The sequence below is a fragment of the Ictidomys tridecemlineatus genome, chromosome 6 (assembly GCF_052094955.1).
Source record: "Ictidomys tridecemlineatus isolate mIctTri1 chromosome 6, mIctTri1.hap1, whole genome shotgun sequence".
NCBI classification, from domain to species: Eukaryota; Metazoa; Chordata; class Mammalia; order Rodentia; family Sciuridae; genus Ictidomys; species Ictidomys tridecemlineatus.
Window position 1 is genome coordinate 15,182,592 of NC_135482.1, and position 72,089 is coordinate 15,254,680.

Here is a 72,089-nt window from a genome sequence, read left to right on the forward strand (position 1 = left end):
CAGGCAGACTCTAATTTAGGGTCTGAGGGACTCCCCTGGATGCAATTGAAGAATTTGTTTTTTAACACAAGGTATTTCTTACCATTCTCTATAATGTTCAAAGGCCCTGTTGCTTTCAATTTCTCTGAAAGATCATACTCCGTTAAATTCACCAGGCTTAGAAGCCATCTCTGAATTTCTACCGTAATTCATCGCATCTCTGATTTGGGCCATCGTGAAGTTCAGTGCCCTTTGGTCCTAACCAGAGTTTGTTGATTGCAGACCAAACCTACCCTTTGATGTTAATGCCTTGATTTAATTAAGTTTAATGCCCGTCATCCTCTCTGCAGAGGAAGCAAAGGATAAACCAAAAGCTACAAGACAGGTTGGATATCTCCTGCGCAAGAGAAGGAGACTGTTGGAAGATGGCTGAAGACAGAAGGAATTCCACAAGGTGGGAGAGAGCAGGCGAGAAGCAGGGAAGGGACAGAAGCCGTGGCAGTGTGGCCTGGCTGGCACGCGGCACGTGAGAAGAGTGCACTCAGCGTGCTCCGCGGGGAGCATGCAGGCCTCACGCACTGGTCAGACTCCGAGTTTGAATCTAAGGAAATCAGCACGACACTGAAGGGTTTTAAGCCAGGGGCTGGCAAACTAGGGCCCTTTTGCCAAATCTGACCCTTGGCCTATTTTGGTAAGTATTTATCGGAACATAAATACATCCTTTCATTTGCATATAATCTGTGGCTCCTTTTCTGCACAGACAGCAGAGCTGAATAGTTGTAACAAAGAGGCCATGTGGCCTGCAGAGCCTGAATCAGTTTCTATCTGCTCCTTCCCAGAAAAAAAGTCGTCGAGCCTGCTTTAAGCTAATCCATTCCATGACCAGACCCACCTGCTGCTGGGAAAGGTGTTGGTATCCCTGCCCCTCTGTCCCTTCCTGGATGTACCTGCTGAGGCTGGAGCACAGTGAATATCCCTGCCAAGAAAAGGGGAGAGTGGGCATGGGGGGATGGAGATGAGGCCAATGGTTTGCATCATCCACAGACAGATGAAAGGGATCCTATGGGACCTGGTTACGTTGTTTAACAACAAAGGCATCTTGGAGAATAAGAGAGATGATACACAGACATATTCTTTGTCCTTCTATTGACATATCCGATAATGTAGTAGCAGATGAAATACCATTTAAAAAAAAAAAAAAAAAAACCTCACCTGGGTTAGTAACCAAAAACGAAAAAAGAACAAAGCCATTTCAGCAGCCTGTCATTGGTGTGTGTGGTATCACTCCCTACGAAAACATCTCTCCCCAAGATGCACTGGGTAGGGTTCCAAACCTGAAGACGCTAGTCTTAGATGATCAAAGGAAGGCCATCACCAAGATGAAGCGATCACAGTGCACAGCTGTATAGGTCCCTCTTGGGTTGACTAAGAATCAGTATTTGCTTTAAAAAAAAAAAATTAATCCTTCTCCAACTTTGGTTGGAGGCTGGGGGTTGAGATAGAAACCATGAAGCCAAGGGGATTCTTTCTTCAGGACAGCTGGCTGCAACCCAAGTACAGAGTGGTCTACAAACCCTCGAATCAGTGTGAGACTTGAAAAAGAACTGTGCTCTCGACGTGGGCTGGCCGACTTGCCAGAGCAGAATTGAAACCATACCTCTACCTCATGTGGACCCCGTCCACGGTGCGGGGAGAGGGATACTCTTATAAACCCCAACCTTGCAGCTCATCTCCTCTGCAACCCCCTCGTGGTTCCCCTTCACTCCCTAAACCAGAGGAACTTAATAAAAACTAGAGGCAAGCATCCTTCTAGAGCTCCTCTGGAGTGAAGTGGGGAAACAGAAATGCAAAGCGGGTGAAGAGGAGCCCTCCAGTCTGTCATGGTCAGGTTCCAGGGCACTCCGCCATCATCATGGTCCCTTTCATCTGGGCCACACTGTGTGATACAAAAATCCATGGATGCAGAGGGGGACCCCACAGTGCCTGCAACCGCAGGAGACCCCCAGATCCGGCTGCTCTTTACCTGAGTTACTCTTCTGTAACTAGCAAAGGAATTTCAGGGTGATTTATGAAAATCTGACTTCAATCCAGAAAAATTCCCAAATCAGCCCAGAGGGAACACAAATAACTACAGCCTGAGTTGTTGTACTTGCATTGAAAACCAAGGATGAATCACAACCTCGGAAGCAAAGAGAGGAGGTTTTGTTCTGGGACAGATCCCACTGTTTGCACTGGGAGGTCTTGAACTTGGAATTCAAGGTCCTCCAGGATTGGACTCATCACTCCCTACACAAACACTGTCAGACAGACTCTGTTCCCAACCGGGCCATGGGTACCCCAGCTCCCAGCCTGGCTCCAGCCAGAATGCCCTTCACCTTCATCCAGTCCTTCCATATCCCAAAAGACTCCTGAGGAAAGAGCAAGAAGCACCACTGTTTGAGGAGGAGCCCCTCAAAGTCAGGACCAGCTTTCAACCCAGCAGCCAACCACACATTTCACTTGGAAAATAAAATGGGTGAGCTCTTTGCCAAAGCATTATTGCCCCGTGTGTTCGTTCAAAAGAAACATCCTGCTAAATCTTTTTCCAAGTCCATTTTCTTCTTCCTGGTAATATCATTCTGCTACAAAGGCACCAGAAGAAGAGCATTGCTATTAAAGTGCTGCGAAGTCAAGATTCAGGACTAAATTTTACTTCACTGCAGGGCTGAAGGATAAATTCACTCTCTACCTAAAAATCAAATCAAAGTTATGAAGACTTGAGTGATAAACTATTCCGATTATCTTCACCAAAACGCAAAATGAGGACTCCAGAAAATTACTCTGTATAGATATAGATGTATACATATATGTGTGTGCGTATATTTATATGAATAAACTTCTATAAAGTTAGCATTCTGCTTGAAGTTCTAGTTAAAGTTCAATTGGGAAAATCTAAAGTGACTTTATAACATTAGCCCTAGATTAACAACATGAATGGCTAATGATCAATATTTCTTCAAGCAAAAACAGGGCATTTCTTTGAGGGTTATTTCTAAGGATTGCTCCCTCCCTCCATCTTGAAACACACCCTTTTCTTGACTTCTACTTCCTGGTGTTCCTTCTACCTCTCTGGCCTATTCTGCAGATTTCTCCACCATCATCCAACTGTTACATAATGGAGAGCTTCAAGAATGCGCTCTGGACCTCTCTCTTCCCCCTCCATAGGCTCTCTTGAGGCAATCGCATGCATGCCCCAGAATTCAGTTGACATCTTCGCATGGAGAGCGCCTGTCATGAATCTAATGGTGGACCCAACGAGATATGTCCAAGTCCAAACCCGTGTCTCTAAAAGTGATCTCATTTGGAAAAGTCTGCCTTCTCCCACCACAAGCAACTCCCTACCCCCACCTTAGAACCATGGTCTTCACCTAGTTTGTTTGGATGGATTTCCAAACAGTCTCATAATGCACTACAATGATCTCAAGATGAGACCATCCTGGATTTAGACTGGGCCCAAAATCCAATGGTAAGTGTCCTTATAAGGGACAGAAAAGGAGAAGATATAGAGTCACAGGGAGAGGAGGGCCATGAGGAGATACCATGGAGGTAACAAACGAGAGTTTTGCAGACCCTAAGGAAAGGCAAGGTTGTCAGCTGGTGATAAAAGCTGGAGGAGAGACACAATGTGGGTTGCCTGGTGACTCAAACCCACGAGAGGGAATCAACTCTGCTCACACCTTAAGTTTGGACTTCCGGCCTCCAAATTCATGAGAGAATAAGTTTCTGTTGCTATAAGCTGCCAAGTTTGTGGTAATTCATTGCCACAGCCCTAAGAATCTAATAGAGTACCCAAGTGTTATGTCTAAGCTCTCTGGCCTCTCTCTGAATTCCAGATAATTCTCTTCAATTGACAACTTTACACCTCAGAGAAACCTCAACTCAACATGGCCTCCATGAAACCCAACCAACCAACTTCTGTGACCCAGCTCAGGGGATAGTACCAATATCTCTCTTGTGCCACACCAGGTGTTATCATTGACTCTACCCCGTCCATCCTTCCCATAATCCATGACCAAATCCAGGCAACTTTCTGTCTTAAACATCTCCAAGTCCATCCACTTCTGTGTGTTTTTCCTGCCGCCATCTTTGTCCAATGGGCCATCTACTCTCACCTGGGCTAGTGCAATAACTAACTCCTAACCAGTCCTCTCTCTGAGTCAAGCCCTGCACTCACCAACCTCCTCTCAGCCCAGCAGCTAGAGTGATTTTAAACACAGATGGAGTCCCATCGTGGTTCTGCTAGACCCCTTCAATGCCCTCACAAAGCCCATTTCTCACCCTGGACCAGGCCTCCATTGCCTGCCCCCAACTCCTCTCCCTGCTGCCTATCTGACACCATTTTCCTCAATCTGTTTTTGAGCTCTGCAGTGCTGGCATTTTTTTTTTCAGAAACCTATGGAAAGAAGCAGAGGAGGAAAGGATCTGGAACCGCACACACTGCATTCAGACCAAGCTTGGCTTCTTCCGCTTGTGTGACTTTGAGCAACTTACTTGATCTTTGTGTGTAAATGGGAGGGGGGAAGCTGGGGAGGTCCATTTCCTCATCTGGAAACTGGTGATAACAATAATTCAGACATTACAGAACCATTGTAGGCATTAAATGATGTAATTTATATAAGTCCTACCATTAGGTACATTCTTAAACAGCAACCTCATCATCTTCTAACAATTCTGCCCTCTCCCACCTCAAGTAATTCCCTACCCCACCCCCAACCACTGCCTTTGCCTACCTTCTTTACTTTTCAAACAATATGTCCAATGCCCTAAGGGGAGTCCTCAATTATAAGCCTGACTCACTCGGATCCCCTGTTACAGAATTGTAGGGTCCCACGCATCCTGCATTACTACTTGTTATGGTTTGGATGTGGTGTCCCCCCAAAACTCATGTGTGAGACAATTCAAGAAAGTCTAAAGGAGAAATGATTGGGTAATGACAGCCTCAACCCAATCAGTGAATTAATCCCCTAATGGGACTAACTGAGTGGTAACTGAAGGCCGGTAGGGTGTGGCTGGAGGAGGTGGGTCATTGGGAGCATGCCTTTGGGGTATATATGTTGTATCTGGTGATTGGAGTCTCTCTCTGCTTTCTGATCATCCTGTGAGCTGCTTCCCTCTGCCACACTCTTCCACCATGATGTTCTGCCTCACTTGGAGCCCCCAGGAATGGAACCAGCCTTCTAGGGACTGAGACCTCTGACACTGTGAACCCTCAAACTTTTTTTCCTCTACAACTTTCTTTGTGGTCAGGTCCTTTAATCACGGCAGTGAAAAAGCTGACTAAAACACTACTCTCACATAGGAAGACCAAAGTCTTGCCTCTTAGAACACTGACGGTACATTAACAAAGCAATTGCTTATCCAGCACCAAAAAGCACTCAAACCCTGGGATTGCTTCTAATGGAATTTTTTATGACCATCTATTGTTTAATGGTATTTTAGACACATTGAAAATGGTTTTGCAAAGGTGAGTGACAATGAGTGATGGCCAAGGGCTGAAGACCTATCAGCTCGCCCTCGCAGGCACATAGGTGGTGTAGTCATGATGGATGGATCCAAAATGACTCTGTCAGAAATACTTCATTATGACAGTCTCACAATGCTCTACAGATCACTAACAAATGGATGAGAGACGCTACAGAGGTACCAGGGCAGAAGAACGGAAAATAAAGGACAAATATGCAATGAATGCAAATAGGTGATGAGAGTGGTTTGTATCCAATAGACTTAAACAGCTTCTTCTTCAAGTTCTGCAGATTCCCTCAGAACTCTATTCCCACTCAATTATCTAGTGATCAAGAACCCTGACAATAAAATAGCAATAATGCCTTCTCTCCCTGGAAGCAGTTGTGTGGTTTTTATTTCTATAAACTCGGCACTTAGCTTAGACCCCCATCTCACAGGAACCGCTCAAAAAGCATTCATTGGTAGTGTAAAGGAAAAATTTCTAAGCTGATTCTAAACTGCAAAGCCTGAGTTAAAGTGTAAAAGACCGGGCATTGTAAAGTTTCTAAACTGCAAGGCCTGGGTTAAAAAGTAAAAGACTAGGTATTGTTAAAATTCCCCTGCTACCCCTAGAAACTGTAATCCCTGTAGCTGTTAGGACAATACTGGAACTGCCCAGTATATATTCTCATTGACTCCCTGGTTGTCTAATAACCTGGGATTCTGTGTAGTTTGTCACGTAGTTATTTAGGCCCTAAAACCAATCAGTTTGAATGTGCACCCCGCTTAGGAGTGACCAATCACTCCTGCCCAGCCTGTTCCCGCCAATGAATATGCTAATCATGTCTCAGAGTTGATGTTCAGTTTTCCCGGGCCTCATGATGATTTGTTCTGATGTATGCAAAGCCCCCCGCCCTCCCCAAAAAGTGTACTTAAGCTCTGCTTGACCTCTGCTCTGGGCTCTGGGCCGCTCTCCCTTCCTGAGTGAGCCTTGGGCCTCAGCGCGCTGAATTAGGATCCAATAAACTCCCTCCTGCCTGTTGCATGAAGTCAGTATCTTGTGGTCTCTTCCTCCGACGTTTCACCGGACCCTTACAGTAGAATGAATGGATGTTTTCTAAGACCAGTTAATCACACAACCGTTCTACAAAGAAAGCCCTCAAGAAATGCTTTCACTTGAGAAGAGTTTAACCTGAGGGCCTCTGTCATGTTACATTGCTGGTGGGACTGCAAATTAGTAAACCACTCTGAAAAGCAGTATGGAGATGTCCTACTCCTCTGTATATATCCCAAAGTCCAAAATCAGCATACTATAGGGACACAGCCACATCAATGTTTAGAGCAGCTCAATTCACAATAGCCAAGTTATGGAACCAACTTAGAAATCAACAGATGAATGGATAAAGAAAGTGTGGTGTATTATACGCAATGAAATTCTACTCAGCCATGAATAGAAATTATGGCATTGACTGGTAAATGGATGGAACTGGAGAACATCATGCTAAATGCAATAAGCCAAATCTAGAAAGTCAAGGGTCAAATGTTTTCTCTCATATACTGAAGGGGGAAAAAAGAAAAGAAAAAAACAAGGGATAGAGTATCCCATTAAAATAGAAGAGAGATCAGTGGATTAGAGGAGGAGATTCATGGAGAGGGAAGACAGAGGAAGGGAAGAACTGTGGAATGAATCTTGATTTAATCTTCCCATGTATTAATTTTCCTAATACACCACTGTGAATTTCTTCTGTATGTATCTCCATAATGCACTAAAAAACTATAAATAAATAGAAGAAAGATCAGAAAAATAAAGGGAACAGGGGAAGGGAGGGTATAGGGAAGTACTGGGGACTGAATTGGAGTAAATTATATCTCGTGCTTGTAGAAATATGTCAAAATGAACCCAATATTATTTATATCTTTAATAAACTAATAAAAAATAAATTATCAGGAGGCTGAGGCAGGAAGATCTCAAATTTGAAGCCAGTCTCAGCAAAGTAATGCGCGACCCTAAGCAATTTAATAAGACCCTGTTTCAAAAATGTTTTTCAAAAAGGGATGGGGGTGTGGCTCAGTAGTAGAGCACCCCTAAGTTCAATCCCCAGTATTAATTAATTTTTAAAATGTCATATGTTTTAGTCGGCTTTTTCAATGCTATGACTAAAGGATCCAACCAGCACAATTATAGTGGAGGAAGAGTTTATTTAAGGGATCACAGTTTCAGAAGTCTTAGTCCATAGAAGGCTGGCTCCATTGCTCAGGGCTCCAGGTGAGGCTGGACATCGTGGCCAGAGAGGGTGGCTGAGAGAAGCAGGTCTCATCATGGTGATCAGAAAACAGAAAGACTCCACTCTTCAGATACAAATATATACCCAAAGCCACACCCCAATTCCCACCTCCAGCCACACCCTACCCCTTCATTTACCACTCAGTTAATCCCCATCAGAGGATTGAATCACTGATTGGGTTAAGAGTCCCAACCCAATCATTTCTCCTCTGAACCTTCTTGCATTGTTCACACGTGAGATTTTGGGAGACACCCCACAACCAAACCATATTATTATCATATTATTGCTATGTGATATTTTGAACTCCCAGCAGCTAGCTAAATTCTGGGATTGACCTCTGCGGAGTCCTTTCCCCCTCTCTTTGGGTTTTACGGGAAGTGTGTGGGTTCAACCACAAGCTATAGTACTGGACGCAGGACCCCCAAATCTGCCCAATCAAAACACCACATCTTCCTGGACCTGGGGATTGGTTCGGAGATGGGCATGAGATCCGAGCCGTGGTAATCAGTCCAACTGGAGTCAGTCCTGAGATTCTTTTTTTTTTTTTTTTTTTTTTGAGCAACCAGAAAAGATTGGTTAGAATTGGACTCTTTTCCACTGGTTTGTGGGACAGAAGACGGTGACACATGAATGGTCTAAGGCAATACAAAGGGAAGGTCTCTGAGAATTAAGCAACCCAGAGGAAGCAGAACAAAGAGAGTAAATATCAGGTCTCCAGGACATTTTTGGAGCTCCTGGATCTAGGTGTACTTGAACTCACCTTGCCCCCAGACTTTTGTCGTGTGATAATGAAGCCAGATTTAAAGTTAGGTAGTCAGTATAGTTAGATAAATCGGGTCTAATACCCAGTGAAATCTAAAATGGAGGCCATGCTGAGAATGATTCCGGGAAACGCAGGACAACTCATGGAAGGTTAATGAAGTCCGAAAAGGCCCTAGGCCAAAGTCCACCTCAAAGAGGTGTTAATGAACAGCCCCCAGCAAACTTGAAGGTGCTGACTCAGAAGTCCTTCCTGCCCAGATTACTTCTTTGGCCCAACTGTGTCCCACCCCTCGGGCCTTCCAGCCTACATTCCATCCCCAAAACTATAAAAAGGGGAGACAACCCCACTTCCACGGATTCCACCTCTTGGGTCCCCTTCTTCCTCCGGGAGAAGTCTTTTTTGCTGTCCTTTAATAAACGTCTAATTTCTACTCTGACCTTGCCTCGGCGTGTGCTTCTTTGGTGTTATTCTTCAACATCGGGGAAGCAAGGACTCATCACCCGTCAACAGCGGTAACAATACAACACAGTTCTTATTTCCTTTTCTATTTTTTTTCCCCTTAAACTAGTTTGAGTTGGTATTTCAGGCCCTATTGAATAAATACGGTATGTTCTGAATACATCTGGATTTTTTTAATGCTCTGAGCCTGAGAATTCCATCCACAACACACACTATGCTGAGTAACTAATGACCCAAGTCTTGGGACCCTGAAGTGAGAGTTTCAAGGCCACAAAGTCCCCAAGGGTACCATGTAGAGATCTCGACCCCTCTACCCTAGGAGAGCAAGAGTGACAGCTATGAGACTTCTCAGGGCCCCAAGGGTGAACTGAATTGGATCTGAAATCCAAACACCTTGGGTGAGAGGTTACACTTAACAGAAATTCAAAGGCACCACGTCGCCCATGATTCCATGGTAACACCAAATCGGTTCCCCATAAATAGCCCCTATTTATTTTCAGTCGGTTGTTGCTGTTAAATATTTGTGCTGGCATTTTAGTCAGGAAGAAGTTAGCCGGGCTTAATTGCTCAGACTACACTTAACCGACAGCCTGTGCTATCAGATAGCCCTGCAAAGAAAACAATAGAGGGCTGAACGTGCCACTCAGGAATGTCAGGTATGTGGTCATAAAACCTAATCGCAAGACTTAGAGGAGCTGCTGATCTTCTCTGGGGCCTGAAAACATGAAGCGCTCCATACAGTCTGCCAGATTTTATTTATTAAACAGGCTAATACTCTCATACAAAAACAAAACAAACACGTGTTAGAGATTTTATCTTATTTATCAGTTAAGGAGGGAATACTAAGGTGTTAAGTTGGTTTAAGGGAGAATTCAAAGAGGGGACACATGGAGGCAATCCTAACCAAGGCCAGAAGGCATCTACTCAGAGATGGTGAGACTGGCAGCCCCCTCCTCCTGACGGGAGGCTTGGCACCGACTGAGGGCAAGCATTGTTTACGTTCCTTTACTTTTATTCAGTTTTCAGAGTTACAAAATAGCTCAAAGACAATGCCAGGGACAGGTCACTAGGAAATTAAGGAGCTGAAGAGTACACCCCTTTCTCTCCTGCCAAAGTGAAATTATGGCATTTGCCAGTAGATGAATGGAACTGGAGCATATCGTGCTAAGTGAAATAAGCCAGTGGCAAAAATCAAAAGCCAAATATTCTCTCTGATGTGTGGGTACTAACACACAATGGGGGGGGGTGGGAAGTAGAAGCTCATTGAGACAGACAAAGGGTAGCGAAGGGAAGGCGGGATGGGAATAGGAAAGTCAGTAGAATGAATGGACATCACTTCCTAGGTTCATATCTGAATACACACCAGGGTAACTTCACAGCATGTACAACCACAAGAATAGGAAGTTATACTCCATGGAAATATGTCAAAATGCAATCTACTGTCATGAAAAACTAAGAAGAACTTTTTAAAAAAGTTTTCTTACAATCTTCCTCTCACTATGTGATGTTTGCACTGACCAACACCACGGTACGCATGTGACTGGAGCATTTCCTGGTGTTTGAAAAGCCTCCCTGAGTCTCACAGTGTCCTTGTTACAGAAGCAGAAAATTGTAATTTTTAGGGTAATGCTAAGGGACAGGCAGATGTGAACGGTGGAAACCCGAGGTTAAGAGAATATTTCTATAAAATGGTCCACGGTGCTGACCCCCAAAGGCTTTCTTTTCCAATAAGTAATTTACCTGCAGCCCTGCCTGGCCTCCGTGGACAGGATATGTCGTATTCCTCAGCAAACTACCTGTTCACTGCAGGAGAAAGGCAGGTGATAAGAGGGACCAAAGTTACCCTGAAGGAGAAGACTTTTGTGACCAGATCCTGAAACTCTGGGAGATGAGGATAGTTCTTTTTAACTCTAAAGTCTTTAAGAATATATGGTTAAGAATCCAATTAGAACCGGCCATATGAGCCAAGGTGATCTAGAGTAGCCATGACAGTGGGTCTGAAGTCACCCTGCTGTCAGTCAAAAGTCAAGAGGCGGACCTGGGCAGGACTGTCTGGAAACTTCTCTGGGATCTCCAACAAAACTGGAGTTCAGGAGAGGCACATTGTCCCTCTGCTCTCTGCAAGGACCTACTCTCTCCCTTGACAGTGTCCCTTTCCCTTTAATCAACTCACTTCTATTACTCTGAGTGACACGTCTAAAACCTTTCTGACTTGATAGCAAGAATCAGGATTTGAAGAGGGGGGTCTTGGTTCTGCCTCAGTTTCTCCAAAGGCCCCAGCTCCATAACAGTTGAAGACTAAATGTAATGATGCCCAGGAAGTGCCCTCAAACCATACTAGGGATCCAGCACCTGGACGTTTAAGGAAAAATTTTATGCTTCAGTGGGAAACAGCGTCTTGTCTAGAGCACACCTTTCCAGGTCATCGGCTTCTGAATCTGCAGGAGCTCCTAGCTCTCATTGTCTTTGAGCTATTTGGAGCTCTGTAAATTGTAGATAAGCCATACCTATGTGCTACAGTTTGGACCTTAAATGTCTCCCAAAGGCCCATGCGTAAAGCTTTGGACCAGCATTTGGTATTATCGGAAGGTCCTGGAACCTTTAAGAAGTTTTAGGTCACTGGGGAGTGCCTCCAAAGTGGATTGCTGGACACCAGTCTTTATCTCCTTCTCTCCCTCCCCACTCTCTCTGACTCTACTTATGGTCCCAAACAACAGGTAAAACTCTGCTCCACCACATGCTCCCTGCCATGATATGCTCCAAAGCAACAGAGCTGATCAATCATGGACTGAAACCTCCAAAACTAGAGTCAAAATAAACCTTTTCTCTTTATAAGTTAATTTGCTCAGGTATTTATTACAGTAGCTGAAAGCTGACTAACACACAATGCAAGTAATTTTTGTCTATAGACATGCAAATAAATTCTGACTGCCCTGTCCTCTCCCCTCAGAAAAGCCAGTTTTGCAGTCATCTGTAGATTCATTTACTGTTGCTGATCTGTTAAAGTCTCTGAAGTTTGACTTCTCCTTTAAACCCATTGTATTCCCTGTCAAAAGCATGCTCCCCAAATGTGGCAGATACAACCTCTTGGTGAGAAAAATCTGAGTATATCACTTTCTGCAGTAAAGGATAATGCCGTTGAGCAATGCTGTGGCCATATCTTGGAGGAAGTAAAGTCAGAATAAATTAAGTGAAAGGTAAAATTTCTAAGCTGATTCTAAGCTGCAAAAGTCTGAGGTAAAGTGTAAAAGACTGGGCATTGTAAAGCTTCTAAATCGCAAGGCCTGGGCTAAAAAGTAAATGACCAGGTATTGTTACAATTCCTCTGCTACCCCGGAACCTGTAATCCCTGTAGCTGTTAGGACAATACCTGAACTGCCCAGTAAATATTTCTCCTGGTCCCCTGGTTGTTTAATAGCTAAGGGCTCCAAGTAGCCTGGCAAGTAAGCATCCAGGCTCCAAAACCAATCAGTTTAAATGTGTACCCACTTAGGAATGACCAATCACCCCTGCCCAGACTGTTCCCGCCAATGAATGTACTAATCCTGTCTCAGAGTTGTTGTTCAATTTTCCCACGCCTCATGATGATTTGTTCTGATGTATGCAAAGCCCCCCACCCTCTCCAAAAAGTGTACTTAAGCTCTGCTTGACCTCTGCTCTGGGCTCTGGGCTGCTCTCCCTTCCTGTGTGAGCCTTGAGCCCCAGCATGCTGGTCCAATAAACTCCCTCCTGCCAATTGCATGAAGTCAGTCTCTTGTGTGGTCTCTTTTTCAGACGCTCCGCCGGACCCTTACATAAGGACTGGAAGTTTAAATGAAGGGTGATTTTCAAAGCAAGGGTTTGAATCAGGATTGGGTAAGGCTCATATGCAATCATTCCAACATGGTAGAAGCAGCAAGGTAAGGATTTAAAGTGAAGGATTCAAAGAAGTTTCAGGAAGTGCTGGTGAGGAGCACCTGCCTAGGTACCAGACTTGAGGAAGAACAGCTCAGACTAAGGGAAACATAGGAGAAGCACAGAATCGTGTTAACGTAGAGAGTTGGGTGTGGTGTGGTTCTTAGGACCCGGGCTGAGTCTGGATAGGTGTTTTCTGTTCTCAGCCCTCCTGGAGCTCACTCTTCAGCCTGAGTGGAAGCACAGACCCTCTGCGGATAGAATCAACGCAGATCGTCACCACGATTTGAGGTGTCGTAAGTGAACAGATCCCGTCCCCCAGCTGAAGAGTCCACAGAGCTAGGTATGGAGTCGTTCCTTTAACCAGATGACCTAATTTTCCTATTTCTTTGTTCGCTTTCCTGACACTTTTAGCAATATTAAAGATCCAAGAGAGGTCTTCAAGGATGCTTCAAGGCCGATGTCAGTGCTAAGGCAACTCCGTTCTGAACCACCACTTTCCCAATTTCATGATCCTCTGAGATGAGGAGTTCTGCAGCATACAGAAAGGGGAAAAAAAGACTTATGCTCTACTCTCATCGTTTTAGTGACTGGGGCTTGTGAATTAAACTGACAAAAGACAGATCATCGGAATTAAAGGCAAACAGATTTTATTTGACATAAACCTTTTGATTTTTATGTGCACAAAGGCATTCATAGAAAATAAAGACCCCAAGAAAGCATGTAAGTGGGGTGTTAGGTACCATTTTTTTAAAAGCACAATTAAATTCTGTGGGGGGGGGGGGAGGGCAGGGGGCAGAGGTGACAGGACAAAGGAAAGAGAGAATTTAAGATCCTAGAAGCCATAATCTGTGGGCAGGTGATTAGGAAATGAATGATGAATAAGGATTGTTCAGTAAGGTTTGTTGTGAAGATAACAGAGTCATTCTCCTCTCCCTGGTATAGGAGAAGGGACCACCTTAACAAATGGGAATCCGTGTCACTTTCACAGGGAAATGTTTAGGGGTGGGGGAGGAGGCAGAGTTCTTCCTGGGTCACTGATTCTCAATTGGCTTCTGCATAAAATAATCCTTATACCAACGTGGCATATTTTGGGGGTGACATATTCTGACATCCTTTTTTTTTCCTTTTGCTACTGGGGATTGAACCCAGGGGTGCATTACCACTGAGCTACATCCCACAGTTCTCTTTCTGAGGCTGGCCTCAAACTTATGACACCTCCCACCCCTCTGTCTCTTGTTCCTCTTTCTCCCCCCAATTGTGAGGGGAGGGGGTCTTTCTTCAGTATTCCCCTGTCTACCTAAAGCCTGGTTCCTCCAGAAGATTAATTTTCAGGAAAGAAATGGCTTGAATTAAAACCCCACTCAAGCCCCACATAAACTCTATCCCTTGCTTGAGACCTGTCCGGAGCCCCTAAAAATCCCCCATTTCTTCTCCCCTGACTGAGCTTCTAAACCTCATTGGGTTATTGGGTGCTCCTTCCTCATGATGCTGCTGTGCTTGTAATAAATTTGCATGCTCTTTGTCAGTCTGCCTGTTAATCAGTCTATTTCAAAGACACGATCGTTGAACCTTCCAACAGGAGAGACAGTTGTTATGCCTCTGTAATAGCAGATAAAAATAAGAAAGCAAAGGTATGTAAACTTGAATTCATGCTTAGTGATTTTTAATATTTCAGTATTACTCACTCTATTTCTTACAAATTACCTAGTTATTAATGAATATGCAGTCATTAACTCAAACTAAAGTTCTTAAAGGCTAATTTGCCTTTGCAGCTGATATATTTCAAAACATCACTACTATTGCGATAAAATTCTCAGAATAAATTGACACAAATTTTCATTTTTTATAACCACAAACTTTAAGTAGAATACAGCCTTATTCAATCAGCTAATATACACAGACTTAAGAAACATACCCAAGTAGAATAAAATAGGAGCTTCTATTATACTTTACTTTCATGGGCCAAAGGAGACATAATTTATTTATCAGTCAAAAATAATAAACTAGTCTCATTTGCAAAATTTTACCTAAAGCAAGTAGATTCGGATTCAAATCATTTGAGTTATGTTTCTGAGTTTATCTTTTTAACATATCAAAAACATAGCAGTTTGAATTCCTAAATTGATAGCATGTTTTTAACATAAAATTGATATAAGCAGTTAATCTCAGTGTCCTCTGAAACCTCACTGATCAATCACTTCATTTTTACCTATTGTCTCTGTTTGCTCAGCAAAGTCAGGGCCATTCTTCATTCCAGGTCTTTCTTAAACAAATACCTATCATTACCTTTATCTAGAGATTCCTCTTTTGAAGTTCATTAACAAGTGAATTTTCAGTCACTTTAAGATTGTGAGAGAAGATACATAGATTTGGGAGGGAGATACATAGAGGTGGGAGCACTCAGATGTTTTATCTGTAAAGCCATAAATGTGTTCTACTTTCTACTTTGTTTTTGTCCTAAGCTGTCTTCAAAATGCTCGGCAAGATGTTGGGAGTTCCAGCGGTGGTGTGGTTTCCGACTTCAGTCTGTGCTTCCATATTGAGTATCCAACTTCTGGCTTGACAGTATTTATTTGTAAAAAGTGAAAGGAGAGTTGGGGTCCATGGGCTTCAAGATCTCCTGATCATGTCTGCAGGTGTAACCAGCCTCTCTCCAAAGTCTCCCAGGGACACACCCTTTCTTTGCATGCATCAGGATTAGAGTCTGATCTGCATTCTGGGGGAAGACTTCGGGGTTGGACTCTGAAAGACCCTATCCATCCAACATGTACAGCTTTGGTAAACCCCTCTGGTTTCCTGTGACACGCAGAGTCCTTTGAATCGTTCTTAAGAGCTTCCAATCCTACTTTCTCCACCCGATTCTTAGTGTCTAAGGTTAGTGCTAACACATGAACTTGCTAATGCAGATCAGGAAGTCCTGTAATTATACACTCATAAAATCATTTAATGTTCCTCTGCAAATTTCCTCCTGTCCTATCTAGATTTGGGAAAGTCTTTTGACAATGGCTTTGGATTCAAAGTGAGACTGTCACCAGATGAGTGCAATGATATCCCAGAAGCGGAGATCTTAACTCAGGATGATGGGGTCCTTGACAACTGTTACAGAAAAGAATTTCAAGATATCTCCAATGGAGTACACATTTAGGGCTAAATACAGGCTATCCAGAGAGTAAGATGCACCTTGGGGATTTGGGGCTCTTCTTTTAAAGGCAACTTTGTGAGGGGTGGGCATGGAAAATTATGTGGGTGTTATGGTTTGGATTTACAGTGCCCCCCCAAAAGCTCATGTATTAGAAACATAATATCTAAAGTAGGAATGTTCACAGGTGACAATAGATTATGAGAGCTGTAACCTAATAAGTGGATTAATCCACTTGATGGACTAATAATTTAAAGGATTATTGTACTAGGTGGTAACTGTAGGCAGGTAGAGGAAGTAGGTTATTGGGGGTGGGCCTTGGGGACTAGATCTTGTCCTTGGCTCCTTGCGCTTTTACTCTGCTTCTTGGATGTCATGAGCTGAACAGCTTTTCTCCACTATACCCGTCTGCCATGACGTTCCACCTCACCTCAGGCTGAGAGTAATTAAATCAGCCAAATATGGACCAAACCTCCGAAACCCTGAGCCCCAAATAAACTTTTCCTTCTCCAAGTGGTTCTGAGCAGGTATTTTGATCACAGTGACGAAAACCTAACTAATGCAGTGGGGATGACATCAGTCTGGTGATCACAGGAGGGTTTCTGGCTATTCTTAGAATCCTCGGGTTGATGCTGTCCTCTCTCTGATCAATGGATAATGTTTGGAATACACACTCTGTGATAAGTTTCTTAAAACATTGTTATCTCCCTTCACTTAATCTAGTCTAAAAATGCAAGTACAGTGCTCAGGACAACTTTCATAAATGAGTGAATTTTCAGTCACTTTAAGATTGTGAGAGAAGATACATAGATTTCCCCAAAACTGGGGAGGGGCAGGCCTGGAGGGGAAAAAAATGGGGTGGAGGGAGAAAAGGTATGAGGACCTTCAGCCCTTGGCTTTCAGACTACAGTTAGAGTCTCCTTGGTCCCCCTTTGTCTCTTCCTACACACACACACACACACACACACACACACACATATATATATATATATATATATATATATTTCTACCATACCCCAATACCAGAGCTTGAAATCAAAGGAAAGGAGTTTCTAACTGGGTTTTGTGAAATCATCTGACAATAACTCTCAGCTCACAGGGGGACCAGGGCTTGAAACTGTAAAGGTCTGGCGAATCGTCAGAGGGAGAGACCACACGAGAGACTGACTCCTTGCAATTGGCAAAAGGGGATTTATTGGGGATCCATTCCAGCGCGCTGGGACTCTGTGCTCACTCAAGAAGGGAGAGCAGCCCAGAGCCCAGAGCAGAGGTCAAGCAGAGCTTAAGTGCACTTTTTGGAGAGGGTGGTGGGCTTTGCATACATCAGAACAAATCATCATGAGGCGCGGGGAAATTGAACAACGACTCTGAGACGTGATTGGCACATTCATTGGCGGGAACAGGTCGGGCAGGGGTGATTGGTCATTCCTAAGCGGGTACACATTCAAACTGATTGGTTCGGGCCCTGTTACAAACTGCACAGGGCCCTAGGCTAAATGGTCAGTAGGGAATTGTCTTAACTATCTCAGGAATCTGGGTGTAACAGAGGAACTCAATAATACCTAATTTTTTACATTTTAATTCAAGCCTTCCAGCTTAGAAACTTTACCCTTTCAAAACCAACAGAAGGGGTCTTGTCTACCCTGAAGGAAATTTAACTTTAAGAGACAACAGAGGTTCCAGGGATGGGGGGCCAGGAGGGATGCGGAGGAAATCAGAGGGACCCACAGGGCCAGAAGGATGCAGAGGAGCCTAGGTCTGGGGAAGGGGAGTGGGATAAAGGCTTCTATTAGGTTCAAATTGTGATTTAGGGGGATCTAACAGAGAGTTCAAAGTTGTTTTTTTTTTATTTTGCCTTGGCCAAGGAATGTCTTTGAAAAGACATTCTGGAACCTGAATTCTTTTGGATGCTTCTATCATGACAATTAAGGCGTGAGGACCACTGGAGGTTTGAAGTTTGTTCCTTTTGTGAACAGAATTTCCTGACGGTGGGGGGGGGCAGTTTAGGAAAGGGCTTATTTCAGAGCCAACTCCCACCCTCTTCCTTGTGAATTTCCTCTTTCTGATGGACAACAGAATAAATGGCACGGACAGAGAGACACACAGCAGTGCCAGTAACAAAACAGATTTCCACCAAGGATATGCTTTTTATTTTATTTTTTTTTAAATTGGAACCTTAAGGAGGGTTTCTTAATCCTGGAAAAAAAAAAACTTGGCATCCAGGAGCTCAATGAAAGAAATCAAATTTCCAAACCAATGTTCGATGTACTTACACTCTCATGGGGTTCAGGACACATCACCCTACAATACGACCCTGGGAGACCAGACTTTGTCCCTTCAAAATATGCCTCTAGCACAGGGATTATTTTGAGATCTGATTTTCAGAAACTGCAAACACAGGAGAAGCTCTGAAAAATGACTCTTTGACAAGAGAAATTTCATCTATAAATGAAATTTCGATTTGAAAGTTGTCTTCCTGCCTGCACCAGGCAGGGGGCACCCGAACCCCCAGATTCTCATCAGTGGGGGAAGTTTCAGCTTAAATCTGCAGAACAAACCTAACCTGAGTTTCCTGATGCTTTTCCTGGCCATCTTCATCTCATTTTAACCTGCCCACGCCCTCCTTTGTTTCGGAAGGTGGTATTTACACCTGCAGTCTAAGCCAACTCCCTGAGATCTCTCTTAGGGATTACTCATGGGTTATCTCTCCATGAGCAGAAGGTCAACATGCTATTAAGTTTTTGTTTGTTTTTCTCTCATTAATCTATCTTTGGTTACAGGGAGCCCCACCTAGGAAATCACCGAAGGGTGAAAGAAAGAATTACTTTTTTCTTTCTGCCCCCAATCACTGTTGGCCCGTGAGCAGCACTGATTCCCAATGGAGGGCTTTGGCCATGGCAGTGACGTCACAGTCTCCTGGATCTTGGTGGAGCTCCAAAATCAGCTCCCCAGATGTCACCAAGACAACCTCTCATTAGGTCAGAGCTGAGCTTAACACTCCCCGCATGAAGACCAAGCACAGCCTTGCAAAGCTTTGCAGGGTCTTGGAGGAAGAAAGTGGAGGCCAGAATTGACCGAGATTTGCAAGTTTGGTTGAAGGTAGGTCTTTCAGAGGCTGCATTAGCATCGGGTACAGATGATGACACAACACTCCAGGACTTGTGGAAGCAGCAAGGTGAGCATTGAGAGGCAAAGGAAGGTCGAATGTTTTCTCTGATAAGTGGATGCTGATCCATAATGGCAGTGGGGGGTGGAACATGGGAGGAAAGGAGGAACTTCAGATAGGGCAGAGCTGGGGTGGGGGATGGGGGGGTAGGAAAGACGGTGGAATGGGACGGACATGTTACCCTAGGTGCAGGTATGAAGACACAAATAGTGTGACTTTGTGTACAACCAGAGAAATGAAAAATTGTGCTCCATATGTGTACTATGAATCAACATGCATTGTGCTGTCATCTATAACAAATTAAAAGAAATTAATTCATCAATTAATTTTAAAGTAAAAGAACCTTAGGAAGGGTTTTTTTTATATTTATTTTTTAGTTTTAAGTGGACCCAATTTACATTTATGTGGTGTTGAGGATCAAACTCAGTGCCCCAAGCATGCTAGGCAAGCATTCTACCACTGAGCCATAACCCTAGCCCTTAGGATGGGTTTTGAAGAACATTCTTATAATGAACAAGCAAACCATTTGTCCTGTTGTTGTGGGAATATAAAAGTCATACAAATGAAGACAGAGGAATCATTCGCACAGTCATGTTAATGTGGGTCATAACCAACCGCTGGGATGCCCAGGGGCCAGTCTAATTGTAGGGGTACAGAGTCTCCATTTTCCCCTCTTTTCTGGCTCTCTTGTTAATTAGAGGATTACATAAAATCTTTATCGTTTATTTTATAGGTGCAGAAGAGTCATGATTTTACCTTTTCCGGAAATTTCCTTTCATCCTAGATACTTCCTACGACAGTTGGAATCTCCTGGTTATTTATTCAGAACTCGGGGGACGTACATTATGGCAACCGGCTGCATGCGCAGGTCCATGTGGACGTGGTGCAGCCTTATCCTTTTAAACCTCCCCATCAGTGACATATTAGAACTGCATCTCATCGCTCACCCTGTTTGGCTTCTGTTGGGGCTCACAAAACAATGGTCAAATATTCACTCTGATATGTGGATGCTAATACACAATAGGTGGAGTGGGAGTAGGTAGAATAGAAGCTTATTGGATTAGAAAAAGTGGAATAAAGGGAAGGGAGGGGTATAGGAATAGGAAAGACACTAGAATGAATTGGACATAACATTCCTATGTTCATATATGAATACATGACTAGTGTAACTCCACATCACGTACAACCACAAGAATGGGATCCTAATTAGAATAAGTTACACTCCCATGTATGTATAGTATGTCAAAATACACTCTAAATAAAAAATGTATAACAATAGCCATGTTGGTGCATCTTTAAATTAAACAGCATTAGGGATGCCATGTAGAAACCCAAAATCCCTCAGAGGCTAAATCTTAAAGATTCGTCCATATGGAATCAGTCCATAGTATCCAGAATTTGTAGAGTTCTGCAGATTACCAAACATGATCCCTTGCCCCATAACTATGATAGACCATGCTGCGTATTTTGTCTCCTTCCAAACCAATTACTTTTTTACAAATATTGGCTTTTAAATATTTCAGATTTGATCACAATGTCACCTCATTGGATACCATAAAAATGTTGGCTAAGACTTTCTGCAAAAATAATATCTGAATTTTCTATCATAGGCTCCATTTATGATCCAGAACTCACTGTACCACCACAAATGTGATCCACCATATTCAACAGTAGAGCCAACAAGTTGAGAAGGTTTTCCCAGAATACCATACAGCATAGGTCTAGGTAGCCGCCACCACCATTGGTCATGGGTCTGTTCTGTATTACTTTCTATTTTTAGGATAGTTGCAGGCCTCCAGGAAAAAAAAAATTTAAATATGGTCTCAAAGCATATTTGGGTGATCCATGGCTTCAGGATTCCTCTGGCCCCCACAAACCCAGGAAACCCTTGCTCCAGACTCAGGTGGGCCTTGCTCCTGTGGTATTCTGTTATGACAGCCTGAGCAGACCAATAGAGTAGTTCAGAAAAGAAAAATGTCATGATTTTTTTTATACTCAATTTGAAATACAAACCCAGAATGTCAATTTGTGATTTAAAACGATTAGACCCTGGTGTTGGGGTAGCTTTGATATTATAATGGAACTACCAGAAGATAGTTAGCAGAGCCCTTGTCCCTGTACATCCCCAACCCCACAGCCCAAACCAGGCCAGAATCTCACTAAATGGTCTGACATCCCAACAATGGGGTTCCCAGAGCCACTGACCTTAGCATTTCCCATCTGCCGTTCGTGAGCCTAGTTGCCTACATCATAATTCCAAAAGCAGAAGTCTGGATTTTGTTTTTCCCAGAAAATAGTAAAAAAAACTATTCCCAGCAAACATAATAGTGAAAAAAAAAATGAGAGAAAGAGATTAGCCAAAGAATTTCAAAAAGCCAAGAATCAATTGTGTGGTATCATTAAGACTTTGGGTGGTCTCCCCCTCCCTACCCCATTCCTGGTTTCCAGCCCTAAGTACACTTGACTTCAGATATCTTGAAGATCACCAGAAACAGTCCTTGTAGATCGTGCGTGAAGTCTTATCTTTTTCTGGTTTTGCTTTTATTTCAGAGGTCATCCACGGGCTCCAGGAGGCTCTCGGCATTAATGAACCCTCCCAGGAATTTACAGTAGCGGCTCCCAGCCCCCACGTGAGTGCCACTTAGACAGAGATCAGATTTCCTTTTTAAGCCAAAACTTCAGTTGCGCACAGATCAGCCAGCGGAACTCTCTTTCCAACTCACAATTTGAACAGAGAGGGGCGTCTCGCAGCATATCGTAAACCCACATCCCAAGACCACCGTTTTCCCATTTCGAAATCTTCCCTAAGCTTGTTTTCCAGCTAATTTCTATTTACTCCATGAAGCATGAACAAAAGGGAGCTCTTTCCTCTTGGGTTAAAATGGATAATGGGTCTTAGGATAATTGTGAAGGGGGTTGATCGATCATTGGCAGTTAAAGAATCATTTCCTAAGAGACCCAAGGACTCCTTTCTCTGAACACGGGTGTTGTCACTGTTTGTGACTCAGATGAACTGTTTTGTTGGTAAACGAAAGCCAATAAAATGACCGACCGTTTAATACGTTTTGAGGAATTATGTCAAGTTATGAGGCTGAACTTGAGCCCAAAACACGTAACCAAGTTTCTAACAAGACCAGGATTGCGATTCTTTAAAATCAGATCTGGGAGGAGATGATAAAGGTGAACCGACATGACTTATGAACCTGGAGGAATCAACCCAAATCAACTCCCTTTCCCAGAAAGAGAGGAGAGGAAGATGGCCCCGGAGAACATAATCTGGCTCTTGATACATGATAATTCCAGTTTCCCAAGGTTTTCGTAAGGCTCAGGACTAAGCAAGTTGTTGGCAGGCTGGAGGGGCCATGATTTGAAAGGATGCCACAGGAGGTAGACAGAAGCCCCATATGAGCCCCATATGAAGGAGATGCTCGGCTACCACGACTTTTGAGAAGTCACATGGTCCTTGGGAGGGGTGTGCATGTGTCTGTGAGATCTGGCACTGGGAGAATTCCAACGATTGCTAACTGGACAATCAGAAGAGTGAAAATCAAAGGGATAAAACACACTGGTGTGGAGACTTCCATAGACTACACCACGGGGCTTAGAGTATCACGAGTCTGCCAATTCTACACACCCCACTGTGTCCCAGACTATACCAAATACACTACACCACAGGGCAACTGTGCACTGACCACGGCAGCCATGCTCTGGGGTGATTTGCCTCAATAACTCAAACTTATGAAATGACCTACTTGGAGAAGAGAGGTCAATCCTGGGGGTGGCAGAGGTTATCTGAAAAGTTGAACACAGAGAACACAACAGAGAAAGATTGTGCTCAGCGAGGCCTTGACCTAAGAGAAAGGGCTGGTGTCGGGCAGTGGGGATGCCCACCTGAGACCAATTCCATGGGAAGCTTTCACCACCTGCAAGCTTTTCCCTAGGATGAGACTCTTAATAATCAGCACACGATTTTAAAATGTGCCCTGTTTGTAAGACCTCAATCCTGCACACAATTCAGAAGCTCCTGAAGAGCATGGAATAGTCATACTTTGCAGAATAAAGGAGAGGGCAGGCACAGGATGCATGGCGTCTGCCAATCTCATCCCTCCACTGCCATTAATGAGAACAGAGCAGCATCCCAGCAAGGGTTCAGTGTCCCTCACTGCCAGCAGGGACAAGCATGGGTGGAGATTGGCAGAGGACTACAGGACACTAGTCCCTACTCCGGGAGCTAGTGAGAGACAACCTAAACCCTGTTTATGCCCATCTTCTTTTCCAAACCGATGAAGAAGATGATTCCTTAAGAGAGAAAGAAGGCAGAAAGCTAGAACTTTATATGCTGTTTATAAAATCTTTAGGAACTTCTGAGACTCTGTCCCTTTAACATCTTTTATGGCTAATAAATGGCTCACTGTGATGCAAGAAGCGAATGCAAGCAAGCATCTGGAATGTAGCTGACCATTCGGGGGTGCTGTTGGGTTTTGCTTCACATCAGTGAGGGCTATCAACCTCTTTCCCATTCCTTCCTCATCCTGTCTCTCCATTTTAAGCTTTATCTCCTCATATATCCACCACTACAATATTCTCCTAACCCACCACCTTTTGTGTTTCCTCATTGCAAATCATCCTATATTTCCATGCCAGAATTTCTTAAAGTGACACTCTACACATACACACACACACACACACACACACACACAAAACCACCACAACAACAACACCTCCTGATTTTTCCTGGAGCTTTCCAGATTTTTATCACTGAAAGTCTTGAGTTCAGGAAATCTCTCATTCTCCAGGAAAACGGAGGACAGCTGGTCAACCTAACCAGACATGAACACATGCCCTCTCCTTCTCATACACACACACACACACACACACACACACACACACACACACAATTGACTACAGTACTACATATGTGTAGCAGGTACTCAATTAACATGGTTGGGTGGATGGAGGGAGGGATGGTTGGATGGGAAGAAGAAATAGGCTAACCCAGGACAAAACTCATACTCATCCTTCTAGAAGGCTGTAAAATGTGATGGAGGGAGGTTGTTTTGTCTGTTTTATTCCATTTCGCTTAGTATTTCGTGGGTTAGTCTGTGGCCCACCTGAGTGCAGATTTTCTAGGAAGCAAAGTCATCCCACGTGCCCAGGAAAATGAGCAGCACCCTCCAGAGGGAGAATAAAAAGTTTCTGTCAAGAGACCCAAGACATTATTGGCCTCTAGACCACAGCCTGTTGTGGATGAGGCGGGGAGAATGATAAAGGAACCTTGGGATTCAGAGAGAGAGATCCAGGAGTAACCTCCTGCAAGGAAACAGGATGCCAACAAGGTGGGCCACCACTTGGTGACCGACACAGAACATCAGTGTCTGCAGCCCACACCCCTGCTCAGGATCAGTGGCTCCAGTTCTCGGGTGGGGGATCCCAGGGCAGACATGGGGAACTGCTTCTTTGGGCCACACAAATAGTGACTATGATTTTAAAATGCCTGGGTTTCCTCATGGAAGTAATCTACCCAGTCACACAAAATGACAAGACTGTGTGACAGCAGCTCATGTGGACACCAAGCCTGAGTCCTGGTACAGGTGTGTCTCTATCTCTCACGTATGTTCATATACAGACACACACGCACACACACACAAAACCCACAGGAGGCAGGATTGATATATGTCATCTGTCGTGGCTTGGAAAACTCACATGTGAGACAATGCAAACAGGTGTAGAGGAGAAATGATTGGGTTATGAGAACCTTAACCCAATCGGTGAATTAATCACCTGATGGAATTCAGTGAGTGGCCATGGAGGGCAGGTAGGGTGTGGCAGGAGGAGGTGGGGCACCGGGGCCTGGCTCTGGGGTATATGTTTTGTATCTTTTTTTCTCTGCTTCCTGATCACCATGTGAGCTGCTTCCCTCCCCCACACTCTTCTGCCATGATGTTCTGCCTCACCTGGAGCCCTGAGGAATGGAGCCTGCTGTCCAAGGACTGAGGCCTCTGAAACCATGAGCCCTTAATTCCTCCTCTACAATTGTCCTGGTCGGGTCTTTAAGTCACAGCAACCAAAAACAAAAAACAAAAACAAGCTGAACAAAACACAGACCTTAACCTTTTGCCTGAAGACCTCAATTGAGGGAGCCATTGCAAGAAACTAACTCCTGAGAAGTGCAATGTGGTAACTGCCCATCAGGCTGTGTGGTTTAATAAGTAAATCTCAGATGGCTTCACTGGAAATCAGGTCTGTGTTTAATTTGGGAATGGAATTAGGATTATACGTTGGCTAACTGGTAGTGGGTGGTAAAAGTCGACATTCATAGTAGATATCCAATAATATTTGTTGACAATGCTATTAGTGGTAGTGTCCTTGATCACAATACCTCTGACCATGAATTTAACTCTTAAGATATGCCTCACAGGATAAAATCATCTCTCTACCAAAAGTCTACCAGTGTCCCTGGGCAGACAGACTGAGTCTGGCCAGTCCTAAAGATGACTGTCTGTGCCAACTCTTTGGACTACACAGATAAAGTAATTTCAAATAGTGTTTGCATATTTGGAAACTGAGTATTTTCAAAGAAACTGATAATTTAACCGAATTAACTAAATGGTCTTAAAACAGTCCGAGTGAATAGATACCACAGGTTACCCCCACAAAGGACCACAGTAATCTGGCAATTTCTAGCCTGAGCCAAGTAAATAACTAGGTAAATATAGATCCCAACACTGATAAATCCAGGGGTCACAAAATTGTGGTATCAAGTGGTTGGTTTTACAGTAAGTGGATAGATCTCTGAGGTTTCCAGCAACAAGATTAAACTAATGACTTCATGGGCCAGAAATATCTTATAATTTACATAATTACTGCCCTAATATAGACCTGAGTAGGTCTCTTTCTTTTCATCCACGTGGACATTCGCTCCGCCCTTACATCCTCCAGCCCTCATAACTAGATGACAACTCCGTTTTATTCTTGTTGAGGGCCTGCTTGTGTTAAGAACAATCTTCACCTGAGGCTACAAAGATAATGATGATAATTGTAATTGCTATTTGATCACCTTCATTTTACAGATGAGGAAACTGAAACTCAAGTTGCCTCAGATGGATGCAAAGTAATAAATGGCAAAGCTGGAGTTTAGAGAAGGACCCAGTGACTCCACAGAGTCCGTGGTCAGAACCAGTACCACATGCTCCTACCCTCAGAGGACTTGCACCCCATTTCTGGATCCACAGAAGGTCCCTCCTCCTGCACCTTCACCCCAAGTTAGGACTGCTCAGTCCCCACCCTGCTCCTCTCTGCCTTATGTTCTTCACTGACAAGCAGAGACCAGGCCCCAACACCAAGATGGGACCTGCTTGATTCCAGCCAAGTTCCCGCCAGGAACGCAGACTGCAGCTCCCCAGCATCCAGGCCCCTCGTGCCCAACCTCAAGGCAGTACGCAGCAATGAAGAAGAGCTGACGGCTTGACTCCCTTCTCTGATGCCGTGATATTATCTCCCCTTAAAGCTGAATGGGATAATCCAGGTAAAGTGCTCAGGACAAGGCTTGTCTCCTGGGGGCTCCCATTGGCTTTGGTTCTCCCAAGATTATTCTTGGCCAGAAAGATGACACCATCCTCCATGGATGGCACTGGGGATGCTTTACTTGATGGGTACACCCCGGGTTGCTAGGCACTGCCCTGCCCTATGTCTTCCTCTGAACCTGAGCCAGTTTCCCTGCCTACTTGATGTTGGCCAAGGGGACAGGGCTCTGCTTTCCCCCTGGTAGTCTTGCAGGGCCTCAGGAGGCCTGTTTCTCAGGATGCCCACTTCAGAACCACACTGTTCAGTAGAATTTTCTGGGTGAAAGAACTGTTCTAAATCTATGCTGTCCAAACTGGAAGCCCATAGTCCTAAGTGGCTATTAAGGACCTAAAATGTGGTTAGTATAAGTAAGGAATAGAATTTTCATTATTTTCAATCATTTTAATTTCAGTCACTACATGTGGCCGTGGCTAGTGACCATCAGCTTGGACAGGGCATGCCCAGCTAGATGTGCTCCTTGTCTCTCTGCTCCCAGTCCCCACATCACATGGGGTTGTTCAGCCACTCACCATGAGGACCCGCCCCACAGGTAACTCACCACACACCCACAGCCTCTCACAGACGAGCCCGTGATGGCATCTAATGCATCTGCCTCGACATTGAGAAGCCGTCTTCCAGGTAAAGACCACTTTAGGGGTCACTGGAAGGTGAGGAGGAAGCAGATGGCAGTCTAACAGTGGGACTGTAGCAGACAGAGCTAAAAAGAGGTGTATATAATTACACAGCCCAGAGCCGAGAGGATTAGAAGTGCTACAGAAGGGAATGTCAGGCAACATGATATTCTACAGGTGTGAAAGGAGCATGGCTACAGAGTTGACCAGCACTCTCTAAATCAAAAATATCTGCTGCCAGGAGAGAGAGAGAGAGAGAGAGAGAGAGAGAGAGAGAGAGAGAGAGAGAGAGAGAGAGGTGAATACTAGTCAATGGGATCAGAGAGATGTACAGAGTAGAGAGACCTGCAGGTCATACTTACGAAACTCACTGCCCACACATTGCTCAGAAGGTTGGATAAATTATCAAATAAATGTATGATTTAAATTGTAAAGAAACATTGAAAAAAACTCAAAATTTTACAGATGAGAAAACAGAGGCTTAGAAAGGTTATGTTATTTAGTCAAGTTCACACAATTTACAACGGAAGCAGGACACCCAGGCAGCAGAGGCTCCAGGGACCCCTACTCAGTGGTCCAGGATTCTCAAGAGGGGTGAGGCCAAGAGAGCAAAAGAGGTCATTCTAATGATCCAGGCATCAAGTGAGAAGAAAAGTATAGAATCAAGGCAATTTTACTATCTGGGGTTTGTAGGACGCAAGAACAGAAGCGAGGGATTCCAAAGTGGGGATCTGACTTAAGGATCAAGATGGTGAGCTGGGTCCCTGAAGTGTTGGTCTGTTGGATTGCAGTAATTTAACTATGTGGAAATGATCAAAAGTCCGTTGGAGACACTGAAGTAAAACTATGAAGGGACATTAGGGCAGGAGGCATAAATATCAGTTGTAGGAGTATCACAACATGGACAAAATCTCAAAAGAATAGACTATAAAGAGAAAGTAGCAAAAGCCAAAGTGTCACCAGAGTAGAGACATTGGCAGAAAACTGTCTTTAATTGTTCAGCATGTGTCACTTTTGCTAGGTAGATGTGCCATTCACTATTTCACCTCATTAGCCACACCATAAACTTGTCAAAGAGGTGACAAGAGAGCAAAACTTTGCCTTTTGCCTTCCAACATTTATTCTCTTTTTTCTATCAAACTACAACAATTTGGGCTTGATCAAAATCCTCCAGCACTTCAGCACAAGGACCAGTCATGTGACCTAACCTAAGCCAACCCACACCTTCCATTCCCCTAGCCACAGTGATTGGTTCAGGGATAGATGCAAGAGCCAATCAGCTTCAATGGAACACAGACTTTTGCTGGAGAAGCTACAACTGTCTTGTTACCCTTTGAAGCCTGACACTGGAGTAAAAACTGAAGAATCAAAAGAGGAGGAAGAAATTGGGTCCTAGATGATTTTTGAGTCCTGAATCAAAATATGCCTACATGGGAACCCACAACCTTTTCTCTCACATCAGACAGTAAATTCCATTTAGAATTGAGTCTTCTAGCCTTTGCAACAAAGGGATTCCTACTGGATACAGAAATGTTCATATTTCAGCTCAAGCAAACTAGATTCCAAGAGCTTAGCTAATTTGTCCAAATTCATGTATCTATTAAATAATCAGGCCAAGATTTGAAGTCACTTCTTTATTTCAGCTCGAGAATCTGGCAAGTGAGAAAAGCTAGATTTCCCCCCCTTTTATGTGTTCTTTTTAGTCATACATAACATTAGGATTCATTTTGACAGAATTATATAAGCATGGGATATAATTTGCTCTAATTCAGACCCGAATACTTCCCCTCTCCCTCCTCTCCTCCCTCTCTCTTTCCTTCCCTCTACTCTACTGATCTTTCTGCTATTTACTTTTCAGGGCTATTTTTTTTATATATTGCACTGTGACAAACAGGAAAAAAATAAAGACACCACAGAAAGATGAAGCCAAGAAAGAACAAGTGAAGAACAGTGTAAATGAGACACACCGTTAGTGACTTTTGTGGGTTCTGGAAATCTGAGATTTTTCTGGTTGCTCCAATCTCTCCCAGTGCCTCAGCAAGAAAGGAGATCAAGGATGTGTCTACCTGGTTACCTGGTAGACTATTTTAAACTCCAGCTATTTATACAGCATTAAATCGAAATCATTTCAAGCATAATATCTGTTCACCAATTTGCTAAAACAGCGACCTTGGCTATCTATGAGGTCATAATTTGCATCTCCTTGCTGAGAACAATCCTTAGTGCCAGGAAATTATAGAAAACAAACCTAGACACACAAAGATGCTCGGTTTTTAGAAGGACACCACCATGAATTATTCTAATTATTCAGCCTTTCCCACCAGAATAATGTGAACACACATTCTGGAGGAGAAGAGGAGGACTGACGTGTCCCTTTGTGGCAGCCCTCCATGGGTAGTCAATTTTTGAAGTTCTATGTTTTCCGTTTCCTGCCAACATTGCATTCGCCATCATACATCTGTTTATCTTCATATAAAAATATTTAGGCATTTATCAATTAAACCACGTATTGCAACAAAATATACTAGTGAAACTAATTCTTCGGTTTCATGCAATGTCTGCATCTTGCAGCTTCTCTCACACTCAGCTCACCAACCAACACCCCAGGTGTTAGAGATCAGAGAAGCTGAGATAACAATGACGCAGAACAATGGATTAGTGCTTTCTGCTTGCCAGACACCTGTTCTGGGTGTTTTGCAAACATTAACCATTTAATTATCACAACCGCCTGTGCATTAGGTAGTATTCCTATTCCCCGCTTACCATCAGAACACAGAGTCTCAAGATACAAAGTGACTTGTCCAAGCTCCCATCAGCCATGAGGGGCTGAGTTAGGTTTTGGTTTTAATAGCTGACTCTTGACCACTCAGCAATATGCCTCTCAAGTCCATCAGCCCTTAACATAGAATCCCACCTGTCATCTGAGGACTGTAATAAAGAATGTTTTTAAAAGAGATGGGGAAATATGCGTTGGACACAGACTTTAGGGGTAATTCAGTAGGATCTATCAAAATTCTGTATGCTTATCCCTATAACCTGGCAATTCCATTTTTAGGCATCCCTCCTCGTGAAAGACTGGTTGAGGGACAAGGTACACACAGGATACTAAAATTGATACTGAGACTCTTTAACTCTGGCACACCCAGACAGTGGATCGGCATTGAACCATTATAAAGAACAAGGCCAATGATTATGTGTAACATGGAAAATTCTCTAAGGTATGAGTAAGTGAAAAGGGAAAGTTGCAGAAGGATTTGTACAGGTATGTGGTGGGAAGGATAGTAGAAAAATCAGACGTTAGTACCCTAGGAATCTACATCATGTAGAACCAGAAGAATAAGAAATTACACGCCACTATATATGATGTATCAAAGTGCATGCTCCTGTCCTGTATAATTAATTAAAATGAATTTTTTAAAAATTTAAATCAAAAAAGAAAAGAAGGACTTGTGCGGGAAGAGGCAGGATTTAGACATTTAGGTTGAAAACAACGTAAAGCTATATTTTTTGTCAACATAAACTATATTGATACAGCAGTCTCCGTGGCAAACAGCAGTAGAGATTTTGGCATTTGATGATGGTTGATGTCCCAAGAGACATCTGAGAGCCCAGATAATAGGCATTACACTCAGTCACCAGGAGAGAAAACAGTGACAGTTACGTTGAGGGTGTAGGAAAATGCATTTCTTTATCCAAGATGCTAGAGAAACTAGAAAAAAATTGTCTCCTGCAGGATAACATGGCGACATTGGGGGACGTGTGAGTCAGCTTTTCATGGCTGTGAAAATACTTGACGTGAACAACCCAAAGGAGAAAAGATTCATTGGGACTCACAGTTTCAGAGGCATGGTCCTTGGTCAACTGGCTCCATTGCTTTAGGAGAGAGGTCATGGCAGACCGAAGCTGCTGGCAGCCAGCAGGCAGAGAAAGAGACAGGAAAGAGCTGGAGACAAGAAATAGTCCCTGAGGGCATGCCCCTGGGGATCCACTCCAAACAGGTTCCACCCCCTGTAGTTTCCACCACCTTCCAATAATCCACTCAGCTGTGAATCCCTCAGTGGGTTAACCCATTGATGAGATTAGAGCTGATCACTTCCCAAAGCCCCACCTCTGAACCCTGCTACACTGGGAACCAATCCTTCAACACTGGAATCTTTGGGGGGTGGGGGATGACACGTTCCAATCTAAACAATAACAAGAGGTAGAACATGGAATATGGAATAATGATAATCCTAAACTGGTCCTTTGCTTTGATTGCTCAAAAGACTGACTGCATCCCACGCAGAGATGACGCGTATGGCTTAAAGTCACTCAGTGAATTAGGGACTGAGCTGCCACCAGGCTGTCTAGTAAGTACCAAACCGCTCCAATCTCAACTTGCTCTGAGTTGCTGATTTTTAAATTGCATTCCAAGTGCTTTCAAAGAGAATCTTCATCTCTGACACAAATTGCACAAACAAATTAGGACCCAGGTGACCAGACTCCCAGAAACCCTTCCCCAGTGCCCAAAGAGTACAGGTGTGCTGTTTTCAATAAAGAGTCTTCGTCTTGCAAGTTGTGTGTGAGTTTTTATTTCAAATTCTTGCTATTTTTCTCTGTTTCTGTTTTATTGCAGCACCCACCAATAAGTATCATTTTAAAATAATATTGCTTTTCCTGTGCTGTCTGCAACTATTCTGGCACATTCCGTCATCCATTCCCTCTAATGTGCTCTGTATACCTTGCTTCTTGCTATCTAAACTTGCAAGGTCCAGCAGCTGGAACTTGGAGTTGAGTCCGATTACTGCGGGGATGCTGCCCCCTGCAGGCCACCGCCATGAATGGCCTCTTAAGAGGGAAGCCTGTTTCCAGATACTGGCAATTACATTGTAACAGCTATTGTGCTCCGAGTCCTTTAGGAAGATTATCTCATTTCATTCGCACAACAAGCCCATGAGGTTAAGAACTATTATCCTCTTCATTTTTCAGAGGAGAAATATGAGTTCCAGAGGGGTAACCTGTCCAAGATCACATTGCAAACAAGCTGCAGAAGCAAGGTTTCAAAACAGGCTGTCTCTCTCCAGCATCTGCCCTGCTAACACTATGTTATACTCCCTCCCAGAGCGAAGGTAATAACAATTTTTGAGCAGCTATACCATGACAGTCATCCTTTCACTTAATCTGTCAGCCAAAAGTAAATTAACTAGGAAAAGAAACTGACTGACTTTGGGTCATGTCCACAGCATTGGATTCATCTGGGTGATGTTCAGATCTCCCTGTGGGAAGCCTTTGTTGGAAGGTGCAATTGATTGACAGTCACCACAACTGCTACACCCTCTAAATAGCTGCAGCATTTGCACCAAGGCCAGGCTCTCTGTGGGGCTCTCCCAGCCAGTGAGCGAGCATTTCTGAGGCGCTTAGGACTCCTGGGAGGGCAGCCCTTGCTTGGAGGCTCCCTGTGGGCCTGGTGAGGCTCCCAGAGCTGCACTGCCAAGCTCTCTCCTTCCTGCCCTCACTTGGCAGGTGTCAGAGCTGCACTGTGGCCTTAGGGTCTGCAACCCACACCTTCTCCCTTCTCCTTCATCCTTCACAGATAATGTGGCCATTTGGGGATCCAGGCAGGTGACTCAGACCCTAATCTTATGCTCAAGTTGCTTGCATAGAGTGGAGGTTTCATGAACATCAGTGGCTCTAGGGCAGGATAAACAACCATGAGGATCAGCAATACAGAGGGAAGAAGTCTGGGATTTATAGTCAGAAGCTGCCATCTTGGGCAAGTTACTTCTTACCTAGTCCTGGCGTGTGGTATGAATTCCCCCTCCAAAATTCATGTTGAAATTGAATTGCTACTGTAAGAGTGTTGAGAGGTGGGACTCCTGTAAGGTGATTAGGCCCTGGGGACATGGCCCTCATGAATGGATTCATGCTGTTCGCATGGAAGTGGATCAGTTGTGACAGTGGGCTCTGATAAAAAGCCCACCCCCTCTCCCCGACAGGCTGACTTGCCATTTGGAGGCCTCCGCCATGTTGTGATGCAGCACGAGGATCCTCACCAGATGCCTGCACCATGCTCTGAGATGTTCTGTCCTCCAGAACCATGAGCCAAAGAAGTTCCTAGTCTTGGCCCTTTGTTATAGCAGCACAAAACTGACCAAGACACTTGGTTTCCACGTGTGCAAACGAAAACCAGTAGAGTACCAGATCCCAGCTACAAGTTACATGCTTTTGTGGCTAAGGAAGTGTCGCACTTAGGTGGACCTGGGTTCAGCTTCAGGCTGGATTAACTTGAGCAAGGGGTTTAGCTTTTCTGCAATTCCGTTTCTTCATCTGTAAAGGGGCACATGGACACACATTTTGTGGTGTGACTATGACAATTAAGAGTGACATGTATGTAAAGAGTCTGTTTATAATAAATCTGAAATGCAAGGCAGCTGTGCCCCAAACTCTTCTGGTAAAAATAAAGAGAGATCATCTAAGGGGAAGTGTTCTATAAGGACTACTAGACAGGCAGAGGCCAGTTACTGCTGTTATTGAAAACGTCACAAGAGAGAATGGAATTGCGGGGTCTGAGATTCAAAGAAGAGGGAGGATTGGCAGAACTGAGGAAGAGGGGCTCTGGGAAAGGTCGAGGTGGAGGTGAAGATCAGGGGGAATGGCAAAGGCAAGAGGGTGCAGGGTCGACTCACAAACCTGTCTGGAGCCCATTCCTTCAAGGGCCAGCTGGGAGAGGACAAGTGGGTCTGATGAAAGTCCCCAGCACAACGTGTTAGTGGGAAGGATGGTGGAGGAGGTGGGGGACGAGCCTCAGCCATCCCAGGCCCTAAGGAGCTCACTGAGGAATTTATAATGACATCAAGGAACAAGACACACACAGTGGACACAGCTAAATAGCATCCAAGGTACTGGGGGAGTAGTGACAATGGTAATGTGGCTACAAAACCCCAAGAGCTCTTGCCTAGGGAAGGGGGTTGGGGTGAGGGCTGGGAGAAGGGAACTTGGCCCAGACAGAGGACAGCTGTAACAGGGCGGTGGCACAGTCACAGCAGACGGCTCTTTATATGTGTATCCACTTTCCAGCAAATGCCCACATGCATTCAGACGACTGCCATGCTGCCGAGGGAGGCTAGAACCACGGCTGCCCCTTCAGCAGGCTCAGCCGATCCCCCTCCTCCCTCACCAACAGGGGGAAATGATTGCAGCTGGCACCGGTTTAAAAGTGCTGCATGCAGCCACATCAGTGTTTACAGCAGGACAATTCACAATAGCTGAACTGTGGCACCAGCTGGATGCCCTTCAGTAGGTGAATGGATAAAGACCCTGTGGTATACATGCACAGTGGAATATCACTCCGCATTAAAAGAGAATAAAATCATGGTATTTGCAGGTAAATGGATGGAGCTGGAGAACACCATTGTAAGTGAAGTAAGCCAATCCCCCAAAAAGAAAGGCTGAATGTTCTCTCTGATATGTGGAGGCTGATCCACAGTGGAGGTCAGACGGGGGCGGAGCATGGGAGGAATGGAGGAACTCTGGATAGGGCAAAAGCAAGGGGGGGGGGGCGGAAGAGAGGGGGCACGGAGGTAAGAAAGATGGTGGAATGAGATGGACGTCATTACCGGAAGTTCATGCATGAGGACACAGAATGGTGTGACTCTACTTTGTGTACAACCAGAGATGTGAAAAATTGTGCTCCATATGTGTACTATGAATTAAAGTGCATTCTGCTGTCATGTGTAACAAATTAGAACAAATAAAAATATTTTTTTAAAAGTGATGCATGCTGACACTGGTGTTCCTCTGTGGGAGCTCAGGGAAGGGGAAGCCTCGTGCTGAGCCCACAGGCAGCATTTCTTCACACCTCCCTGCAAGGTGTGTCCACTTAGCTGACTCCACACAAGCACTATGCAGGCCATCACTTCACCTTCTCCTTGGTGACCGTGGCTGGCTCTTCCCTTAGACTGCATACTCCTTGCAGCAAGCTTTACCCTGGGGAGGTACTGATGTGTGGGATGAACGAATCAATAAACCAAAGAGTGACTTCTGGAGCTCAGTTAAATCCCATTACCTTATAGGTAGACTCAATGCTCTTGTGTCCAGGGTTTCCAAGAGGGACCCAGGACAAAGCAGATGGTGGAATGTCCCCTCGTAGGTTAGCTTTAAGGCCATGGCCAAATGCTTAGCAAAGTGGAACTGATGATACCCACCTCAGGAGTTGAGGTGAGGTGTGGGTGTAGGTCATTCAGGTAAACTTCAACCACCCGACTGCCACCGAGCCCGGAGGAAATTCTACTGAAATTCACAAAACACTTGGAAGGTGTGGACTTCTTGGAAAGGCCAGCCAGAGAGAAAACTGTGTCTACCCTCATGGAGATGACAAAGTGAAAGAGAGTCAGCAAACTGGAAACAAAACACAAGAACTTACGTCCTGATGAGTAGAAAACAATCTTAGTTAATAGCTTCCTGTTTTCAGAGACTGTGGAGGTTTCTGGGGCACAGGAGGGGGAAGGGGTGTAATCAAATTGTACCCTCGGAGAGGCCAGGGAAACCAAGCTATCTGGGCACACCCTTCAGGACAGCCATCACCTCTGCTGGCCCCCGAGTTTCCTAGCCTGACCTAGAAAGGCTAATCAAGGTCCCAAACAACAGGTGCCCGGCATCCAGGGAGGATGGACCTCCTGAAACCAGCCCAAGCAGCAGCTCCAGAGCTCCACAGGGCCAAGGGGGTCTGCTCCCTGGGGGATGGCAGGCACACACCTAGGGACTTTCAGTCTCCTAGGGTAAGAGCCTGGCAGTGACTGTAAGAGACATGCAGAGCACCTGGTAATAAGGAAGGGCACCTCTTTGCAGCTGTCTGCCTTTATTCACCCGTTCTGGTTTGAGTGCACCCCCAAAAGTTCATGTCCACAGAGTGGTGATTATAGGAGGAGTGAGATCTTTAAGAGGTGGAGCCCTCAGAAGGTATTCATGTAGTTCTCCTGGGACCCGAGTTAGTTCTCTCCAGAGTGGGTTATAAAGCAAGGCAACGGTAGGCACTTATTATTTTCTGCAGAAGGATGGTTTTCCTTTCCTCTTCTCTGCCATGTTGTGATCTATCTAAAGGGACCCACACCAGAGCCCAGCAGATGCTGGTGCCATACTCCTGGATCTCAGCCACAGAAAACAGGTGAATAAGACACAGGTTAAAACAGGTGAATGATACACAGGTTAAAACAGGTGAATGATACACAGGTTAAAACAGGTGAATGATACACAGGTTAAAACAGGTGAATGATACACAGGTTAAAACAGGTGAATGATACACAGGTTAAAACAGGTGAATGATACACAGGTTAAAACAGGTGAATGATACACAGGTTAAAACAGGTGAATAATACACAGGTTTGGGGTCCATGGCACTAGAGATGACATGGAAACCCTGAGTGCTACTTGTTCTGCAGGGACACTTCGACATGAAGGTTCTTCCCAGAGATTCTGAAGGACTGCTCAGATAGCTGTTACTGAGGAAGGATATGAGACACAGAGTAAACCAGGGTATGTTCTTGGCTTTGTCACAAGTGAAGCAGATTCAAATGTCCGATTCCTGGTCATGGATTGGACCTCTCTCATGTCTGGATTTCCATGTATCCAGAGGGTGAGGGATAAATTTGATGTTGGCCAGACTGTGATGCCCAGGTATTGGATCTAACACGAGTCCAGATTTGCTGTGAAGGCACTTTGTAGACATGATTAACATCTACAGTCTGCTGACTTTAAGGAGATTAACCTCAAGTGATGTGGGCTTCGTCCAATCAGTTGAAGTCCTTCAGAACAAAAATAAAGTTTTCCAAAACAAGGTATTCTATCTCAAGACTGTAGCCTAGAGATCCTGCCTAAGTGCCTAGCACGGGGAGGTTCACACTTTCCCCCTGAAGACTTGGTCAAGGAGTCTCCTGAAACACACAGACAATAGACGGATTAAGAGGCAAAAGGACAGACACATTTATTAACATGCATATGTGCCTGGGAGTCTCAAAATATGAAACTCAAAAGAAAGTCCAGATGGTTGGAGCTTAAATAACCTCGTCAGGAAAGTAGGGGAGGGGGACTGTGGGCAATTTCAAAGGAGTAGCAAATGACTTTTAGGAGAAACGAATAAGCCCAGAGAACAGACAACAGCCTGGGACAAAGTTCCTCTGTGGTGTTTGATGTTCACTCTCATCCTCTGTGAGATGAGAGATGGGTTTAATCTTCCTCGGTGAAAGGAATTTCAGTAAGGAGATTTGAAGGCAATTGCATTCCTCTTTGGAGAATCCGGTCCTTAGGTAGATAAGAAAACTTCAGAGAAAGCCTTGCCCTGCATTGAGGAAAGAAAGAAGATCAAAGATGATTGAGAGGCACGGGGGGGCAGGAGAAGGGCAGGGAGACCAGAGTTCTGAAGCAGTTTCTCCAGCTGAGCTTGTCAAAGCACCTCGCTCTGGGCTATCATTTCCTGAGCCCCAACACCAACCAACACATATGCCAGCCTAGGCTACGAATTACAGGCTAAGACATCAACTAGTGTCCGAGTTTCCAATCTACCAATAGGCCCTGCAAATTCTGGGTTTGCCTTCCCTTACCTTCACATGAATTAATTTCTGAAAATAAATATCTTCACGTCTATTCTATTGGTTCTGTTTCTCAGGAGATCACTATCTGATACACAGGATAATTATTAACACTTCAGGCGTTTGGCAAAAAAGAGCCATCAGTTTGGATACTGTGCTCATGTGTGGTGCCTTGGGAGGTAGGCTAAGATCAGTCCCATTTTACAGATGAGAAAATGCACTGTAAGCAATTTGTTTCACATCCTGTAACTTAGGGATGGTAAAGAAGAAACCTAAACCCCAGTCTTCCTTCAAAATAGCCTCAGCCTTTGGGAGTCAGGGAGATAGCTCGGTGGTAAAGCACTTGCCTACAGTGCATGCAGTCCTGGGTTCTAATCCCCATTGTCACATGAAAAATGAAGAACAACAACAACAACAAAAATAAATGCCTCACTCTTTGTTTCTTCTTTCAAAGCATCTCCTGGGCCTCACTGAACCCAGCAGAGCACCTAGTCACAGGTAGCTCTCCATCAGTGGAATTATAGCATCAGCTGTTAAAATAAGACATGGTCAATGACATATTACCCTCCAGTACCCAACCTCCAAAATACTAAGCCACCTTTTATGTTCATCTGTTTCTGTCTTTCTGTGCATAATCACTTAAGTTCTGGAAAGTCACCTTTGAAAATGCTTCACCTATCTGTCCTTCACCAAGACCCCACACACCTAGGCCACTGGTCCTTGTCTGTGGGCCAGGTGCAGAAAACAATTTGAGAACAATTGATCATGAACGGGATGTAACAAGCTAGCGGAAGAAGTGTCCTGTGCTGATTGTTGTGACGGAGATCTTGGACATGGTGGCTGTGTTAAAATGCATGTGGACTTTTCTCCAAGGATCCCCATCTTTACTGTCAGGTAACCAGAAATCATGGATCTACCATCTACACTGGGAGGTCTTGCTTAGGGCACTTCTAAATGGGGGCCACACTTTAATTCCTGGGAGACATTTTAGGAATTTGTAGAGATGTTTTTGGTCACAACATTAAGAGGCACAGAACAGCTAGAAATAGTGCATAGAACAATTCTGCACAATTAAAAAAAAAAATTACCTCCATCACATACAACTCTGGGTTCCATCCCCAACATCAAAGTAATAAATAAATAAATAAACAGGACACTTCAAACTGCTTAAAATGGTAACATTTTTTTCTTATGTCTGTTTTGCCCCAATTTAAAAAAAAAAAGAAAAAGAAGAAGTTATGTGTTTTATTGGTTTTTATGCGTGTGTCAGCAGGATAGTACAGAGGGCATTTTGAAATGTTTGTTTTTTTAAAAGGAGACGCTACGCGGAGAACGAGGTGTCTAGAGTTTGTGCCCTTGGTGTTTTACAGCACATTTTATTTTGTCTGGAGACTCTCTGGCACCCTTGAAATATGCAGAGACACTTAGGCATCACTAATGAAGGGCCGGGAACTGCTGGGGCACAGAGGAGAAGATCCCAGGAGACCAAGAAAAACCTACACTTGAGCTTATGAGAATCCGGGCTGAGGGAGGAACGGCCCGAGAGTCCATTTAACTTGGATCTGAGCTAGCAAGTCTGGGACTACAAACATTTTATATTTATGGAGCTCCTCACAGTTTATGAAGCAAAAGCACTCTTAAACATACAGTCCATTAACAGGAGGCAGCCACAGCCCAGCGGAAGGGGAACAAATGGAGTTGGAGATGACTTTGCCTCTCAGAGCTGTCTGTTCGACTTAGGGCAGAAGTCTCACCCTCTGAGTCCTGTTTGTTTCCACCTGTAACATGAGAGTATCATTTACCTGGCTTTATGATGAAGACCTCCTTTTTACCGTATGCCCACTGTGGCCCCTAGGTAGTTATTTAATCATTCGTCATTTGCTCATCATAACTGCCCTGGAAGAAAGGCAGGATCCCCAGCATTCAAATCAGGAAACCAAAGCCGATGACACTGGTCACCTCGCTGTTTCCTGTTGGCTCACCTGAGAGGACACCTGTGTGGCTTCCTGTGTCTCTCTGCCCAATGGCATTCTTGGCCACTTGAATATTTGCTGACCACATCGGACAGCCTAAGAAAGTCCAGGGGGTAGAAGGCCCAGGAGCAATCTCAGTCAATGAAGGAGGGAGTTGGAGGCTGAACAACCCAGCTTCCTCCCCCTGCAAGACAACACCCAGGGGGGGTCTGACACAGCCTCTCGGAGGCCCCTAGAACTGAGGCCTAGTCACCTGCTCAGTCACTCTTGGCTCTTCTTCCTTCCCTGGTTCACTCCCTGCCCCTTCTCCGTGCATCCTAGGATCAGCTCCCAGTAAACTCCATGCAAAACCCAAAGTAAGGCAGAGGCGGAGGCTTAGAGAAGTGAAGTTGCTCATGGCGCTCCCACCGTTAGGAAGCCTGGCCCAGCCGCCGTGGACTACCCACTACATCTGATCTCAAAGCGCCCCTTCTTGTCCCCTGGCTCCCCTGCCTTCTACCCTGCCTGGTTGCTGAGAAGCTCCAGGAGATAATACACATGAAGAAGAGGCTCATGTAGCAAAGCAAACAGTCCAGTGCTTCCCCTGGTCCTTCACAAGAGCCCACCGAGGTAGACAGTGGGATATGGGATACTTTGATGTCCTTGGTAGGCTCAGAGGCTTGCACAAAGTGACCAGCTAATAGACAACAAACAGCAAGACGATGCCCACCTCCTCCAAGTCCACTCCCCATCTCTGTTGGCCTTTCTGGGCCCGGTGGCTAACACCCCCAGACTTCCTCACTCTGGGCCTCTTGTCCTCTGGCCTGGGCAGGAAGAAAGAGGACCTTTAGGTCTCCACTCCCTCTTGGATGGGCTATAATTTTAGCAGTGACTGCATTCCTGAGCCACGGTCTTATCCAACCACTTTAATTTAAAAAAAAAAAAAAAAAAAGAAAAAGAAAACTCAAATTTGTATAAGTCATTTTAGGAATCTCAAGTCCTGAGACAGAGGGAAGGAAGTGATCTCAGGTCACTCGGACCCCAGAACACTTTCCAAGTGCGTCTACCCTGACCCGTCCTGTGGCTCTGGCCTTGCCAGGTATGTGGGCGGGGAGTCCCCAGGGCCTTAGCCTCAGGGGTGCCCCTGTCCCGGGCTGCTGTGGATGGCAGGGTTTCTCGGCACCCCCCCACACCTCTGTAGACAAAGCCCTCATGATGCTTTCTTCACCTGGACCCTGGGAGGTGCCATTCTCTTTCTTGCTAAAGTCCTGACTAACCCAGAGCCTTAGCAACCCATAAAAGGGGGGAGAAAATAAAATATTTACGGGGCCAGTGCCCTTCTCCAGCCCTTTCCATTCCTGACCCTCCCAGTGAGGCGGGGAGCTGGGTCATTATGATTCTCGTTCCACAGATAAACAACCTGAGGCCAAGAAGTGGGGCCTGGACCCAGATCTAGGTCACTTAGAATTGATAGTCCACGCTGTCTCCCCTTCCCCACAAAGACCACACTGTTCCCTGACTTGCCTTCAGTGTAAATAAGTGGGGGGACCCCAGCCCTCCAGCCTTGGCCCAGGCATGTCAGAAAACTCAGAACACCCTGCCGAGGGTGAGGGAGTAGCATCTTTGTGGCAAATGAGCTTTCCATGAATGGAAACAGCCTTTCCCTTCTGCAGGAGAGGCAGGATTTCATGTGAACGTGTGATGACTGGCGGGCAGCCAAGAATAAGAGCAGGAAATGGGGGCCCAAGTGAGATAATTGCCATAGACATCGAGGGGAGGGGGCAGGATAAACAGAGGACTTTCAATTTTGCAAAGCATTCAAGAGCTGGCTGGATTAAAGACGGCCCTTGGGGAGATCCAGGGATATGAGGGAAAGGGGGAGACAGCCTTGGCAGGCAGGGGGGACCCAGCGCTGGTGGGGCGATTAAAGGGCGGAGCAAGTGGGTAGGAAACCACAGAGAAATGCAAGACCCAAAAGCAAGCATCTGAATGTGCAAAAACACGCGCAGGCACACACACACACACACACACACACACACACACACACACGTGCACACACGTTTGTGCTGAGAAGCTGAAAATATTTGAAACAACGTTTTGGGATGAGATACATGGAATCAGAGGCAGCCGTCATTCCATGTAGCAGCTTGAGAAATGTGACTTGTCCCCATGGGCACTTGGAAGAAGAGGGAAAAGAGTTTAGAATTCTAAATGAAGATGTGGCTGAGTGGGCACTGCAACTTATCTCCCGTTATAAATTAATAATAATTCCAGCTATTTAGCAACCACATTCCAGGTACTTTTTTTTTTTTTTTTTTTTGGTACGAGGAATTGAACCGAGGGGCACTTAACCACTGAGCCATATCCCCAGCCCTTTTTATATTTTGTTTTTCACTGAGTTGCTGAGGCTGGCTTTGAACTTGAGATCCTCCTGTCTCAGCCTCCCAAGCCGTTGGAATTACAGGTATGCACCTCTGTGCCTGGCTCCAGGTTATATATATATATATATAAAACTAGAAATTTCTAGTTCTCCCAATGACTGTGCAAATATTACTATTGACTGCATTATACAGATGATTAGGGACCTGAGGCACAGCATTTGAATAATTTACCCCTATCACACAAGCAGCTGGTGAGAGGTCAAGGGAGGAAGTAAACCCAGATCCCTCTATTTCCAGGCACAATCCGTTATTCCAGGGTGAATCCCAAGAACTGAGGTTTGAAAATGATCCAATCATCTCATTTTTCAGGAGAAAAAAAATAGAGGCATAAAATGAGAGTGAAATGTTGTCCACAGAGGCGATCGCCCTAGACTTTTGACTAGTGTCCTGCGGAACCTGAGGGGAGAAATCTTCAAGGCACTGAGCTCTCCTGTGCCAGTTTGAACCTTCCAAGATCTCAAAGCCCCCACAGCAGGGTACCGTATTTTTTTCCTGCCCAGTAGCACATAGTTCCTACCGTCCATGGATTCATTTGTTCATTCAACAAACATTTATCAAGTCCCTCCTTGGTGCCAAGAGCTATGTCCTGTGAAAATATTATTCCAGTGAGGAACGAGAAGGTGCTCAGTTTGCGTTTCCTTTGGGTTTGCTTTTGCTTTTTCATTTTAGCACATTTCCACTTCATTCACCACCTCAGGTTCCTCAAATGCTCCTCCAAAGACCCACTCCGGCTCATGATCGGCACGCTGCTCTCTTCAGAACGCCTGTGATCAAGTAACAGTCCTTGGTTTTTTCCAGTGGTAATTGTGTTTTCTGTTCAGTAACACTGGCAGCTCAGCAAGCGTGGGTTTTCTTTAGTAAATATGAGCAGTGAAGGCTCTTTTATATTCCTGTTTCTGAGCTGAAGAGGGTAATTGAAAGAGCACTTTGTAAATGGGTCTGTAAAAAAAAAAAAACTCATGGATTTGGCCAGAGTTTTATTGGAAGTCTAGAAACCTGGAGAAGGGGGAATAAAATAAAATTTCTAAACACCAAGACGTTCTGACCAGATCAGTTGGACCAAGTGACAGTGTCATGCTGACCTCAGCGATACGCATTGGCCAGGTAACAAACAACTCCTGAAACCTGGTGGCTGAATACAACAAACACTTATTATTTCCCATGATTTGTTTTTTTAAGTACCAAGGATGGAAACCAGGCAGGAGCTCCACCACTGCACCACACTCCAGCCCCTTCTCCGGTGATCCTGTGGGTCTGCTGGGTGGTTCATCTGGATCCTGCTGCGGCGGGGCTTGGATGGTCCAGAACCTCACAGGTGCATGCCTGGGGCCTCACCTGAGATGAGTGGGGCCTCTCTTCTCCTCCAGGGGCCCATCCTAGGCTTCTCCACATGCCATGGAAGAGTTCACAGTAAGGAAGAGAGGGCAAGCCCCAATGCATCAACACTTTTCAAGACTTTCTGTCCCATGGTTGCTACTGTCCTACGTATGGGTCAAATCAAATCACAAACTCAATCCAGATTCAAGGGCTGGAAAGACAGTCCCACTTCTCAATGGGCAGATCCCCCAAATACTGTGGGGTGCTTTTGTTTTTGTTTCTTTTTGTTTTATCGCCAGTTGAGAGCCTTCAATGGTTAGCCCTTTCCAGAGATTTCTCTTTTTCCTGAAGAAAGTCACTTCTCAAAGACACTTCCCCTTCTCAGGGATAGCCTGCAATGGAAACAGCTTGTGTCAACTTACTAGACTTCTGTAACAAAGCACGATCCGGGTGCCAGCATAGGCAGGCTCTGGTGAGGGTGCTCTTAAGGACCACAGATGGCTATCTTGTTTCATCCTCACACGGAAGAAAGAGAGTCAGAGCTCTCTGGGGTCCCTTGTCTAAGGGTATGAATCCCATTCGCAATGACACCACCTCCAAAATCCCCACCTCCTGATGCCTCCACATTTGGGAGTTAGGATTTCAACATATGAGCTTTTGGAGAGACACAAACGCTCAGTCCTGGCCAATGCACGAATGTAAAGGCCTGGTCTTTTGCCCCAAGTCATCCCAGATCACCACTTCAGGAGTCTAATGAGGCTTTTGTAGAAACTGAACTGCAATCTAACTCGTCACTCTGCAGGATCTCTCTTCCTCCCCTGCCACGGCTCATGTCCATCCTAAATACACTGCTAGCAGACTGATGGTCTCTAATCGCTGCCCCTGTCTGCTCCCTGATGACAGTGGAGAATGCCAGAAGTAGTTTGAGAAAGATGCTAAGAGAGGGATCTGAGGCTGTCAGCTGATGCCCAGCAAAAAGTGGAAATTCATTCCTACTGGTACATGGAGTTTACACAGTCCCCAATACAAGAGGGTGGCGAAACTGGTTAAATGTCCACCAGTGGAGAAATGGAATGTGACCTGGGTGGAAGGAAAGGAACTAGAGGAGGCAACCTACCAGGTGTCTGAAAAGTACAGGGGAAGTAGCCGTTGCAAGAGTGGTGGAATTAAATGGCTGTGCTGGAGGCAACGTGTGCTTTGGAAAAAGATGACAGAAGACAGAGTGACCAGCAGTCAACAGAAAACTGAGCAAACACACCAGAGCCTCCTTGGCACTATATAAAGAGACTCTCATTTGTGGAAACAAACGAGGTTCAACTCTCAAACTTGGGCAGATCTGTTATGGAAAAGTCAAGCCACTGGCTGGGAAAACATGAGATCCTGCAATATGGGATTAGCAACTGGGCCAATGCACTTGAACAAGCATGAACCCTCAGATTTCTCTGAATGCCTGGCCTTAACTCTTATGAAGCTCAATCACTAGTTGCTTTCTGTGCTTTCTGCATGTGGTGCAGTGGCCTCTCCCACATACAGCATGTGTGTGCTTTAGAATGTGCCCACATCTCCCGTCGGCCTCACTGATTCCATAGCCATGTGCTGGGGAAAGGAAAATACCCTAACATTTTGAGCTCGGCTTGACCCCAGGATCTCAGCCGATTAGTGCTTGAAGACCCAAATCATCATGATCCCTTTCCACTGTCAGAGCGGGAACACCTGAAGGCCAGGTAATAAGCCCAACTCACAAGCCCAGTTCCAAGTCACAGCGGGTCTATGGCACCTGTAGGTGTACCCCATTTCCTCCATCTCTGAAGGCATATTTGGAATGCACATCCAAATATGCAAATCTACATTGGCTCCTTTGGGTAAGAGCTCTCATAGTACAGAAAGCCAAGAGAAATGGAAGGCTCTGAGACTGCCCTGTCCCACAAGGAGAAATGGTAACACTCCCCAAGAACAAGGGCAGTGCCTCATGAGTGATGAAACCCCAAGGAGAGGGAGGTGGGGCTTCTGCCCACTTTGCAAAACAGACACTGTGTCAGCTCAGACTTTTACCTAAGAGAGAAATAAATGTCTAGATATGTCATGATTTGGGGTCTGTTTCACATCTGGTCCAATTTATATCCTAACCAGTCAGCCCTGAGCTTACTTCAAATCAACCTCCAACGAACAGAATTGGGGTTTCGGGTATGCCAGGCGTGTGGCACCAACAATTTCAGGCTCCACTGGCACAGGGTAATGATGGGAGGCAGACGTGCACCCACCTGCAGGGCTGGCTGGAAAGCAGGGCAGAGTCACACAAATAGTCTTTAGCCCAAATGTCTAAAAGGTTTACAAATGGAAAGATTCCCCCCTTACCTCAGCCACACCTGCTTAAGAAATGTGCTAAATGACTTGTTTGCTCAGCTTCACACCTCACAGCTTTTCCTCTCGGTGATACCTTCACTTCACATGAGCATTCTTGTAGCATTTGCCATGAGCATGACAGGACCTCAGCAAAGAGTGGTGCAGTGGTGCGTGGCGGGTGGGAGGAGAAGGCATTTCTAAGGTGCTGATTTTTCACACTCTGTTTGCCTTTGGATGGTGTATTGTCTGCTTTGTGCTGCTATGACAACATCCCTGACACTGGATAATGTATAAAGACATGTTTGACTCACAATTCTGATGGCTGGGGTATCCAAACAGCATCATCCAGCATCCTGGCCCCGGGACCCACTTGGCTGCATCACAACATGGCAGAGAGCAGAAAGGAAATGGCCACAGGTAGAAGAGGTATCCAAGGGAGGTACGAGGCTCCCTTACAACAACCCGCTCTCACAGGAACTTGTCTACCCTACCAGACCAGCATTTATCCCTTCTGAGGAAGTACCCCATGACCCGATGGCATTCCACTAGGCCCTACCTCGGAAAGTTCCACCACCTTGACACCACCGTAGTGCTTCCAGCATGTGAGCATCTGATGGACAGACCACATCCAAGTCATAGCAGATGGAAAGTCATAAAAAAAAAAAAAAAACTAAAAAGCTGGGAAAGGTGTCAGAAAAGGATCAACACATGGGTTTCATGGCTGCTACAGCCGGATTTGAGAACACAGCTTGGATGTAAAGCCAAAAGCAGGATTCTGCTCCCTTCCCGTGAATTAATCCACACCCATTCTCAGGTACACATGTGAAACACCCTGCCCATCCGGATGCTCACCTGCCCCGGGAGGCTCCCCCAACGGAGAAGGCAGCTGCAAACAGAACACACACAGCTCATGTGCACAAAGCCATTCCTCGAGAGAAAGTCCAGGAGGAGCTATGCTCTGTTTGCTCACTTTCCTTGGTCTCTCACCAGTGAACTATGTCCTTCCTCCCTCCTCCTGAAGATAGATTGGTAAGAAGAGTGGACATAAGAACATAGGTCATGAAAGAAAAAACTAATGCTGTTCCTTCTCTCTCTCTCTCTCTCTCTCTCTCTCTCTCTCTCTCTCTCTCTCTCTCTCTCTCTCTCTCCACCAGAAGTCAGGGCTGGTAAGTGGGGCAGGTAAGAAAGAAACCCAGTTACACAGTACTGGCTCTAAGTCAGTCATGGGTTATATCTACCAGCAAAGATTCATAGCTACCATTTGGTGAGTTCTCACCGTCTGCCAGATATTATGTTAAACGCCAAATGGCCTAGAGAAGGTGGGCTCAGTGTGGTCTCTTCTTAATATGCAAAGGGAGAGGAGGTGTTAAAAGTCAGTTTGAAGAGGCTTTCCCTGACCAAAGACAGAGCGGTTTGAATATGAAAAAAGATCATAAATGAACGGAAACCTAACAAATATATTTAATTCTATGCACTTTAATAACACGTCTCTAAAACCCTAATTGCTCACTGTTGGAGGAGGCTAATGAACTAACTTCATATTCATGAAGCTGTGGAGTAAAGGAAAAGCATCAAGCACTTATTCTGCTTTTTTCTTTTTTTACTTTTCACTGGTACCTTATGATCACACATACTCGTGGGATTTGTTGATACATATTCATACCACTTTGGGTTTTTTTCTATGCTGTTGGGTAATCAAACGGCAGATGAAAAGGTTTCTTTTTTTAAAAAAAAAAAAAGTATTCAACCTAACAAATGAAGAAGCGCACATAAAAATTTAAACCTAACCATTTCATAAGCCCTAATAAGTTAATAATTTTCAGTGCTGTGCACTAAAGGCTACTAACCCACAAAAGAGACAGCCATCATGTGATGCCCTGGGCAGAAGAACCCAGCACCACCCCAGAAATCAAATCTAAGCAGGATCAAGACTTTCTATCCAGATACCAACTCACATGGCAGTGTCTCATCAGGAAGTCCCAACTGGAAAACTCAATAGGAAAAACAACCCAATTTCACTAAGAAATAAACTACATGGGGGAAAAAAAAAGAAGTAAATACAAAAATCTAGAGATATCAACAAATCACAGTATGGAAACCTCATTTGGATACTAACTGAGATTGTTAAAAAAAAAAAAACTTTAAAACATTTATAAGACAATTGTAAATTTAAACCCTGGCTGGATTATTTAGCAATATTAAGCAATCCCTGTTAATATATCTGGGCATGGTAACGGATTATGATTATGGAAAAGCACCCAGTTTTAGGCTTTAGAGATGTAGATAAATGTATACGAATGCAATGATGTGATGTCAAAAATCTGCTTTAGAACAATATTGGAGGAGATTAAGTAGAAGATAAAACACGCTTGACCCAACTTGATCCGTGTTGAAACTCCAGGATGGGTACACGATGGTTCATTATGATTCTGTACATTTTTGTGTTCGTTTGAAATTTTCCATAATAAAAGTTTTAAAATATATGTGTGTAAGGACCTAATTTGATGGGCAGGTGGGTGGTGGTAGAGCTCTTCAGAGCACATCTGTGCTTCACATCTGTGTGTTTAGATGAAGGTGGGAAGTCAGTGAGTGGCCAGGGCCCCAGGAAGGGGAGAAAGGGAACATGCTGGGCAAAATGTCATCCTCCCTGAAGGATCTGACGATAGCAATATAGCCAGATACAGTCCAGGTACCAGGCAGAAAGACTCAGCAAGAGGTGGGGAGACCAGCATGGTGGACACATAGATTCTTGCTGCTGAGGGCTGCCAGACTAATTTCCAGACCCCGCCCGCTGGCAGACACAGGGCACTCGATGTACTGCCAGCACTGGGTAGATTGATTCCAGAAGTGGGCAGGGCTGAGCTCGCCAGAGAAGGTCCCCAGGCCCAAGCCCAGCAGAGCTTGAGCAGGGACCACAGGACTCTCCGGGTGCCTTAACCCTTGAGAGAGGACACTGAGGCAATTGGGGGATTGAATGGGGTGTCTCTTGTGTTTTATCGTCTGCCCTCCATTTCTGGGAAGTGCCCTCCACCCCTGCCTGGTTTAACGGGCCACGTTGAAACCACTCAGCACTGGCCCTTGGGAACAACCGGCTGCGCCATTGGTGCTAACCTAAGCCGAGAGGGTGCAAATCAGGAGACTGAGCTGACTCCATCACGTTCCTGCAGGGAAACTGAACCGAGAAACTAAGAAACCAAGATTGAGAACTATGAACCCGAGTCCTTGGGCCCATAAGACCTTGCAGAACTCCCCCCCCCCAAAGGGGATAGCAGCCAACAGAAGTAGGTGTGGCTCCACCCACTGTGTGACTTCGGATGAGTTATCTGGTCTCCTTGAGTCGGTTTCCTTATCTATAATGTGGGGATTTAAAAAATAACTATTTCCAAGAAATTTTTTAATTAAATTTTAGTTGTTGATGGACCTTTACTCCTTTAGTTATCTGCGGTGCTGGGAATCGAACCTCACATGTGCTAGGCAAGCATTCTACCACTGAGGCACAACCAGGGCAATTTTTATGAAGTTTAAAAAACATGTTCATAAAATGCACACATGGTGAAATTCAACAACTATGGTCATTATTACTAGTCACTTTAATACAACCCCTGCTAGGGCTACATTTGGCCACCTGAGACCAAACACAGAAGCTTGGAGGTGCGAAGAAGACCATGCAGCCCCCTGAGAAAGGGGAGGAGCAGGGAAGCCCCGCTCTGCCTGGAGCCCCAGAGCATGATCTGTGCCCCCGAAGTCCATCCTGCTCCTACAAGACCCAAGCAGCTTAGTTTCCCAGTGCGATGGGCTGGAAATGAGCCCCCTCACTTGAGCCATCTTGTGCAGCTTCCTTAGTTCTGACTAAAGCAACAGGAATCACGTTGTGTTTCAGTCGCCCACAGGAGAATCCTGCCTACGGAAACCTCTGCGTAAGTGGTTCTGCAGCCAGGAAAAACATCTCGTCCTGGGGCTGACACCTCCAACGTCTGGCCATTCCGCAGGGAGCTCATTCCGTTCCTGCCCCAGCAGATGGAAGGCTCCAGAGGGCATCCCTGTTAACCAGAAGAGACACACTCAGCCCCTCTGCCCAAAGGAGGCCTCCACCCAGAGGATGGACCGTCAGCACGTGGCCAGAGGAGACGGAGCACAAGAATTCCCATCCGAGAAATCATCCCTTCAGCCACGAGTCACGGCATAAACAGAGACAGGCCAAACCACTAACCGGAGAAATATAGGAACAGCAAAACATTAAGGGCAAAGGGCTTTCTAAAGGACACCGAACTAGGAAATGAAGACCTCCTCCTCCTCCTCCTGTCTTTCCACCCGTCACCTCCAACCCTCAGGGGTTTTTTTGTTTTGTTTTTTAAAAAAAATCCGTTTTAAAAAACTATAAACTATTCCAGCTGAGACAAAATTGTTAAGTGGAAGGAGAGAATGTAACCAAGAACACCAGTTGTCAGGCATCTGAAGCTAACTAGCAGGACTTAGCCGTCGCTAGTTTCATCTAAATAGAAGCCACCAGCACCGTGCCCACACCCACACCCACACCCACACCTGAGGATCGGCAACTGACCCACGACGTAGTTGCCCACAAAACTTGCAAAGCCAGCGTGGATCAAAAGACCAGAGAAAATAGGATGATCACTTTTAAATAGGGCAAGAGGTGAGTGTTTGAGTTTGCAGAGGGACACGGTCACTCCAAAAATCAGGTGGCTCTGGGGCCATATGCGGACACCTGTGGTAGCAGCTGGTAACCTTGAGCAAGTCACTCGGCCTCTCAGGGCCGTTTCTTCATCTGTGTAATTAAAGTGATAAAAATAGAACCTACTTCAGAGGGTTGCTGAGCACTCACACGGGGGCATGCTGGACTCCGGCCATAGGTGCTCATTGTCATTCTTTATAGTAAGTGTAATTATGTCATTATCACTGTGATGAGTATGGCACGCTTATTCAGAGAAGTAGGAAAAACAAAGTTGTCCCCAAAGCTTAAGCAGCCTGTGTGGCTCTGAGTTCTTAAACAATATGACAACAATTCCCAGGTCCCCAAATCCAGAATGGGGGGATGGTGAAGGGGGAGGAGTGGGCTTCCGGCTTGCTTTAGTCCGCTTTTGTGCTGCTGAAACTAAAATGACCTGAGCAGAACAATGGCCGAGGAGGAGAGGTTTATTTAGGGACTCACGGTTTCAGAGGTCTCAGTCCATGGACAGCAGGCTCCATCCCTCACACATGAGCTTTTGGGGGACACCACATCTAAACTGCTGCAGCTGCCCCGGGTGCCGTCTGAGTGTGCTCCCTGTCAGGCCACTTCACAGAAGCAGAGGGTGAAGGAGGGTTGGGAGGGGGCACATGAGCTGACCTGGCTGGGCACTTCCTCAGGGCCAGGTGTGGGCCGAGGGCTGCACACACAGACACGATCTACTGCACCCTCTCCATGACCCTGCAGTGAGGCAAGTACCGCTATCATCCCCGTCTGGCAGATGAGGAAATGGGGATTTAGAGAGATCACTCGGCAAGAAGTGAGGGAGGTGGGGATCCCCCAGGAGCCCTCCTGACCAGCTGCTCTGCCTTCTGATAACGCACAGGTGTCTCCCAGTGTCCCGGGCCAGCCGCAGGCTTTGTGTATGAGCTAAGCGCACTTGAGCATATGATGTTACGGCCTGGCTGGGCTGTGCGACACACGTGTGCCCTTTCCCCTCGCTCTGCCTGTGATCCCACACAGCACCTGAGATGGGTGTGGCTTTCCAAGATGTCAGTCGATCTGCTGACCACAAGACACCACCAAGCAAGACTCCACCCTTCAAACCCAATCCCTTGGCCTGTCTGGGCGGAACTTTCTCGAATGTCTTTTTCCTAATAAATAGAAGGTCTCGGGCGTGCCTGCTCTCTTGCTCCTTCCAGCACTGGAGCTGACCCTTGGGTCACCGAGGCGTCCCGCCTTTGAAACGTGTTCACTTGCTGGGTGGTTTCTTCACGTTATTGATGCAGGCAGCTGCTTTGAGCCCAGTTCACATCACCAGCCCCAGTGGCTGGAGATACCCCATCCCCACACCTTGCTTTCCCCATCTGTAAAATGGAACTTGCACAGAAGCCCTTTGTTAGCATCACATTCCACGGTTCTAAGTCATTCAAGAATGTCTGTCGGCCTGAATGACCAGTTTCCAGCACAGGAAGGGGCACGTGGCCAGTTTCTGCTCCTGGGGCCCCTTCATAATCTTGTCTCTTGGCCTAAAGAGAGGGAAACTGAATGGAGGACAGGTGGCCCATACAACACAGGTGTCCCACAGGGTGTCACACTAATGTCACACACAGATGGGGAGGAGCAAGTCTCACCGGAAGGTCAATGTCAGGCTGAGCATATGGAATCCCCTAATGCTGAGCTAGACCTGAAAACCCGTGAAGAGAAAGGAGAAGCCCAAAGAGGAACTTTGGGTTTTTTTCCACTGAAGCCGCAGCTTGTCCACAGACTGCAAAACTAGGGGCCCTCAGGAGCCTGAGCTGCTGGTTTCAAGACAAGACAGTCCCTGTTTTCAAGGCATGGGAAGGATAAAGATAAAATGTTTGGATTTAAAAAAAAAAATTAAAGACTTCCATTTCCCAGATGATCCTATCTACTAGTGCTTTAATGCCTCCCTTTGTTGTCAGCAATGGGATTGGTATCACAGCCTCCACTTCACCCAGGAGGAGGCTAAAGTTCAGAGAGGTTAACCAACATGCCCAAGGACACACAGTGAGCAGGGAGTAAAGCCAGAAGAGCAACCAAGAATTCTATGATTCTATGGTGCCTCACTGAAGGACCCCACCACCCTGCCTCTAAAAAGGCTGGGAAACTTCTAAAGAAGAGGAATAGGTAGAGGGCAGTCCCTCAAAGCATCAGAGAAGGACATTACATTCTGTGCAGTGGAATGAGAGTCAAGGTATTGGTAAACCCAGCAGGGGTGGCCGATGTATCCAGGATGCAGGGCACTAACCCCAGACCCTCGTACCCAGGGTGCTGAGGCCGGGGAGGGAGAGCAGGAGAGCTAGTGGGGATGTTTGCTTAAAGGCCTCATAAATGCGTCCTGGTCTCTGAAGACACACTTGATGCTCCTCAAGAATATGGAGTGCAGAAATCCCCTCAGCATATACTGGGGAGGGGAGAACTGCGTCAGCGACCCCCGTGGCTGTCATTGAGGTCACCCTTGTGGCACTTTCTATTGTAAGCTCTTCCAGGTGGGAAAGCAGTACTTTCAATCAGGACTCCCAGAAGCCCTAGGCAGGACTTCAGCCAGGAGGTGGACTCCGCATCTCGCCTTCAGCTGGCCTCACCCCAGTGCGGTTAAACAAACCAGCTTTGGAACCCACTGGCCTGAGGAACACATCTCCGTTCGCTGAGGAACTGCGGGTCCCTGGACAATTCACTTCGCCCGTCACAGCCTCAGCGTCCCCATCTGCAGTGGGCAGCTGTGGTCCTCACCCGACAGGGGTGTGGCATGGTCCACGCAATAATCCAGGTGCACTACTTAGCACAGTGTCCGGCCCAGAGCAAACACTAAGGAAAGGCAGATCTGCTCCTCACTGGAGGACACCAGAGCCTTTGCGCACAGAAAACCATCAAGCCCGACTCGGCCCAAAAATACGGGAACGCCAAGAGCAGAGACTCGAGGATCAGCTGGAGATTAGAGCCTATCTTCTCTTCATATAAAGAGTGTCCGGCTATTGAGGCTGGGACAAAACGCTGATCCTAACGAACATAACATCCCCAGCCATCAGAAGTGAGCAGCTTGAACCAAGGTGTCTGGGTATTCAGGACGTGAGCTCAACAGGGCTCTGCAGAAAATCCAGGGCGGAGGACTCAGTTCATCAGAAGGTGCACAAGTCTGCCCAGAGCCTTTTTCAACAGCTTGACTCTCACCCACGTGTCCTCAGTTGAAAGTACACCATTTAAAGGCCACCCGGGAAGGCCCTGGCCAGGAAAGGAAAGTCACTTTTCATGGGTCAGCAGAGAGAAACCTACCCCGACAGCCAGCACCCTCCCACGGCTCCTTCCACCAATTAGCAAAAGGACAACTTTGATCTCAAAGCCAAAATACACCAATCCAGTTGGTGTGACTTTCACAGATGATTGAGCAAGACCAGCGCCTGAAATCCCTTCGAGTACACACTCGCCAGGAACAGACTCCGAGGCCACGTTGAGCACTTACATTGAACTCCCTATCCTGCATCTTGGGAGAAGAAGGAACCAGTCTTGAGGAAGCGTTTCCATCATTGGAAATTTCGCTGAAACAGCCAATGTCCAAAAGATAAAAGGGTGCTCCATAAGCGCACAGAGATGTGGGAACTCGGCTACATTGATACACACCTGAAGGCCAGATGAAGGGGAAAAGGAAAAAGAACTCAGGAATTCAAACAAGGAAAAGAACCATGTATGAATGTCTACTGCAGCATAAGAATTCACCCCAACAACAACAAATACATAAGATTTTACACAGTTTCTATGGGTCAGGACTTCTGGAGTGCTCTAGTTGGATAGTTGCAGCCCAGTGTCTCATGAAGGTGCAGTGAAGATGTTGGCCAGGGTCACCATGTTCATCTGAAGGCTCGACTGGGGCTAGTGGGTGTGTTTCCAGATGGTTGTTGATCATAAGGGACCTTCGTGCCTCCTCCATGGGCTGCTTGAGTGTCCTCACAACATGGTAACTGCTTCCTTCAGAGCAAGTACTCCAGGAAAGAGCAAGGTGGAAGCCCTGTCTTTCAGGACCTAACCTCAACAGTCACACACCATCATTTCTGCAATCTCCCATTGATTGCAAAGATCAGTCCAATCTGATGTGGTCAAGAAGGACACAGGAGCACTAACACCAGGAGGGAAGGCTCGCTGGGACCATCTTAAATGCTGGGTGGTACAGACAGAGAGGAGGTTAGCTTTCAAATAGATCTCAGTTAGTGGATTATGGCATAATTGCAAATGGCAACTCATCCAGGGAAAGTAATGATTTCTTAGCTAATAACATCAAAGAGCATGTGTGGTCCTTCCAAGAGGGGAATGGTAGTGTCCATAGTTTGCTCAGAGTTAGAATGCTGATGTATTACAATACCTTTGTGCATCTGGAAAGTAAACATGAGGTGGAATAAGGAGGACGGTTCTGTACACTGCTGATTAAGGTAATACTATCATGTCAAGTTAAGGAAACACGAGGTTGGTGCTCACAGAGCTTCTGACCAAGGCCAAGGTGGGCGTGCCTTATACTGGTGCAGAGGAAATCACTTTCCTATCCAAGGGCAGATCCTGAGAAATACAGGCATGGAGTTCGATGTGGGTTACAATGGAACTCAAAAGAATCCCAGGAAGAATGGGACAAGGACACAATGCATCAGACATACTGATTTCGGTAGACCCAGAAATGTCGATAGAGAACCTGGGAGTAACCCGGGGCTTCTCTCCGTCCTACTCCCTGAAGTTCCTTAACTATAACCCTTGCCTTTGATGTCACAAAAGTGCATGAAAATACATATTCTGTCAATTTCAGAGACTTGCTGCTTGCTTTCTGTCTTAAGCCATTTCAGAAATCTGCATATATCTCAAGTAAGGACTTGACCTTGTTTGGGTTCAGTTTCTGGCTCTATCTTTGCCCAAGAACCTTGGCTCCAAAGCTTTTACTTTTTGTCTCTCTCCTCTTACAAGACAACCCAAATCTCTGCCTCTTATTAATGGCCCTCTGTCTGTCCCTTTGCCTGAGTTCCCAAGGTCTCATTCCATGCTGGGAGAGGGGCTGTAGAATATCAACACCCCTCTCTGTGATTCCCTGTGTTTTTGTTGTTGTTGTTTTGTTTTGTTTTGTTTTTGAGAGGGGGGGAGAGGTTCTTTTAATGTTTTATTTTTTAGTTTTCGGTGGACACAACATCTTTATTTTATTTTTATGTGGTTCTGAGGATCCAACCCAGCGCCCCAGGCATATCAGGTGAACGCGCTACCGCTTGAGCCACATCCCCAGCCCAATTTCCCTCTTCTTTATGATTTTTGGCCACTCCAGTCTTGGCTGTCTATGAAGTTGACTTATGCCTTAATAAAAAATTTTCCATATATTTTCCCACTTTCCTAGTTGTTCTTGGAAGAAAAGTAGTCTAATTTAAACTATTTCATCACCTTCAGAAGTATATATTTGCAAATACACAGGGTACTTTTTTCCTCCTTTATTAGTAATTTCTAATGTTGCATTACATTATAAGAGATTTCCTAGAAATCAGCTGAGATTTGCCTTATGCTTTCATTTGTCTTATATATGAATACCCCATGTGTGATCAAAAAGAATGTATATCCTCTAATTACTAAATGTGAAAGTCTGTATCTGTCCATTAGGCCAAGATTTTTATAGACTTTTTTTCAAATCTTCTACAAAGTAAATCTATTTTTTTTTATATTTGTCTTTGTCAAAATGAGAGAATGTGTTGTAATCTGTTATTTTGCTGGATTTATGATTTTCTCTGTAATTTTAGTTTTAAATATTTTTATTTAATTTTTCTTTAGGGATTTTGAGCCTCTTTTATTAGTTTATACAAATCTTTATACATTATTTTATCTTTTTTTGGAAAACTTAAGTTTTGTTATTATGTAGTGATATTCTCCATCCATAATTATGCCTTTTATCTTAAAGTATATCTGTCAAACATTGATATGATTTTAAACAACTTTCATTTAGTATATTTTTTCTTTTCCCATCCTTTTACTTTCAAACTCCTTATGCTTTTTATAAATAACATGAAATTGAATTTCAATTTTGTACATGAACCTAAAAACATATCTTGGGAAATTTAGTCCATTTACATTTATTGTAATTTTATATATTTTTGCATCTTTTTAAATTTTAACTTATCTAATTTTCTCCAGTTCTTCTTCCTTTCTAATTTTGAAGATAATATCTTTTCTTTCTTAACAAGAAAGAATTACAGCACACTTATGACTCTTGATCTCTCTCATTCAGGTAGGACCTCCTATCATGTTGACAGTATTTAAAATTTTCATTCTGAGTTTGCCTAATTTTATTAAATTCATTTTTTATAAAGCTAACTTTACCAAAACATTTTATAATCCTTATTTTGGATATTTCTTGAGGCAGCTCCTGGATTTATTTCCCCTTTCATTTGAAGACATCCTCCTGCCCACCCCACCCCCCCCCCACCCCCCAAAAAATGTTTTCAATGTAGATCTTTTGGTTCAATACTTCTTGGGTTTTTCTATGGTAGCGAAGACTTATTGTATTCTTACATTTAAAAGAAAATTTGGCTGGATGCAAACATAGGTTCAAAATTATTTCACTTCATTACCTTAAAAATGGTATTCAAATGTCTCCTTGCAGGCAGTGTTGCTATGGAAATATCAAAGATCAGTCTGATTGTTGTTCCAAGTAGGAAATCTGTCCTTTCTCTCTGGAAGTTTTCTGGTTTTGTTTTTGTTATGTTTTAAACTTCACTAATAAATCTGAGTAAGGGGTTTGGAGGATGTTTTCTGTTTGAACTCTTAGTGCCTATGATCACTTATCTTTCTTAATTCTTGGACATTTCTTCAAATTTCTTTCTTCTTTTTCCCAAGTATTTCTTCCTCATTTTATTTTTCTGTCATCCAAGATTGTTATTATTTCACTGTTTGACACTTATTTTTCTATGCTCCATATATTTTAGCTTTCTATTTCCTATCATTATTATTCCCATGCTTGCTTCCTACTGGTGATTCATCAATATGATTATCTGTTTCAGAGATTCATGTCTCACTTGCATCAGTTCCACTGTGTCTCTGGTATTTTAACCAGTAATCTCAACCAATATCTTTTTGAAGTGAATATATCTACCTGGTTCTGCGTTATGTCTTCTTTTCATCACTCTTTTGGTCCTGTTCTGAGGTGAGATCTTTGCTGGGCCTATTTGAACCTTCTGCTGCTGTCTGTTCTAACATTTCTACTTTGCATACAGTTTCATTTTTTTAAATATTTTTGAGTTGTTGATGGACCTTTATTCTATTTATTTGTATGTGGTGCTGAGAATCGAACCCAGTGCGTCACACATGCTAGGCAAGAGCTCTACCACTGAGCCACAACCCCAGCCCCTGCGCACAGCTTCATATTTTTCTTTCCTTTTTTTTCCATGCCTTTCCTTTTGGGATAATTTCACTACTTGCACTCTTTGGATATTTTTTTATTCTGACCTGAGTTCAGAGTCCTCAAAAGGGAATCTGTCTTGTTCCCTACAAACAGGCTGAAGTTCAAACTTAACTCTGTCAGTGAAAGTAATTCTCAGAGAGAAACGGCGATGAGCCGCAGACTGGAGAGCTTGGATTCACCTCCTAGGAATCACTAGCCAACACCCTCTCTAGACCAGGACTTCCCCGCCGTGCCCTCAAGGATAATCATCAGTGGGAGGAGTTTGGGGAAAACAAATGCCATGGTTAGTCAGTATATCACCAATGTCCTCAACTCTTCACCCCAAGGGACTTTTGCTCTGTCCCAATTTACAGGTCTTGGCTGTTTCTGGAGTTGGGGACATGCAACGGCTTGATTCCTCCAAGTCAACTATGGAGGAAGGCAAGGGCAGGGATGATCTTAGAATGTATCTGCACCTGTGACCCTATGCCCCAGGCCACAGCCACAGCCACCCCACCACTGCCTCATACTTACAGTTCAAAGATGCTCTCCACCTCTCAAGAGCGTTCTCAAAGAGCTTAGCAGTTTGCATGTTTGATTGGTTGCTGTTGTTCAGTTTCATTTTTTTATTTGTTTATTTCCTCTGTCCCACGCCTCCCTCTATAATTTCTCCAGCATTGGTTTAAGGAAAGGAGGGAGTAGCAGGTGGAGCTAGAAGCCTGTGCTAATTTGCCATCATGACAAGATCTGGAAATTGCTTTACAATGCTTTCTATATACAAAAAGACCCTCTTATCATAATGAGTCTTGATATTATCAACGAATTGAAAAATCAGGGTAACATTTTTTAAATGATGCATACATACATTGAGTATTGTAAATGTGCACACACAAAAAAATCCTGAAATATTCTGCGATTGCTATTGAGAAGAAATCAGTTCATTTCTTTCAAAAGAGAGAAAATGAAAATGAACTTGGACATGTGATATACCTGGGCCAAGGAGTTTTCTTTGCCTATTGATTTGCTAACTGGAATTTCACTATATTCTCTCTGATATGAATCATACCCATTTTTTCATTAAGATGTTCTAGATCTGTTTCTTTAAAATGGAATAAGAACTTAAAAACTCTTATAAAGCACATTTGACTTCTCGATCCTCCTAAACTTTCCATACATTTTTCGATCCCAGAACTATTTTAACAGTAAGGTTTTTTTTTTTTAAAGAGAGAGTGAGAGAGGAGAGAGAGAGAGAAAGGAGAGAATTTTTTTTTAATATTTATTTTTTAGTTCTCGGCGGACACAACATCTTTGTTGGTATGTGGTGCTGAGGATCGAACCCGGGCCGCACGCATGCCAGGTGAGCACGCTACCGCTTGAGCCACATCCCCAGCCAACAGTAAGGTTTTTAAGCATCTCCCTATTTATTTTTTTTTTTAAGCATTCAGTCTGACTTTCTTTAAAACGACTCTGTTTCTGTACTCAATGTTTCATTCGTTTTTAACATTTTAAAGTTGTTGGTGATCCGTCCTTTAGTTAACAGTAAAAAGCAGAACTGACTGAATAGGTTTGAAAACAAATGAGTGACTCCTGGTACAAACACAAGGACATGGGAGGAAACGCAGGTTTCTAGAGAGTGGTCCAGTAGCTGCAACCATTCAGTGCACCTTGGACATCTTGTTAGAGAAAGGACAAAGGGGACGTCCTACTTCCTCTGTTCTTCTCTCAAGACAGGTAAAGGTGTCAGAAGAGTGCAGCACGCAGCACCTCTCTCCAGGAATGATTTGGCCACCAGTTAGTTAATTAGAGATCTCCATTCAAGAGAGCCAGCCATTCCCCTGACCTAAACACTTGCCCTCTGTTACGACACAGTATAGGAGGTGACCATCTTCCAGAGATGATGCGAATGGAACCTCTGAGATGCACATGGGTGAGTGCTGACAGCCAACTTCACCTCCTTCAGAGTTAAGAATCCCAAGGCTCTTTCCCAGCCTCCCCTCCCTGGCACAGGACCCTCATCCCAGTTACCCAGAGAACATAACGTTGCTGCCAAACTATCCTGGACCTAGTGGCTTCTGCTCAGGGAAGCGTAAACAGAGCAGATCTGGAAACCAGACCTCCCTTCCGAGGGGCACAGAGTTAAGGGTGTGGCTTCCAATTCCGGCTCCCCAACTTGCTACCTGTGTGACCTCCAGGGAGTGCCTCGGCCCCTTCAAGCTTTAATTCCTCCGTGTTAAGTGAGGTTGTCTTCATCCAGCAAGTGTGACCAAGTGCCTAGTAAGTGCCAGGCACTCAGCTAGGTCTGGGCATCACGATTAACAGACACTGTTCCTGCCCTTGGGGAGTTTACGCTCCTAGAATTCCAAATGGAGGCAAGTGTTCCGAGGGCAGGTGGACACACATGGCAGGAGAGCATGGGACAGGCCACTTTAGCCTGGAGGGTACTTACCTGGTGCATTCTGGGGGGATTAAATGAGACCCGGGAACCGTGCCTGTCATTTGGCCAGAGCTCTAGGAGTGGCCACTACTCCTGCTGGTCAGCTTCATGAGACATCATCTGGGGGTTGACAAGTGGTCAGAAGCCTTGCTTCCTGCTGCCTCCCTTGAGGGCCATTCTTGTCCTGCATCTCTGTGCGTCAGAGTTTCCTGGCGAAGGGAAACCAGTTCCTCTAGGAGAGAGAGCAGATGGACGGACAAGCAAAAAGGCCTCCTGGTGGTTTTATGTGTTGGTTTTTGTTTGGTTGATTGGTTTGTTGGTTGGTTGGTTGGTTTGGTTTTTGATTGTTGTTTTTTGGTTTAGGGGGTGTGGGTGTTGTTTCTTTGTTGTTTTTGGTTTTTGATGTCAGGTATTGAAACCAGGGGCCCTTAACCACTGAGCCACATCCCTTGCCCTTTTTTTTTTTTTTTTTGTATTTATTTAGAGACAGGGTCTCACTGAGTTGTTTAGGGCCTTGCTAAGTTGCTGAGGCTGGCTTTGAACTTGTGATCCTCCTGCCTCAGCCTCCTGAGCTGCTGGGGTTACAGGCATGAGCCACCACACCCAGGATCCTGATGTGAAACCAGTGAGGAGGCTTCAGGAACTTCCTGCTATTGCCAACGGGAGGAAACCTGTTCACTTTTTCTTACCATTAAGCAGAGAGGGAAGGAGAGAAGGAAAGAAGAGGAGAGAAAGAAGGGGAAGGGAGGGAAGGGACCAGAGGTGAAGGGGGGAGGGAGGGAAGAAGCGGTGCTGAACAAACGTGTCTACCACCCAGCAGCCCTTGGCGAGAAGGGATCTGGGATCAAGTTGTGAGAAGTGCTGTAAACAGGACAATCTCAACAATCTCCATTTGCAGCTTCTCAAACATTATTCTGGGCATTTTTCTGGGAGATTCACCCTGCCTTGGGCTCCAACAAGCCTATGTGTTCTCAAGAGGCCTTTTCCCTGGCTTAGCTCAGTGAGGCCGATGTAGACCATGGAGTTCTGGAAAACAAAAGAGGGGGAAACCTTGGAGATTTGACATTTCTCCTCCATTACACGTTCCTTCTTTTTCGTTCTTCCATTCAGTCCGGAGGAGTTCATTTGAACCTCAAAATTTCCAGGTTTAGGAGAACTCGGAAGACCATCCAACACAGTCATTTTCACATAACTTTTAGCAAGATAATCCTTTGTCAAATAAAATTTTATTTATAAACCCAATATAGAAAATACAGGAGGGGGGTAAAGAATATTGTTCATATAAGTGCATCACTTTAATTTCAAGTTCATTAGCATTCTACAAGACTGTCAATGAGTTTGATTGTGGTTCTTTTGAAGAGCCTGGTAAGTGTATATTGTGGATTTCTGCACAGTTCTTTATCAAGTTCTGTGTCTAAATTCTTTGTGTGTCTGCTTTGTAGTTATTGTTTCACAATTGCAAGAACAACAGTGATCTGTCAATGACCTTTCTGTTCCACACAAAAGTAACTCAATTCAATTTAGATTAAGGGGGGAAAGGGAGTGAAGAATGTTTATCAACTCACCCAGGGAAAACCCAAGGGCTTGGAGAGCCTCGGTCACAGTGGCTTCTCCATCTCCCTCTCTCCACCCCTCAGTCCTGAACATGATTCCCTCCAGTTGGCACTATTCCCTGAGAGCCTTCTTGCACTGAAGGGAAAGATGACCGGGGAAGCTCTAGGCTTACATGACAGTTAAAGTTCATGGTCTTAGAGGGAAAAAAAAAAAACGAATACCTTCTTTCTTCCAAAGGCCCAGAGAAAATTTCAGGGAAGGTGCTGATAGAACTGTCTACTCAGTACAGTTGACAACAGGGAACCCTGATTGGCCAGATGGAGTCATGATGTCATCTCTGTGGGACGGGAGGGGTGAGGACAGCCCCGCCCATCCACAGGGAGTGGGTTTCCCATTTGTAAGAAGAGCAAGGGAAATAAAGGAAAGCATGCGAGGCAGATGAAACCCATGGCCACGGGGGTCACTGACCTTACCTGAGTGGCCACACACGCAGTTTCAAGAGCTCACCTTTCAGTGGAAGTGAGACCGGAGGAATTTGGGGTCTAACGATAAATCACTCACCCTAATTAATGGCTGATTGTTCACATTCTTTAATGATGAAGTTGTTGACTCAGGCGGGATTTAATGAACAAGATCTGCAGCCCACTTCTTGACACATTCAACATTTTTAATTATTAGAAATCTCCCATTCCTATCTCCATCGGATATTCACAGAAGGCTTCCAAACCTTCTGATTTACTTTGTCTCAAATATTGAGCCCCCAGATTTAATCTTTGGACTACTTTAATGAAGCTTTAGCTATTCTAGTGGATATGGAAATATTGAAAGCCCCACCCTGCTACCAAGGGCCATTCTGCTTACTAAAGCCAGAACTCCAGGAAAAAAACTTAAAAACGGAAATGGTCTAGGGCATCACGTTGTCACGGTTCAGCATGTCTCACGTTCTGCCGTTACTACTCAACTGATCTGTTAAGTCATGACCGAGCCTTGCGCAGCCTGTACTGGAGTCTGCACATGTGTTAGAAGAATCTGTCCACAGGCACCGTTTTAGGGGAGTAGTTGAGCGCTGGCCTAAATCGCTTCTAAATATTAATGTAACACCCAGCCTCACAAGTCAGTGAGATCGCCACAAGAATTTTAGATTTATGCAGAGCTCTGGTCCAAAGTTTGCATAAACCGTATAACACACATTAAAAGGCGAAACGGTAATGGTCTCCATTTGCTACATTTTGGGTATGGTGCTATTCTGCTTTTTGGCATTGGTATAAGCTGAGACGATCAACTTTTAAAGAGAAAAGGTTTATTTTGGCTCACAGTTTGGAGGTTCCAACCCATGATCCCTTGGCCCTATTGTGGGGTGCGGCAGCCCAGCCTAGCAGGAGCCCAAGGCAGAGAAAAACAGCTCACCTCACGGCCAGGAAATGAAACAGAAATGGGGCCAGGATCCCTATGTTAGGCCACTTTGCATTGCCATGATCAAAATACCCGACAAGAACAACCTAGAGAAGGAAAACTTTATTTGGGCTCATGGTTCCAGAGGTCTGGTCCACGGTCCAGCAGGTCCATTGTCTTGGGCCTAAGAGGAGGCAGATAGTCATGGCAAAAGGGTGTGGGGCAGGGAAGCTGCTGAGGATGCGGTGGCCAGGAAGCAGCAAAGGAGGGAAGAGGGGCCACAGGGAAGATGCACCCTTCCAGGACAGCCCCCAGTCACCTGTCTCCTCCAGCCACACCCCATGTGGACACAGTTACCACCCCGTCAGTCCATTCGTACCAGGACGGACTGAGTGGGTTACAGCTCTCATGATCCTATCTTGTCACCTCTAAATACTCCTGCATTAACACAGGAGCTTCTGGGGGACACCTCACATCCAAACCATAATAGCACCATGATCCTCTTCAAGCACATGACCTCAATGACCTGAAGGTCTGCCATCATTAGGCCCCTCTTGTTTAACACATGGAGCTTTGGGGGCACATTTGAGATTCAAGTTATAGTGAGTATATAATACATTTGGATGTGGGTCGTTTCTGCCGTTCTTTATAATCAGTTTTACTGAGGTCATATTATAATTAACAGGCAATAAAATGTATCCATTTGAAGAGTATATCCAATGAGCTTTAAAAATTAATTTTTAAAATGACAATCCTCAGCATTTATACTGGATATTATACTGAATCATCTTGCCCATTTTAAACATATCCTCCCTTGGGTTAAGGTGACCAGATATTTTTAAAAGATGATGAAACCATTATCATTAAAACAGTCGTGCTAAAACAACATTGTATCAGTTTGCCAGAGCTGCCATAACAAAAACAAAAAAAATACAAACCCATTCTGGAGGCTAAAGTCAAAAAGCAAGGTGTTGGTAGGCCCAGCGTCCTTTGACGGTGTAAAAAAAAGAATCTTATACGCTTCTTCCTGGCTTCTGTGGTCCACGGGCAGTCTTTGGTGTTCCTTAGTCCCTAGGCTTCAGTGGCTGTGTATCCATCTCTGTGTCCAAATTTCCCCCTTGTTAGGGACACCAGTCATACTGGATCCAGGGCCCACTGTAGCGACTTCATTTTCACTTGGTTCCCTATATAAAGACTCTCCTTCCAAATGACATCCCGCTCTTTGGTATTGGGGTCCGTACTTTGCCAATGCCAACTGGGATCCACATTTCAACCCATGACATGAAGAATGGCAGACGGAGTAGAATCTTACCAGAAATCGTCCCCAAAACACAGGGAAAGATTACAATGTGATAAACGTGGCATTTCTGAGAAAAGATGGGCGATACCTGACAGATGGTATGTGAGCAAGCAGGCCGCCATCCCTTATGTCAACAGCTAACTCATACCAACAGTTCATACCTGGTACTTCCCTCACCTTCCAGTCTCTGGTCCTTGACTGTATGAAGGGCTCACTGTCCTTGGGCAGTCTGGAATAATCCAGCGTCTTTCCAGATAAATTCACTTTTTTGCAAGGACTGGCTTTAGCTGGTTTCTGAAGCTGGCAACCATTCCAGAGCCTGACGGCTTCCTCGCCGGGTCCCCTTCTCACAGCAGTCTTCATAAAACAACTTTCCTCCCTGGCCCCGTCGCCCTCCCAATTCCATCTGGTTTCCTGCCTCCACCTGGAAATAGGCTATTTGCAGGCCTTTGGTGGCTGCTGCATCTTCCATCATTCCAGGCCTCCCAGGAGAAGTGATCTGTCAAAGCAGAAGCTGTCCTGTGAGGGCCACTAGGAAGTCTGTAAAGCCAGCTGAGATTGAAGCTATTTGAAAACCCAGACATCAAAGTATTTGGATGGAATCCAGGGTTTCCCGCCTCACTGCAACCTCCTTCCAGAAGAGAATCAAACTGCGGGGAGGAGGGAAACCCGCCTTAATGAGACCCCTAATTCCCCAAACTGCGATTGGGCTCCTTGCTGGAGAAAAGGGGTTCCTTGGACGCTGGATCACTATAATATTTTCCTGAAAACTGAGGAGACAGAGGGCAGGGCTCAGAGCAGACAAAGCAAACTTCAGGCGAGAGACTTGGGTTCTCTTCCAAGTTTTCCCCCCACGTTGACGGGTTTGGCTTTATGTTAAGCAGTAACGGGGGTTCCCATCTGTCGCGGCCTCGTATTGTGTAAGGAAAGACTCACAGGGTCACATTATTCCGTTCTCACCACAGCACCATGAGGCAGTTCTATCATTATTCCCGTTTTCTAAGTCAGGAAATTGAAGGAGGTGAAGAAAATCACCCCAGGCCACCCATTCAGGAAGTGACTGGAGACACATTTGAGCACAGGAGTGGTCTGACTCCGATGGGTGCCCTTACCCAGCGTTCTGGAACGAGTGGCACCGCCCTGGGTAAGACACAGGTGGGGGAGGGGCAGCAAGGTGAGCCGGAGAGCCCCGCATCTGAGGAAGACACCCCTCCTGCACCACAGCCAGCCACACCCCTGCGGGAAGGTGGAAAGAGAACTTTGAACTCTGTATTTTATATGAAATTTTCCAAAGTTTAAATGATGGCTACTCATTCAATATTAAAAAAAAAAAAAAAAAAAACTCTCTGGGAAGGCCAAAAAAGAGGCATCTGTAGTCCGATGTTGGGGAGGAACTCTTTATTTCTCAGTCTGCATGTTTCCCATGGGAGGAATTTTAGCTAGACTCACACACACACACACACACACACACACCACCCATCTTTCTCCTGTGATTGGTGAGTTTGAAAGAAAGTACTGGGCATGCTCAGTTTATCTCCTTCCTGTCTCTAGAAAGCACCAGCCTCTACTTCCCTGGATGGGAAAGTCTCTGCAGGCATGAGGCGCTCCCAAACCTGGTTTCCAGACGGCTTTAGGCAAGGTACCGTCAACCAAAAGGCAGGCTGAGGCACTCCAAGTGTGAGAAAATTAAAAAAAAAAAAAAAAAAAAGAGTTCATGAGCCAATAGGAGAATGGCCACCAAGGAGAGAAGCATGACCTTGGTGGCCTGGAATAAGTATGCCCCAAATGGCATCCGAGGAATCTGGCTTTTTTAAGATAAAAATGGAAAAGAAAAGATTCTGGCCCAGCCGGTCACTACAATTTCGTTGGTTGACAGGAATGGCACAGGACTATGTGATACATTCCAGGTAAAATTTTCGACAATCAGAAGGGGGAAAAGGCTTTTCCTGGTGTTATTTATAATCTCCTTGGCGTCGGGGAGTCTGCAGAAACCTGCCCTACTAGGTCACAGTGACCTACGCGACCTCAGTCTCACGCCTCGTGTTCCCCCCTACCTGGGTCTAAAGAATCTGGTGACCTCATTTTTGGGACATTTTAAATCCTTTCCAGGGCCACTCGATAGGTGGACTAAAGCAACAGAAATGTATTATTTCAGAGTTCTGGGGACTCAAGTCCAAACTCCAGGCATCAGCAGAGACATGCTCCCTCAGAAGGACAGAAGGATCCCACCCTGTTCCTTTGAGCTTCTGGCGGCTCCTGCTGGATGCTGGCGTCCCTTGGCTTGCAACTGCGTCACTCCAGCTCTGCCTGTCTTCACGTGGCACACCCCGTCCGTCCCCAGGTCTCTGTTTCTCTTGTTTCAAGTACACTAGTTGTTGGATTAGTGCCCCCACCCCCGTGTTAGCTGTTACATCTGCAAAGACCCTATTTCCAAATCATGTCACCTTCTGGGGTTCTGAGTGAACATGAATCGGAGGCTATTTCAACTCAATTGAATTTCTTTTTCTGAAAAAGTCATTCTTTTTAGGATGGAAGGGTAGAGCATTTGCCTAGCACCCGTGAGGCCCTGGGTTTGACCCCCACCACCGCAAAACAAAATCAAACCTTAAAAAGCAGTAATTTTAGGCCCACTCATCTGATCCGCTCACCTATCTCTACGCCGTTCCCACTGGGGAGGTCACTTCTTTATCTACTGAGATCCTGGGAGCCTTGTTCAACTTGAGTGTGGCCCACCCCTGACCTCTACACACACCGTGATCAGGTCATTTCCCTCCTCCAGCTCCTTTTCTTTCTCCATTTCTCCTTTCTCTCTCTTTGTGATTTTTAACCACTCCTCTGTGACTCGGACCTCTGACAAATGTCGCCATGCTGCAGACATGGTCGCACCGACCTGGATTCAAGTCCCCAGGGCCCATGACAGGCTCAGTGAAGGCGTGAGCTGAGCCTGCCCCGGATCAGAGGCCTTGGGGCTGGAGATGCCTTTCCTGCCTCTCGGTTTCCTCATCAGAAATGCAGAAGTGGTGAATAATACCACAGATAAGGCGCCCCTGCACTGAATGACAAAGAAACTTGACCGGGAAATGAGTGACTCTATAGGAGCAGTGCGCTAGTCTGGACCAGGAGCAGTCCCCAAAGGTCCACATGATTTATTTTCACGTTTGATGGGTGCACTATAGTTGTGCATGATGGCAGGGTTGTTGTTACATATTCATTCAAGCACACAATATAACCTGGCCGATATCATCCCCTAAGACTTCCACCTCCCTCCCCACCGCCCACCCCCTCTTCCCTCTCCTCTACTGATCTCCCTTGGATTTTCACAAGATCCCTGCCCCCCCCACACTTCTTTTCTTTTTTCCTCCCTACCTTCCACATATGAGAGAAAGCATACAACCCTTGACCTTCTGAGTTTGGCTTACCTTGCTTAACATGATGGTCTCTAGTTCCTTCTATTGTCCTGCAAATGTCATAATTTATTTTTATTTACGGTTGAATAAAACTCCATTGCATACACACACCACACTTTCTCCATCCATTCATGCACTGATGGATACCTATCCGTATCTTTCCAAGACCCATATGTTAAAGACTTAGACCCCAACCCATGGCCCTACTAGAGGTGTTAGAACCTTTAAGGTCATTGGGACCTGAAATGAAAATCGTGTGACCCTGGTCTCTTCCTCTCTCTCTCTTTCATTCGGAACACGAGGTGAGCATTTTCTCTCCACCACACTTGCTGCTTCCCACAGACCCAAAAGCAACGGGACCAACCAACCATGAGCTGAAACCTCCAAAATTGAGTCAAAATTAAACTTTCGTCTTTATAAGCTGATTGTCTCAGGTATTTTGTTACGGTTACTGAAGCTGAAGAACACAAACAGGGTGGAGGAAACAGGAATGTCCTCTGGTGAGTTGCTGTGCATGGAAGGGGAGCTCAGATGGCCCACCACCATGAGCGGCAGCCCTAGAGTTTTTGCAAGTTGATTTCTATCACCAGGGGTCACCCCCCCAGCATGGCCTGGCTTTTCTCTTGCTCTCCCTCTCCCTCACCCTCTTTCCTGCCCTGTCCTCTTGCCCCACTGGCTGCCCCACAGCATCTCCTGTTCCCACACACGGGCCCTAGCCTCACAATTTTCCAGATATAAAGCTTCTAGGTGCTGCTGAACTGGGCACTTGAGGAGAGCGAGAACCCGGGGTGGCGGCTCTGCGGCCAGGGAGCAGCGGCTTGTAGCGCTGCACGGTGGTCGGTGCACATCCCTGCCCTGATTCCATCCACGCGGTGACCTAAACACCGGGTGCCAGGGAAGTATTGTGTCCTGTCCCAGAGAGGTGACAGCGGAGCCCGATGACGGATGGCTCAGGTAACCCAAATGAAGGAGCCGGAGTGAGGTGACCCAGGCGTCCCAGGCAAAGGGAGCAGATTATCCAAACGCTGAGTGACCAGAAAACGCCTGGCCTCCAGGTCACTCACAAGGACTGAAGCGCTGCGGGAGAAAGGGACAGGTGGCGAGAAGTGAGGTGGTGGGCATGGAGCCTGGGGGACCACCCTTCCCAGAAGTGAGCGAGTCCCTCCTCCGCAGGGGGACACCCAGAACTCCACCTGGCAGCCTCCTGGTGGGCCTGGCTGCACCTAAGGGAGGAAGCGGGTGTTTGTCGGAGCGGAGGTGTCAGTGCTGGTGGTGGGGATATCACTGGCAGCTTGTTCGGGGCCGTCTAATCTTTCTCCATGTGTTAACTCATTGGACCTTCACGCCTCTCTAAGAAATAGAGATCAATTCTCTCCCTTGGTTTCCTTGTTTACAAATGGAAATAATACTTGTTCCAACATAATAAAATCATTGTGGAATTCAATGAGTTAATAGAGGGCGTGCAGTAAGCACTTCATATGTATTCATTTTTAATATTATTGATATGGTCTCCATTTCACAGGTAAGGAAACTGAGACGCAGAGAAGGTAAGTAAATTGCCCACAATACACAGCTATCAGTGGCGAAATCAAGATGTAAACTCCTTGCCGTGGTGGAGCTGCATCCTGGACTCCACAAATTTATTAAGGAAAAGAAGACAGATAAATCAAGCTGCTATTAGAAGCTGATTCCACCAGAGGGCAGTAGATGCATTCACAAAGAGACGTGATTTCAACCCATGGAATTCTTCTTTCAATATGCTCAATATTGAAAATTTCATGGTCAGTTTATGCTAACTACTAAGGAAGAAATTGATTCCAACTTTTTTCTATCATTTTAAAATGTAGATTATTGTTGTGAGGATTCAATGTGACCACAGACGTGAACGGTCAGATGAGTGAAGGACCTTCCATCAATCTTCAGTACACTTTGCATGAAAGTCCGACCACATTGTTCTGGTGGGAGGAGTCACTGGGGATTGGGGAGTAAGAACAGGAAGGTCACTGAGCAGTGAGAGGCAAGGACCTGCCACACACCACTGTCCCACCCTGCACTCTCCCCCATTCTGGGTCAAAAGACAAGACAGTGCTGCCTGGGTTACTCATGTGGCAACAGGGAAGAGAAGTCAATGTGTTAAGCACACATCTGGAGCAACTGCATTTGGAAGGCCCCATGCTAAGGGCTACCCAAAGCATATGCCAGGTGGTGGAGAACACACTCTCATCAGGCCAAGGGGTGACGTGGGAACTCTGCTTTTTCAGATCCAAAGGAGCTCGGAGGGCAGATGGAAGGAAGAAGGGAAGATTCCATGAAAAAAACACTCTGGACCATGGTTTTGGAGCATGAATGGCCCTTGTGCCTTTGAAGAACAAGAAGGGAAGGAGGAGAGAGTCCCTCCCCCGCCCACTCCGACCACTCCACCTGGCCAAGAAGAGGGCACCCAAGACAGGTGGTAAGACTTTTCCTTCTTGAAGAAAAGGTCTAACTATTCTTGATTGCTTATTTTCTTTTTTTTTTCTTTTTTTTATTGGTTGTTCACAACATTACAAAGCTCTTGACATATCATATTTCATACATTAGATTGAAGTGGGTTATGAACTCCCAATTTTACCCCAAATGCAGATTGCAGAATCACGTCGGTTACACATCCACAATTTTACATAATGCCCAATTAGTAATTGTTGTATTCTGCTTCCTTTCCTATCCCCTACTATCCCCCCTCCCCTCCCCTCCCATCTTCTCTCTCTACCCCATCTACTGTAATTCATTTCTCTCCTTGTTTATTTTCCCATTCCCCTCACAACCTCTTATATGTAATTTTGTATAGCAATGAGGGTCTCCCTTCATTTCCATGCAATTTCCCTTTTCTCTCCCTTTCCCTCCCATCTCATGTCTCTGTTTAATGTTAATCTTTTCTTCCTGCTCTTCCTCCCTGCTCTGTTCATAGTTGTTCTCATTATATCAAAGAAGACATTTGGTATTTGTTTTTTAGGGATTGACTAGCTTCACTAAGCATAATCTGCTCTAGTGCCATCCATTTCCCTGCAAATTCTATGATTTTGTCATTTTTTATTGCTGCATAGTACTCCATTATGTATAGATGCCACATTTTTTTTATCCATTCATCTATTGAAGGACATCTTGGTTGGTTCCATAGTCTAGCAATTGTGAATTGTGCTGCTATGAACATCAATGTGGGAGCATCCCTGTAGCATGCTCTTTTAAGGTCTTCAGGGAATAGTCCAAGAAGGGCAATAGCTGGGTCAAATGGTGGTTCCATTCCCAGCTTTCCCAGGAATCTCCATACTGCTTTCCAAATTGGCCTCACCAATTTGCAGTCCCACCAGCAATGTACAAGTGTACCCTTTTCCCCACATCCTCGCCAGCACTTGTTGTTGTTTGACTTCATAGTGGCTGCCAATCTTACTGGAGTGAGATGATATCTTAGGGTGGTTTTGATTTGCATTTCTCTGACTGCTAGAGATGGTGAGCATTTTTTCATGTACTTGTTGATTGATTTTATGTCCTCCTCTGAGAAGTGTCTGTTCAGGTCCTTGGCCCATTTGTTGATTGGGTTATTTGTTATCTTATTGTCTAATTTTTTGAGTTCTTTGTATACTCTGGATATTAGGGATCTATCTGAAGTGTGAGGAGTAAAAATTTGTTCCCAGGATGTAGGCTCCCTATTTACCTCTCTTATTGTTTCTCTTGCTGAGAAAAAACTTTTTAGTTTAAGTAAGTCCCATTTGTTGATTCTTGTTATTAACTCTTGTGCTATGGGTGTCCTATTAAGGAATTTGGAGCCCGACCCCACAATATGTAGATCGGAGCCAACTTTTTCTTCTATCAGACACAGAGTCTCTGATTTGATATCAAGCTCCTTGATCCATTTTGAGTTAACTTTTGTGCATGGCGAGAGAAAGGG